The 72,089-nt window shown below is 43.1% G+C and overlaps 1 protein-coding gene across 4 annotated transcripts; it reads right to left on the bottom strand.

The window, feature by feature from the left end:
* Positions 1–16,995: 16,995 nt before the first annotated feature.
* On the bottom strand, positions 16,996–61,638 carry NAB1 (NGFI-A binding protein 1). 4 transcript variants are annotated; one of them, XM_044241178.1, is made up of 9 exons: positions 61,429–61,638; positions 50,330–51,167; positions 39,421–39,525; positions 38,326–38,459; positions 35,700–35,751; positions 25,398–25,487; positions 23,400–23,562; positions 21,360–21,473; positions 16,996–19,510 (listed from the first exon to the last, which is right to left on the bottom strand). In XM_044241178.1, the coding sequence occupies exons 2-9, from the start codon at positions 51,146–51,148 to the stop codon at positions 19,422–19,424; spliced, it is 1,566 nt and encodes a 521-aa protein (XP_044097113.1). In that variant the 5' UTR covers positions 51,149–51,167; positions 61,429–61,638; the 3' UTR covers positions 16,996–19,421. The 4 variants fall into 4 exon arrangements, with proteins under 4 accessions (XP_044097113.1, XP_044097112.1, XP_044097115.1 ...); XM_044241177.1 differs by lacking the exon at positions 61,429–61,638 and adding an exon at positions 58,391–59,964; XM_044241180.1 differs by lacking the exons at positions 39,421–39,525; positions 61,429–61,638 and adding an exon at positions 58,391–59,960 and having other exon boundaries at positions 23,400–23,559.
* Between the last annotated feature and the right edge of the window lie 10,451 nt (positions 61,639–72,089).

Below are 72,089 nucleotides of genomic sequence, written 5' to 3'. Positions count from 1 at the left end.
TAAATGAGCAGCCAGCCCCACAAAGCAGCAATGTATTCCTAGCCTGTGAGAGCCACAGCATTTTCATTTTTCCTATTTTGGTGCTAGTTCTTGATTATAATTGTTGGAAATGTGTGTTATGCAAAACATGTTCTTTAATTAGCCAATTGTCTTTCAAGAAGCTCTTGTTAAGAAAACTTGCTCTGATACAATAGTATCTGTACTTAATACCCAGAAATTGAAGTGTAGTCCACCAAATTCCAAACCTTTTAAAGGAACCCAGCCCACCTAAACCAACCCCTTGAGAATCCCTGATTTTTTAATCTTTGTCCTATTTTGGTCCCATGTCTTGGCCCTTGGTCTCCTCATAGACTTCCAGACTGGTGTTCTGATTCCAGATTTAGTATCTCAGAAGCCTCTGCAGGACAGAGTTCTTAACCAGCCAACCGTGGGTGAGAAGAGCTCCTCTGTCCCTGAGCACTGGCACAGCATGTGACGTCTGCTGGCCTCTGCCCAGCTCTCACCTCCTCAGGGAGGAATCCTGGGGAGGTGGGACAGTAAATAAGAACCACCTGCCAGAACTCTCAGTTCTTTCTCAGCCTCATCCGCAGATGCTCACTGACAAGATTCTTGTGCCTTTGGGAGGTTTGATCTAGTCTAGTTTGGAAGAAGAGACTAGGATTTCTTCCCATCTGGAGATCCCATAACCTATTCTTATCAGTGCTTGCAACTACAGAGCAAAGTTATTTTGAGCAGGGATTTGTAGTTTATGGCTCAATTCTTCCAGTGTGAATAAGCATAGCTATTTATAGTATCTCATTTTATTGCTTTAATTTATGTATCTGCAAGAATCTGTTCTAATTGTGGGTTATTATCAGGAGGGAAGAGTGCTCTTGTGCGCCTGAGGGGATTTGTTTGTGAGCCTCTGGTCTTAAATAGCCTGTTTATTCCCCAGTGGGTAGAAAACCAATTTTATGGATCTTCAAATATACATAATAACCATCATGAATAATAAGGTAAATATCAAAGTGATATTAGCACATTATTTGCTTTAATGATTTTTATTTTCTAACTGTAAAGTTACCTGTGTTTCTACGATGCACTTTCAAGGGTATTTCTAGTGTAATACAATGCAAAGAGGGACTTTGACCCTCTCTAGGTTTTACTAGGAGAATTCGAAATTGGTTAATAGCCCCGATGGGGAGATATAAGGCCGCAAGCAACAGAGAAGGTCCTCTAAGGCACAGAAATGACAGAACTGGATTTCTGCTAGCTACAGATGACCTTAAGGAAGCACGGTGTGTCTAAGCAGAGCTCACCAGCCCTACACGGATTTGACACGTGTCCTTCCAACCCAACCTTCTCATCAACAGAGAGTTCTATTTCTCAACCAAAAATTAGATGAGGATATTCTTTTTTTTCAAAACTGGAAACGCATTTTTGTTGCCTTACCCATCCTGTTCCCCCAACAGTATGATATTCCCCAGTACTCTAGGCCTTTGTATGTTATTTCATCTGACCTTCATGCCATTGTTCACCTACCAAAACCCTACTCAGACTGAAGGATAGTAAATGACACCACTTCCAAGAAATCTTTTCTGATCAAAATCAGCCCCCTCCAGTTAAATCAACACCCCTCCATCCTCATTGGCCACTTCTTAGTTATTTCATTTTTTTATGTCATGACTCGTTGCTCTATCACTAGTGAATTTCTACACTCCTCGAATTCAGACTGTCTCATTTATCCACGCATATCCCACAAAGTCCCTATGTAACCTATGAAGTTACATAATTGCTATCTGAGCACCGCAGAGAGAGATGGATGAACTAGAACACCCTGCTCATGGTCACGGTCCTATCAGGGGAAACTTGGGATCCGAAGAATCTGATCGGAGCCTGAGCCACCTTCTTGGACAGCTGCTGTAGTGACTCAAATCTTCAAGCTGGGCCCAGTGAAGAAACAAGTGTTTCCTGCCCTCAAAAACAGTGGGTTCCATTTTTCTGAAAAGAGTAAGAAAAAACCATGCTAATAGGAGAAATAGACTTTCTTCAATGTGAGTTTAGACTGTGTTGTCTTAAACAAAAAGTAATGCATGCATTGATAAGGTGTGATTACTTCTAGTTTACCAGCAGGGGAAACCGACTGCAATTCTCATGGTGGGGAGGAAAACTGGGATTATAATATCCAATTTCACCCTCATTCAGCAGCCTAGAGTTTGTCCCTCCCCTCCAGAGCTGACTGCACCAGCATCAGTGCCCCAAAGAACACCTTGTCAAAGCCTGAGGACCTCAAGTTTTCAAGAACCAAAATGGTTTCTCTGGACAGTGCCTCTTCTTCCTCCTAGGGAAGGGATTTCCCCAGAGAGAGGATGAGCCCCTTAATGACAAGTAGGGGAAGGTGGAGGGAGGAAAGGACAGGAGGATGGATCTCCAGACGACATCTTTCCTTTAAAGCCCAAGTTGGAAGGGTCTTTCCTAAGATGGGACGAGGGAATACCTTGGATAGAAACACAACCAGTGTTTCTCTCACACAGCCCTGCTATCCTGGGATCTGACACTCCCGTGGAGAAAAACAACAACAAAGCATTCCATGGCAAGCCAATGGACCAGGCAGAGACAGAACTGAAAGGGACTCTTCCCTGCAGTGGATAATACCTGGTCAATGGCAATGATAGGAGACCTACTGTCTCTAGAAATAAAGAACATGATGAGGCATAGAGATGGTCACACTGGATTCCCAGACTATATCCATATGTCAGTAGGAAATACCCTAATAAACAGATGGGAGGGGCCTCATCATTCCCTAGTGATGAATAATAGGGATACTGGTATGAAATTTCCCTTTGGACTTTCATAGCTGGAGTCTCAGGGTAGATGAGTAGAGATTTAGGGTACCATAGGTGAACTCTTTGCTGAAATAAATCACTTACGTTGGGAAAGAAGGAAAAAAAATCGAAGAGAGCTTTAAGGGATATGTGTGCTCCCTTCCCCAGCTGGTGAATCCTGGGATATTGATCCCCAGCGGAGTCAGAGCTATCAGAGGGTCTCAGTGGCTGCACCAGGTTTCAGAAGCCCCTTCTGGGAAGAACCTCAATCCAAAGCCACGTAGGAATCCAAACTCACCTTCATCCGAAGGGGCCAGGCAATGAGGAATCTGGGGATGAGACACCGGACAGAAGGTCTCAAGTGCCAGATGGGAAGGTCATCTAAGCCAAAGCACACTTCGCTTTTTTCAGTGAGTCGGGCGCATTGGTATTTAGATAGGGACAGAACTCTCAATGGGACTGACTCAGCCCAAAAAATGCTTGTTGAGGGAATTTGGATTTTGTTCTATTAGCATCACAAGGTCATTGAAATTGTTGGTTGTGTTGTTTTCTTTAACAAGGCAATGAATGAGAAAAGTAGTTTTGAGGGGAATTATTCTGGAAACAAGGTACAGAATGGATTGGAGGATATTAAAAATAGGTTGAAATTGCCATGAATTGGGACTGAACTAAATAAAGGGTGACAACAAGACCAGAAAGTAACGGATTTATGGACAAGAAAATACAAACGAAGATTAACAGGACTTGGTATCTGATGCATATAAAGGTTAGAATCATTCAAGAATGACTCGGGTTTCAAATTTAAGTGAAGAGAAAAACATTGGCACCAATCAGAAGTCAACCTAGTTCCCCTTTCTTTGGTCTCCCCTTCAAATTTTCCTGAGTGTATTTTAGTGAAAATGGCTCATCTTCTGGAAGTTGATAGGCTATAAATATTTGAATCGGGTAGTTTGAGCTGAAAAAGGCAAAGAATCGACTTTTCTCCTAACTGCAGAGTTCTTCTAACTATACAGGAAGATAATAAACGCAGACCCTAACAAAGACATAATAATTTCAAGACAATATTCTTTAAATGTTGTTCTACATGTGTTTAGTAGAGTGCGGGATAAACTGATATTTTATTTCAGTTTTAATTTTTAAATTTAATGACAGTTTTAATTCAGTTCTATTTCAAAAGAATTAATTTATTACATGACCTGAGTGTAGCACATTTTCACTTTTCAGTTTTTCCATTGCTCTGTCACTAATGTCAATCAAACTTTATTCTGCTGAACCCATTGGCATTTGCTTCATTTGGAAAAGAAAACTGTTCCTGTTCCAATTAGCTTTCAGTTATAGAATCTTAAAGTAATTATCTGACCCAGCAGACAACCAAAACTGTCTAATTCTTTCATATCACAGTCAGAAAATGAAATGTATTCTATGCAAGAATCTTTTACAGAAACAAGAGAAAGACACATTCATTTAGGGATTTATTCCTATAGCCAAAAGTAAAGACTAAAATAATTTAGCCAAAAGATCCAACTTATCTGTAGTTCTCTTTCTGGCCCTCTGTTTTTCTATCTCTTTTTCTGGTTTTATTTTGCATTTTTTTGAAGTAGGAATTTTCTTGGGTAACCTATTAAGTGTTCAAAATGTAAGTAATAAACAAATCACTTGTTTCCAGGAAACAGCATCATGCCTTGCCATATTTGGCGTCATAATTTTATTTTATTTTTTAAAGATTGATTTACTTATTTGAGAGAGAGAGAATGCACCCAGGCGAGGGGCAGAGGAGAGAGTCACAAGCAGACTCTGTACTGGGCTCAGAGCCTGACTCGGGGCTCGATCCCACCACCCTGAGATCACAACCTGAGCCAAAACCAAGAGTAGGATGCTGTGCCACCCAGGCGCCCTGGTGTCATAATTTTATCTAGTTGAGACTAGAGGAAACCATCAGCTGACCTCCTGTTTGGTATCGAACTTCAAATTGCAGTACGGAACAGACACGTTGCAAGACACTCACTAGAGATTGTTTGCTGTTGCTGCTCAAGAACAGCAGAGGAGTGGGGCAGCTCACACCCCCCTGCCGTAGGACGAGTCATCACCCTGTTCCCAGCTGTCCCCGTGGGTCTGTGTGAGTGCGGTAGACCAGACAGAGTCCCAGGACAGGCAGCAGCGTGGTTACCTTCTCAGCCAGCTGAGTTTAAAAGAATTCCTCTTGTGGGAAATCCTGCAGGACTCAGTGGTTAAACAGTTGGTTTCTTTCACATAATATTGCTATGAAATTGTTTGAAACTGGCCGTTTCGCTATTTGCGATGTCATTCAGTCGCTGGTTAGGCCGCAAGTACACCTTTTTTTGGATCCATAGTGACATGTTTAGTTTACACGGACAATAATGTCTTCTCCCCGTTCTTAAGAAAAAAAGTTATAATTTAACGAATCTTTTAGTCTGTTTGGTTAGGAAGTTTATAAAATTCAGAAATCAAGAAATTTCTTTTGGAAAACAATGTTAGTTTTCTAGGCCTGCCGTGACCAAGTACCACAGACCCAGTGGTTTAAACAACAGAAAGTAGTTTCCTTGCAATTCTGGGGGCCAGAAGTCCAAGTTCAAGGTGTAACAGAGCCGGTTCCTTCTGAGGGCGGTGAGGCAAGGGTCTGTTCCAGCCTCTGTCCCCACCGTCTGGGAGGTTCGTCATCTTCTCCCTGTGTCCCCTGCCCTCGGCACGTGTCTGTGCCTAGATTTCCTCTTTCTAGAGCGGCCCCCACGGATTAGGTTAGGGCCGGCTCCAAGGCCTCGTTTTAGTTTCCTTAGCTCTTTGAGCGCCCTGTGTCCAAACCCGCTTACTCTCCGAAGTTCTGGGGACTTCGAACTTACAACGTGAACCTTTAGGGGGAAACGATTCGGCCCGGAACATCCGGAAGCGCAGCGTCGGGTCAGAGCGGCCCATCGGCCCTCGGGCCACCTGCGTCCCCAAGCACGTGGTTTTCCCAACCGACCCGGCCCCGCTGACCCGCCCGGGGCTCGCGGCTTCCTCTCCTCGTCCCTCAGCTCAGCGTCCAGCGTCCAGCCGTCCGCCCCCGAAGGCCGAAGGGGCGAAGGCCGCCCGTGGCACCGGCCGTGAGACTCCCGCGTTCGTCCAGGGCGAACGGTCCGGGCCAGGAGCGCCCCTTCTGCTGGCGGGGCCGAGGGGACGTGACGCGCTCGCCGCCGTCCCTGGAAGGGCCTCGGAAGGCGGCAAAGCCACTAGGCCCGGCCGGTCCTGCCTCCTGGGCACGAAGGCCTTGGGAGCGCGGCTCGCCCAGTGCGGACGCACCACCCGCGCGCTCCAGCCCCCCGAGTCTCTCGGGACCAGCCCTGCCTCCATCCCACGGCCCGAGCTCCTGCCCCCTTAGCCCGGGCTCGGCGGACCTCACCGCCCTTCTCCCTGGGGAGGGGGTAATCACAGTCCTGGCTTTCTTCCAGCTCTTTCCAGCCTATTATGACTAGAACCCTAATTCTGCGCCCTAGCTCCTTACGCCTTGCCTTCCAATTCTCACAGTCCTTTTCTTCCCTCGACAGAAACCAACCTCATTCAGATCAAAAGCTTTGGCTTCGGTGCATGTGTGGGGGCAGCGAATATATGGGAAATCTCTGTAAATTCCCTTTAATTTGGCTGTGAACCTTAAACTGCTCTTTTTTTAAAAAGGGGGGAAAAGCTTGGTTCCCAGAACTATTGTTTCTGACAGGCTCTTACAAAAGAACCTTTTTTTTTAAATAAGAAAAAAAAGCAAGTGTTGACCATTGCTTTATCTTTGCATACTGCCTGGGACCTTCCTAATTCTCCTTTAGTCAGTGTGGATGGCCCAGGGGGAGCAGAAGGAAATACAAAACAGAAACACACTCACCGATTTGCATTTCGAGAAATCAGCTCACGAAGCAGGTGAGCTCCGTGTTGTAGGCCGTGCTGCCCCACCGAGTTAATGAGACACAGCCGGTGGTCAGGGACAGCACCCAGCGGCCTAGTAGGGGCAGGCAGAGAAGACAGTGGGGAGAGGATGACGGTCCCCGTCCCTTTCTGACTTCCCGGTTTCTGCCCAACTAGAACTCTTTTATCCTCATACCCTGACACATCACTGTATTTCTAAAATAAATTTCTAATTTTTCTTCAGCTAGCTCAAGTGAGCTTATATATTTAGCGACCAAAAGGGTGCTAATGAATACAGTTTTAGAGTTTCAAAGCTAATCTACATTTTCCTGTCTTGAAAAAAATATAGATTAGGCCAAAACTTTTATTATGAACATCTGTATCATTTATTGGAACTCTGCAGCCACCATTTTCTTGCCAAGGATATCAGAATGTGGTGGCAACACACAATCTTATGCGTCGGTCTCCATCTGGAAGGAGATCTGGACAACATAATGCACTGCTTCCGCAGGCTAACTGGCAGCTGCTGGCCTCAGAGGTCTTCTCTAGATAAAGGCTTCCTCTGAGCACTGGGGAGCAGAAGGAAAAGGCTGGACCTTGGGAGCCAGCTGCAGCGCTCCTTCCTCCGTCACTACGGGATTCTCCTGATGTTGTTGACTACCTTGCCTTGCTCTGAGGTCTGCCATGCCCTAGGGATGTAGTTGTTTCCTTTCCCTATTGTTTTCCTGCTGGCTTTTTCGGGAATCTGTGCAAGCCCTCTTCTGGGGAACTTTGGTCCCAAGGCTCCTTCTAAGCAATGTGATGACGCAACTTCTCACCGCTCACTGCAAGGTGTTTCTGCCTTAAGTTGGAGCAATCACCTTCTCCCGTAGGGGATTTGGAATTAGGCTTTTGAGACTCTCATCCATCCTGGTTGAAGTCTGGACAGAAAGCCTTTGTCAGGCTGAGCCAGACAGCTATGTGCAGCCTGAAGCAGACGCTGCTGGTCCGACAGACATGCTCTGCATGGAAGGGCCGAGTGGGAAGCTTTCAGCTTCTGTGATGCAGCAAGAGATAGCAACTTTTTCTTCTAACTCCCCCAACTTCTTGGGCTGTAGTTCTTCCTGAAGCTGCACTGACCTGCCTGGGTTCCTTGAGATAACCTTGCATCCTTCCCAAAAAACCTCCCTGTGTGCTTAAACTGATATGAACAAGCTCAGTAAAGAGCTCACAGTAGGGGCCAATCATCGTACAAAATAAGAGTAGATAGCCTGCCACCCGTTCACCTGGTTCTCAAGACACATAATAGCAAATAAAAAGAACATAATCTAAGTTTATTTTTCCCCTTCCTGTGTCTTTTTTCAAGCAAAGAGAGGTATTTCAACTTCTTGAATTTGCTTTTCAGTATGAACAGAGATTTAAGACCTTGTTTTACAAAGTGCCATTTTACTTTCATTGTAGGTGTAGATGTGAGAACCACAAGATACCTAGACCTAAGATTTGAGATTTTAAATAATATTGAGGCCATCAGATCCTTTTCCTCACAAATTTCAACTATTCGTGGGGTGACCTAGTGCCAGAACTCTCCTACCATCTGTAGGATTCAGATTGAACTGTAATGAATAAAAAAGCTATCTGGAAATGAAATGCCATCTTTGTGCAAAATAGATACAGACAGCTTGGATGGACCCTTCCAGAAGATTAAAGCTAGAAGAGATCAAGGAGTTTAGAGCTTATTACCTAGAGTCTGTTATACATACTAGGTGAGGTTGAGTCCACTGAAATGTACGCAAAAAGGTCTGTCTGTATCAGGAGGGGATTGGGGCACTTCATCAGCTATCAAAGGGCACAAGCTACTAGAAACCTGTGAGAGCCCAGCCTCTTTATACAGATGAGGAATGACAGCATCGCAAAGATGTGACCCAGTAAGCCACACAGAAGACAATGGCAGAGCCCAGGACTGGAGTCCTGATGTCCTGAACCTTAGTCAATGCTCTTTCTCCGCATGACAGCACTTCCTAAATGCACAAATAAAAAAGCCCCTTTATTGATTTCTTAAAGCCCCTTATTTTTTTAAGCAGGATTGTAACAAACAAGTAAAGCATGTTCTGTACTGGAAAGAAAAGTTGCAGAGTCCAGTAATTTTTTTCCTCAGTAACTATTAGCAACAACTTAAACGTTATAAGATAGCCTCGGATGTGCATGGAATCAGGTAAGGCAGTGCACCTTGTAACTAAGACTGACAAACTTAGAGCACCTTTAAGTTTTTTATATGCCATATTCCCACCACAATCCTGGAATTTGGAGAGCATCTCTTATGATTTACATTTTACAAATGAGAAAACCGAAGGCCAAAAAGCTTTCATGACTCCCTTAAACGTCTCATCACCTGAAGATAAAACCAGTTATAAAATGGAGGCTTTTTGACGCCCAGTGCTTTGATCCGTAGCACTTGGCTTTGAACTGCCCAAGTGTACTTCTCGGCATAAGGGAAACGTAGCTTTAGATCTGAGATACAAAGTAACGTGTCAGTGGTGGTCAGACAAGCAGCAGGTGCACCAGGACTCAAGCTCACATTTCCTGAATTGTCTCTAACCACTAACAGTAAGACGTTTTTTGTTCGGGGAAGCAACACCAGTCTTCCTCAGTGGAGAGAAAAGTGGTGCAGGTCCTGGCTCCGTCCCCACTTGGGAGCTGTGAGACCGCTAACCGGTCCCTTCACAGGGCGGCCTAGGCTCAGTCTGAGAGCAGGGCATGTGCTCTCAACATCTGAACTTTTTCAGCAGGAAACGTTCCGCTGACTCCTCACCTGTGTGGATCACCAGCCATAACGTACCATTTACCTTACAGAATTCCGGTCCCCCACCTGCAGTCGAACAAACATAAAATGGACATCTTGTGAGAGGTTTTGAGAGAATCAAGCGACTTTTATTTTATTTTTATTTTTTTTTAAGATTTATTTATTAACAGAGAGAGAGAGATCACAAGCAGGCAGAGAGGTAAGCAGAGAGAGGAGGAAGCAGGATCCCTGCTGAGCAGAGAGCCCAATGCGGGGCTCGATCCCAGGACCCTGAGATTATGACCTGAGCCAAAGGCAGAGGCTTAACCCACTGAGCCACCCAGGCGCCCTCAAACGACTTTTAAAAGCTACTTTTCTTGAGTTAAAAACAGGAGATTTCGAAGAATGAGGCTAATTTCCTAAACTCCAAGGTTTTTTATAAAAGTTAATGACACGTAGACTACTAAAATTTGCATTTTTATAGCTCTTTACTCCTGCTTCCCATGTTTGATTCGTGGCAGGCCTATCTTCCCAAACTGCCAGGACGGGGCTGGGCACACAGTCCCTTGTGGCTCTGCTATGTGCGCGCACTCTATGGGGCGGCAGAAGCAGGAACAGGGGAGTCAAGTTCCCAGTCATGGAGTTAATGTCGGCAGAGTTCATCATCTCTGTGAGATCGGGGAGAGTCAGCACCGCGGCTACCGCAGTGTTCTAATCCTACCTCAGAGCTGCCTTTAGCAGGAGGAAAACAAGCACATTTTAGATGTTGAAACATATTACAAATTTTTAAAGATATATTCATTGGTGAATTGTTACTATTTTTTTTAAAACATTCTCTTCATTCCTGACTTTTGATACCTGTTTCTGAAGCCTTAAAAACTATCCATAAGCAGTGATAAAATAAAAGTAGTGTTTTAACACAAACACAAGATTCCTACAAATGCCAGATGATTGTGATGGTGGCCTGGTGCCATAGGCTGAGAACCATCAGTAGTTCACTGTTAAAAGGTCATTTTACTGAAACACATAGAAAAACAAAGGAAACAAAACATATGTTTTCTTTTAAGCAAATCTGTTCGGCTGTCTGGCATTCCCAATGAGATGCTACAGGACCCTACTTCGGTCTTGAGAGGCGGACTCTGGACAGGACCTGGGATGAGGAGTTGAAGGGTTCTAGGAGCACTGAGTTCTGGACCCGAGCTCCCGATTTTTCGATGTCTAGACTTTTGTTGCCAGGTAAATCCTAAATAGCTTTGCTAAGACCAGCTGAGGCCTTCAAACTCAGTACATCAGAGATCCCTGCAGAAGGTGGTCTCACAATGGCCCGCGGTGATGGCTGCTTTTTGGTTTTCGTGACCTGGAGTGCAGGCAGAGAACAGAGCTGGGCGGTGGGCACGGCTTGTAGGTTTTGCTCTTTGCATCTGTTCAGAATAATACTGTTTATGCCGGAATGTTGGGAGTTCAGGAATTAACTTGTTCTTATGTGTTAGGTCCATAGATGTGCCTAAAACATGTCCGTGATGATCATTTGTGTATTTAGAAAACCCTTGAGTTTTAAAAAAACATTTAAAAAATGTTTTATTAAAACATGATTTCTCTAAAAGAAGACCTTCAATTTAAGAAATAAAGTACAGTACTTTTACATTTGATTTGGAATTTATCTTAAGCCGTTAGTGCCTATGCTGCTGCTTCTTCAGCCCTTCCGGAAGTCTCATTAGAAGCCCGCACATAAGGAGGCGGAGGCAAACTGTGTTTTTTAAATCTACAGTCTAACTTCTCTTCCTCGTTAAGGACAGAAACCAAAGCAAAAACAATTATCACCTGTAAACTGACTCCTTCTCTAGGTATCAGTGAGAGCCTAAATCTCTTGGAGCAGTTTTTCTTTCATAGAACAAGGAAAATAATGCTAAATTTGCAGGGTGTGAAAGGATTACTTAGATCACAACTGTAATGATAAAAAAAAAGGATTAATTAATCACAGCGGCACGCTTTAAGTGAAAGCTCTATTTCTAGAATTTTTGCACTCCGTTCAGGAGAGGACAATGGACTAGATGTCGCAATTGTAGAATTAGCTTTCTCTCTTTGTAATGAATAATTTGTGGGTGAAATTTGGAGATGCAAATGGAGTTAAGTGACCCCTGGTTCCAAATCTAGCACGTTTGTTTCTTTCTCCGAATCCCCCCGTCCCTCCGCCCTCCAAACCACACACTGACAACACAGCTGCACCTGAAGGTTCATTTGCAGACGGGCAGTGTGGCCGTATAACAGACTTTGATCTTGGTGCAGTCTCTCTAGGAAAAGGACTTCAGATTCTCCAAAGAGAAGGAGCTCCAACCTGGCCTGCCTACCTCAGCTTCGTTTTGCTATCCTCGCTGCCCACGTGGCAGCCCGACTCACACGTGCAGCTCCCAAATGCGGTGTGTGTGAAACAAAGTACCATCAAACACCAAATTCTTCTCTTTCCTCATTTCTTTTTTGGAGAGTGATGCTACTATTCCCTCCTTTTCCCAGGGTCAGAGGCGCAGATAATCTCCACCCAGTTGGTCAATACGGTCCTTTCTGAGGAGCCAGACCGTTGTTTCAGTCTGTTACTGATCGTCAACCGTCTCGATCGCTGTCTTCCTCTATAAGGGACTGAGTCCCTCTCGGGAAGGGACAATGCCTTAAGATCTTTGTGTTCCCAGTTCCCAGCTGGCTATTTTTAAGCAGATGGCATAACAAGAGTTTGCCGAGCGAGTGCATTGTTGCGCTGGGGTAGCCCGTTATTCCCCTGGTCCGTATTCTCACGCTCCCTTTGGTGCTGCAGCCACATCCCTGCCGTGACTTCCCTGCACCCGCGCCAGATGCCAGCTCTCCGGGGGCTCCCTCACAGCCCTTAAAGATCCAATTTGTGTCACTCTGCTCTAGTGTTCCAAACATTTTTGGACTGTTTCACTACTCTCCGGAAAAGCTTCTCATTACTTCCCAAATTGAAGGAGAACGTCATGGGAGTTTCAAAAGATTTCATTTAATGGACATTCTCTTTTCCAGTTGTTTCACCTCTAATGGGATTTTTGCTTCTATTGTTTGCTCTAGTCCATTACATGTCCCAGTGCAACTTGAGTGTGACGTTCCTGCTCCCCTACCTGGGCCTGTCCTTCTACTTCTCCACTTAAATACCTGCCTTTGGAATGGCTTGATACTTCCTTCCTTCAGGAAGCTTCTGCTGGAAACTCACCACCACCACCTACCAAGCAGCTGACCAGTACTCATAGCCTAGTTTTTCTATGTGTTTTGCTAAGCTTCATGTGCATTGTGAAGCGTTTACTGCGCTAGAATGCAAAACACAACAGTGCAGGCCAGACGCCTGGCTCAAGGGACCTGTGGCAGGACAAGGCGCGTGTGGACTCGGCATCTAACAGATGGGCCCAAGTTACCGTTCCTAGCCGTGAGCTGCAAAAAATGGGTTAATAATTACCTCCTGGAGTTGCAGAGGATTAAGTGTGTACCAGTCAGCCTAGAGCTGGGAAACGGTTAACTTGACATACGGCAATAACACAGTCACCACTAGACTTGCGGTATAAAACTCAGTTTGAGATCTTTTGCTTTTCAAAGCAGAACTAGTTCTCTTTTTCATAAGAGAACACGGGAGAAACTGTGTTTGCTTTATGATTTATTTTTAAGGGAAATAAATTATATTTTGTGTATGATTTATTTCTCCTGTTTAAAATCTTCGAAATGAGATCTTTCTTCTCACCTTTAAATATTATGGCATTTAAAATTTTTGACTCTCTGAATTAGGTAACCTCAAATTTATCTCATCCTGAAATGCTAATTTTTAAGATACATGCAAATGGATTTCTTAATACCCCAAGAGTTGGAGTGAAGAACCTGACTCTCTCTGTGGTTATCCTTCTCATTCTGTAAGCAGTCTTGTCTTCTCATCACAAACAAAACAAAACAAAAAACAAAGATGTGGTCCGATCGGAGAGTGAAGCCAGTGCACGCAAGAAGATCCAGTTACTACGTGGACACGCTGTGATGACAGAGGAACTGGCTGAATTCGGAAAGGAAAAGGACGACCTCGTCCACTTGACTGTTGATGGGAAACGCCCTCACATTACGTTGCTGGGGACCCGAAGGTGGAAAGAGGGCTTCCAAACCAGAACCTGAATGATGAGCCTCTGAAGGGCCCTACAGTGTCAGATATGCTACCAAAGACATCCCTGTCTTCTGGGAAGGACGACAAATGGCAGGGGACGGGGCTAGATCATGTGTATCTGGTTTGACGGTTCACAGGGAGGGTGGTCGGGAGGCTCCGAAAATCGTAAAATGCTTCTGCCGAGCCAGTTCCCGGCAAGACGCCACCTCCGTGCGCGCCACTGAAATATCTGCCCACAGACTTGAGCCCAAGTGACCTGGCAGCAGAGGGTGTCTGTGACAGTTACAAGACAATGGCCTTGCTTGCTTAGGATCGTGAGTGGGTGTCAGACATGGCACTTTAAACATGAATTTGTGAGGTGCGAACTTTTAATGCAGAGATGACTCATAAAGTTTCGGAATGTGTAAACACAGAGCACAGGCGAGCCGCACCGTCACGGCGCTCACCCACGGCACAACCAGGCTCGGACCCACCTGCCTGGTTCACCAGGACGGTCACAGCATTTGCTCTTCGGAAGCAGAGGAAAAATCTCGGGCTGGTGTCAACGTTTGTGCTGCGCTACCACCTTACCTGGAACAAGTGTTTTATTTATTTCATCTGCATTTTGCAACATGTTTGATGGCAGCATTCAATTCACTCTTTCTTTGAGTTTGTGAAGCAACGTTTTGGAGAACTTACACTGGAAAACTAAATAGACAGCAGTTGTATCGTAAAGTAAAAACAAATAAATAGAGGCAATTTCTCACTGAAGTGTCTGAAATCAGGCAAGAAGAGTAAAATGGGAAAAAAAAAAGAATAAAATGGAAGAAGGATCATAACTAAACATTTCAGGTATATGTTGAAAAAACCCTAAGATTAGTATTTTATATGATTCATTTCTGATGTTCCTTGTTCGAGGGTTTTATCCAATTGCTATAAACATTTCTTTTAACTGAAGATGAACTTCTAAAGACCAAAGCTTTAACATTATTGGAGTAGTATGTTGGAAGTAGATAATTTAGTTGTCAGAACAACAACCTTAGAAACTGTGACCAGATACCCAAATTTTGGAGACCCCAAATTCAACAGGATGCTGTTTTAATACTTAAAAATTTTGTGGCCTTTAAAAGACAAGGAGAATATGAAAGAAACAACAGAGCTTAGTTAACCAATTCTGTAAATAGAACTAATCATTATTCATAGTTCCCTTAAAAGTGATTAAAATTTTCTAAACTGATAAAGATTTGCAAGTTAAACCTAAAAAATACATTTCTGATTAGATTTTTTCTGCATACAAAAAAAAATAAAGAACTTCACGGTATTTTTTTTTTAAATATTCATAGGTCAGTAGAAACGAAATTAGAGGTTTTAAAGCTTTAACCACTACGTACTCAAAAAGTTAAAAAAAAAATCCTACCCCTAGCGTTTAGTTTTTTTATCACTTCTATGTAAAATAAAAATGATTTTACAGAGTCAGTAAGGAAATAGTTAACAGTAAGGTTTTTTTTTTTTTTTTTTTTTAAAGATTTTATTTATTTATTTGAGAGAGAGAGACAGTGAGAGAGAGCATGAGCGAGGAGAAGGTCAGAGAGCGAAGCAGACTCCCCATGGAGCTGGGAGCCTGATGCGGGACTCGATCCCGGGACTCCAGGATCACGCCCTGAGCCGGAGGCAGTCGTCCAACCAACTGAGCCACCCAGGCGTCCCAACAGTAAGGTTTTTAAGATTAGATATATTTACAGTAAAAATACATTTTTGGACATTGCATCATTCTTTTATTAATTTTGGAGGTCCACTTGAGAATCTCATTTATGAGGACACCCACAGATAAGGAATAAATAAGCCTGGATTCCCTGAAACAACACGCGCACAGCTGGACCATACGGTGGTGTTTAGTTAAAGAGCAGCTACCATATTTGGTTATATGCTTTAAGCTGTTACAAACACAAAACATTTACTCAATTCTAACTTAGCTGTTTGCTAACCAAATTCATTTCCTATAAGAGAAAGACCTCCTAGTTTCATTAGGTTAATACCTTGGTTGATTTTCTGTTGAGGACTCAGTGCAGTCACAGCACAGAAGCAAAAGAGGTTTGTATCAATAATTCTTCACATCTGAGTAACCACGTGAGCAGACTACAGGTGAGAAAATTCCCTGCGTGCTTATTTAGGTTTTAAGTCGTAAATACCATCAACTATAACTGTAAATGTACATTTGGTGATAGTAGCCCCATAATCACCAAATCCTAAAGCTTTTACCCAAGTGGTCTTACTAACCGGGGATAAGAAAACCCCCCAGCCTTCTGACAGTTCAGTGGGACTACCAAAAAGAATTCTTATCCTGGCAAGCAGATCCAACGGGCTGAAACTAAGAATTTTTTTTCCGCTAAGTGGCCTCAGAGCGAAGGAAATGCACTGCCTCTATGTCCTTCCAGCACACCTCGCCTCCTGTTAACTTCTCTAGCTCTGGCTGGTCTCTTCTGCATCTGTCAGGCCAGTGTTTGCTTTCACCATCCGAGTGCCCACCAGCACGGTGCCTGCAGAGGACGCAACACACTTCAATGTCCGCTCCTTGTTCACCCAAGTCTGTGACGCACTGAAATGTGTATTTTCTCTGAGCGGTACTCGTTCCCGTTCAATGAAGTGCTGGATTCACAAAGGGCGAGCACACCTCGTGTTTCCTCTGTAGCCTCTACCCTCGCCCCGCCGGCCGGCACAGTGCCGGACCCCAGGAAGCTCTTCATTAATCTACTGGATGCAGCAATTACAACTTCATGGCAGGGGTGCCTGGGTGCAGGTAAGCACCCGACTTTTGATTTGGGCTCAGGTCGTGATCTCAGGGTCAGGAGATCAAGCCCCGAATAGGGTTCTGCCCTGGCAGAACCTGCTTTGAGGCCTGCTTCAAATTCTCTCTCCCTCTCTCTGCCCCTCCCTCCCCGCCACTCACCCTGCTCTCTCTCAATCTCACTCTCCAGAAAACAAAGCCAAAAAACCTTCCTCGCAAAGCTGCTGCTCATTCTCTACCATAGGTTAGCTCGGTATCATAATTAGCTGTAATACCGAGGCCACATCACATTAGCACTTTACAAATACTACTATATTAAATATGTTAAATGCTAATGTTCCTTTTGTTAATTTAGTTGGATGGATAGCTTTTACGATGTCTCTGTAAACCTCTCCTAAGTGAGAACAACATAAACCAAACCCGTTCCTCGACAAACCAGTCAACTGAGCACCTGTATGCCAAAGAACTTTCTAGAAACGAAGGTCACTGGTCATAATACTTTGTCTTGACGTAAGACGTAAGTCCTGGCCCCGGCCCCTCACACCTGAGCCCAGACCAAATACTCAGAGAGGGGAGGCAGGCGAGGCTCACATCACCTACTGTGAAAAGTGCTTTGCAGGAAGTTATATACACATGCGTGTGTGAGGCACAGAAATCTTTATTGCCACAGGAAGCAAGTGCACTCGTCCCACCTCACCAACAGATGTAAGAGTCACAGGAACGCAGACGTCACGTGATCAAGTACAACGTAGACTTGGGGAGAAATGGTCCCTTGGACTATATCGGCTATAATACTGAGGTAACCAATTGACCTTGTTCAGTGAAAATACCTCGAACACAATGAAAAAATCAACTAGTTATAACATCCAATTCATATATACAATTCAAATAAAAATATATATTATTTGCTTCAATGTATAGCAAATTTAATACATTAGTGTTTACAAAATAAAAACTGTATTCTACTGGAATTTTTCTTGTGCTTCCCCCTTATCATTAAGCTTGAAAGACCAGGAAAGTGTGATACTTAAGGAAACTTACTTATGGATTTAAAGATGCAGTTTGTGGGGCCATGAAAGACAGGTAAGTATTAACTGGAAGGTTACTGCATCTTTAAAAATTGTTGCTTATTAAAATCTACAAACTTGAACTGTAAGACACAATTAAAAAAAAACCCACAAAATTTCTCAAAATAGATTAGAATACAGGAAACGTTTCATGAAACTACTGAGATACTAACCAGTTCTATGGCTAATATTAAAAACTGAACAATCTATTTAAATCGTACTCAAACTATTTCTACACACAGTGAACAATACAACCACAATAATCAATCTCAAGCTAGCAACAAAGTTGCAAGGTCCATAAAAAGCTTCTTCAGTGGGCAAAACACTATGGTACAATTAAAACACTTAGGGGAAAAGAGCCTTTCAATAGTATAAAAGTTGTTTACTGGTGTTTCTACTATAAAGCTATTCTACAAATCAGAATGAAAAAGCAATTATACATGTGACAGTGATCAGAGACTACAGTCCAGACATTTCATCTAATGTGTGGCCGATGGGCTCCAGTATAATGGATTATGACTTAGTATTTTGTACACAGTTAGGACTTAGAGCAGAACTAAAAACAAACAAAAAAACACTACATATCCCAACTCAGGATGCTGTTCTCATCAAAATCTGGGTCTAGATGAATCTGAAGGAAGTAGGTAAAGCTGTCAAATGTCTTCTCTTAAACCAACAGAAAAAATGTAAATTGGTAGAAATGGTATTTTTTTTTAAACTATGGGTTCCAATGTGAACTTCTCGTAAGTATGCAAGGACATTATCAACATTTAAGCACACCCCCATAAATATGCACACAGCCCATTTATTAAATAGGGGGAATTGAAAGAGACTTTCAAGCTAAAATGAATTTAAAGAAAAACTGCATATGCAAATATGAAAGGTACACAAAACTGTAAAATAAATAATCCAGGTGTCAACTAAACCTCCACAGAATTATGCCTGCAAATGTGGATATAACAATTGTCCACACTTGGGACCGTCTGAGTGGGAAGACACTCCCCAAGGGCAAGACGCCTACTTTCTCTGACTCCATCCAGGACACCAAGAAGGGCCAGACATACAGTGGTGCTGACTCGATTTTGTATGACAGCCTTTCTGACAGTGACCAGCCTTATCACATTTGGGGTTAACTTACTGAGACTTAATCTATTCAACACATTCTTCAACAACAATGTTTAAGTCACGGCTTTTACACATCAGTTCACCTGTTTCAAGTTCTCTGTCCAAGGACCAGCTTCCTATTTTTATGATGAGAGAATGATATACTAAAATCTGAATCAACCACATAAGAGAGATTTTCTACTCTCTTGCTCATCTTTTAAACTTTACTTTAGAATTTATTAATTGCGTAAGTGTGCCTGAGCCAGCAAAAGTGACATTTTACTTCCAAAAATGACACATTTCCTGTTAAACAAAGTCGGTTTTATCAAATATTAAATCCACAATATTTTCCTTGGTTTGAATTGAGCATTTGCTTTCCATTTGTCCAAAACCACTGCAACCTTGCCAATAACTACATTGCTTAAACTTTCTTTATGACTGCAAAGATTCTAAACTCTAACATATAAGAATATTTATGCTAAACACACTTAAAACAGACAGTGAAATTTCAAGTAAAATAAACTGTATCCACATTTACTGGACCAAACATGTCTCCACATCTAGATTTTACTTCTATAAATTACACAAATACATTGTACATTCTTAAATAATGAATGCTTACAATATTAATTTGTAAGCTTTTCCACATAAAACAACTTACACAGGAATGTGAATGGATCAGTATTTCTGTTACAGACTGCAACATTCTCTCAATTTTCTCCTTTGTGGCTGCTGTGTTATCTTCCTGGTTTCCGCAGACTATGTATCAGTCCTTATGCTTTGGCTATGAAATCTGTTTGAGCTGAATGAGGCAACGTTGGTTATTAAGGCTTATTTCTATGATGGAGCATTATCCTTAAATTGCCATTTCCAGAGAACAGCGGGAGAATCACAGCTATCTTGAATCTTCAGGCTCTGTTTTGATGACTTTCTTTTCTAACGTAAAAGCTGAGTGAGGGTAGTCTTTTAAAATCCCAAGACTCTCTGCATAAAAATGGAAACACAAAGTGTGTTGATACTTTAAATCAATGGATCACAAAAAACAAATTCCAACTTATAAAAACCATCCCCCAATCTCCATAGCAAACAGTTTCAACTATTCATAATTCTGCAATTCCATATAGAAATTTCATGTTTATAGAGTTGCAATTAAAAGCTTGGATTCTGGGGGCACCTGGGTGACTCAGTTGTTAAGCTGGTGCCTTTGGCTCAGGTCACGATCCCAGGGTCTTGGGGTCGAGCCCCACATTGGGCTCGAGAAGCCTGCTTCTCCCTCTCCCTTTCCCAGTGCCCCTGCTTGTGTTCCCTCTCTCGTTTTGTCTCTCTCTGTCAAATAAATAAATAAAATCCACCCCCCACCCCACGACAAAAAAAAGAGCTTGGATTCTGGATTTAAATTCCATCTCTGCCAGTTACTAGCTGTGTACATCTCCAGGCAACTCACATACCTCTCTACACCTTAGTATCTTTCTTCTTCTATAAAATGGGGATAGTTACCTATATAGGATGGCATGAGAGTTAAATCATAAAAGGCACAAAAATGCATATAGATCATATTTTTCTTTGATGGTTAGTTCAACATTAAAAAAATATATAAAAAAAACTGGTCATGCATCTACAAAAAAAGTTAATTACTATCAGTGAAAAAGAGACAGAAAACATCTTCCATATTTAAACATGGAACCTTATGAAAAGTTCTAGCCACAAACAGGAGGGTGGGAGAAACAAGATCAAAGAATGAAGGCCACTCCCATAAGGACCCGTTCCTTGGAGTTACGCGTGTGTAGTTACTTCAACCTCGTGAGGACACTACAAATGACAAGAAAATGTAGTATCTATGCGAAGGACTAATGCTGGAAGATACATATCCACACGCACGTGTACACACACATGCACCCTTTGAAAAGGATTCTAGATGTGTAACCAAAACTAACAGCTAATCTGAAATTAGGCAGCTCAATTTATGAATCTGCTCTCTCTATGCAAAAGTAGATATTAAAATTAGCAAGAGTCTAGAAATAGTAGCTACCATTTACAGGATCCCTATCAGTGAGGCAATTCGTCCGTGCTACCTTGTTTAATACTCTCACGTGCTACCTTGTTTAATACTCCCACGTGCTACCTTGTTTAATACTCTCACCTACTCTATGCAGCAGAAATGATGTCTGTTTCACAGATGAAGTAACAGCGTTCAAGTGACTCCTGATGCTACTGTAACTCCAAGATGATCTGATACCAGATCATACGGGAAGGAGGGAGAAGCAGCCTTCCCGCCACGATCCCGATACTTTCAAACGGTGCTGCTCTCTAATACTTTGTCTAACTCACTTCTTCATGGGGAAAAATAGTCAAGCATCTAATACGGAACAGCTTATCCTTTTATGGAGTTCAGTTTAATTCTAAAATATAAATACCATCCCCAAAATGCACCTGCAAGAAGTTTAGATTTTGGTATACAAGGTTTCCTTAGTTTGCAAGTAAACACGTAATCCACTGCTTTCATAGTATGAAAGGCTGGAAAAAGGCAATTACATAACTCTAATCAGCCACGTATTATCTGGTTTAAAATTCTGTATACCAGTTAATCAAAACAGTATCATCCTTCATGAGTTTTTCCCTGTCAATTCTTTGGAATACCAAGTTCTAAAAATAAGTGGCCATTATTATGGCAATCTATTATTTCCAAAGGGAGAAATACTGGTAACAGTAATGACCCTATATTTTGGCTGGGAATGGGGGAGAGCAGGAGTGGAGATAGTGGAAGGTAGGAAAACAGAATTTAACGATGTCTTATTCAAGTATCCCTCTCTCTAATCACATCCCATATTCTTACCTGATTGGGACTTCGCCTCACTGGAGTAAAGTCTACTCAGCTCTCCATCCACCACAAAATGATGGGGTTGTCTGTTCTGTAAATTAGGCATTCGAAGATTCAAAGGTCTTTCTCCTAAAGGAAAAGGGGGAAAAAAGTATGAATAATATTAAAAACATGCTATGTTTTTTCTTAAAAATGTATTTTTTTGGAAGATTTTATTTATTTGACAGAAAGAGACACAGCAAGAGAGAAAACACAAGCAGGGGGAGTGGGAGAGGGAGAAGCAGCCTTCCCGCCAAGCAGGGAGCCTGATGCGGGGCTCGATCCCAGGACCCTGGGATCATGACCTGGGCCAAGGACAGATGCTTAACGACTGAGCCACCCAGGTGCCCCAAAAATACATTTTCATGAATTCCCTGAACACTCCTTAGGAAAGGAATAAGGAAAGCCAACAGGCACTGAAGAATTTAAATAATAGCTGAGAAGTATTTTAAAAAATAGTTTAGGAAGGAAATGGCAACTCACGCTAGTTCCAAGGTTTACAATTCTGCCAGGACATTTTTCAGAGTGAAACATGAACCAAACAAAAGACTGAGATTTCCAGTAAGCACTCCAGCTCTGGCACAGAGTACGTTCCCTCTGTAAGGCATTTTCTTACCAGCGCACAGTTTACCAAGACGTGTCATTAACACATAATATAACGAGTGCCAGAGAAACAGAGAGGGCTCCAACAACTGCCCGTTACTGAACAGCAGAACCCGCGGCAGACCCAAGAAGACAGAAGTAGCACAGACAAGGTAAAAATGCTTAAAAGCCACATCACCTTCTGTCATACACCTAGACCCACACGCCTAGCATACTGCCACCCCACGTGTCATTATCCTGACTCCACCAATTACGGTCATTCAGTCACTCATTAATTTTGCTTTTGCTTCTTAAACTCTTAAGTCTTAACTGTCAAGGATGATTGGAGAGGTTAAACAAGACCTCAACTCAGCAGTTTCTGTAACATCTTTTAAAAGGAAGAATACTCTTCTCCTCCAGCACTCTGGTCTGCTGACATATTTTACTCTCCAGGTGGAGAATGCTTGTTAAGACAGTATTATCACTTAGGAATCTTTTTTTTTTTGGACAATGGTAGCCACTCACTAGAAAAGTATAGCAATATGTAAAACAAGAAGGTCCTACAACATTACTGTTTTCTTCAAACACACATCACTATCTGAAACTCTGTGTCGTGTGCTATACATCTGCCTCCACTGGAGAGTGAGCTGCGAGCCAGCAGGGACTTAACGCCACCGATGTGCCCGTGGTGCCCAGAAGTGCACCCGGCACGCCGGAAGAGCCTATGAGCGCATGACAACGACGTGAGATTTCCTTCGTGTGTCCATGCAACAAAAATTTCAAATTGATAAAAATATTCATAAATCACAGCTCTCTAAACTTAAGAGTTTAAGAGAACCATTTCTAATGCCACACCCACACCCAACAGTTTCACAGAGGCCATGGTCAATCTACAGCTTGAAGAACAAAAACTTCAAGTCTCTCCGTTCTTATACTATCTCTACACATCTCCGTACTCCTGTCCCAGTGCTTGAGAAGCAGTTACCATATCGTCTTAGAAACCAGATGTTATAAATTTCATAGACAAATTTGTTTTTGAAGTCCAAGAAAATATGAAGCTGTGAGCTTCTAAAAACTGGTAATGTCTCCCATGGCATCAGGGACTTTGGGGAAAAGGATCTTTACTGTTTACATGTCCCATTCCCACTCACCCTGTACAAAATACGGGTCAACTGCACGGGTCAGCTAGTTTAGGGATAATAAGGTAAAAAAACAAACGTACAAACAAAGTAAGCCCAAAACTTTTGCTAGTTAAATCTGCAGACTGAATCCTTTCCTTTTGTGAAAAAGAGACAATTTGAAGATGAAGTTTTATGGGGAACTTAATAACAAAATCGCTCTAAAATACCAGAATTTAAAAACAAGCCGACTTCTGCTGCTCTCTACCGTGCACACAGCCCCCGGCTTGCCGAGCGCAGGTCATCCAAGACCCACCTTGCCCATCCGAGGTGTCAGAAGCCGCGCCGTTCGGGCTGTGCTCCTCGGAGGCCTGCCTGTAGAGCCCCGCCGAAAGCCTCCGCTCGGCGTGCTGCAGTCTCTCATAGCCAGCTGGGGTGCAAAGGAACTCCATCTGCTTTGCCATCACCTTTTCAGGCTGCTAGTAAGTAAAGCAAAAATAAAATCAGGAACTAAAACAGTCTACATTTTTTTTTAATGGTTTAAAGATGCCAATTTCAGACTCCAGCAAATATATTTAGTATTCATTAAATTAGTTCACACTTCATGTGGTATACACGTTCCATAAATATGCTTAGATGTCTATATCATCATGTTAAAACATAAAATGTTGGATTCTGTGCAAGAGGGGGAAAAAGAAAAACCTTCCTGCTCGTCCTTTAAAGAGAATTCCATATTTCAGCTCAAAGGCAAAATAACCTTAGCTTTGTTTCCTGAAGTACTGAGTCCTTTAAAATATTTTTTAAAAAAGGAACCTCAGAGCAACAGCAACATCTGCTAGAAACACACAGGGTGAGATCTTGGCATTCTTATTTTAGGATCTGGCACTACGCATACTCTGATATGATGACAGCATGTTGGGGGAGAAAAGGTGTAAAATGGCTGTCTAGAAGGACAAGACAAACACCCCTCCCACCGAAATTAAACAATGCAAATTATGCAGGAAAAACATCAGTGCCAACGAGACTCTCCCCTTCACCATGGAATGAAACTGCAGTATTTCCCAACCGATCATAAAAAGACAACTTTAAAATACACAAGTAAAGGGCGCCTGGTGGCTCAGTGGGTTAAGTCTCTGCCTTCGGCTCAGGTCATGATCTCAGGTTTCTGGGATCGAGTCCCACATTGGGCTCTCTGCTCGGCAGGGAGCCTGCTTCCTCCTCTCTCTCTCTCTCTCTGCCTGCCTCTCTGCCTACGTGTGATCTCTCTCTCTGTCAAATAAATCAATAAAATCTTTAAAAAAATACACAAGTAAATAGAAATTCATCTCTGCCATGTGTTTTTTAAGTTCCTTCTTTACATATTACTGCTTTAAATTACTTATATGTGATATTCAAAGTAGTGCATTTGTGATATTCTGCCAAGGAAGTTAATAGTCAAAATGCAAATAGGAGTCACTGCTGTGCCATACAGAAGGGTAGTACAAGGAAGCTGCTGTATGAAATTAGTTCCAAAAAATCCTGATTCACAATAGTAAAAATCAATAAATGAAAAAATATTAACTCACAGAATAGGATAAAAGCTTATACTATTTTTCTGAATGCACATAAACCAGATCAAAAGGAGCTTTAATTCATTTGAACTTATTACTAATTAATTGGGAAAATTTCAGTAAGATTTCTAAAGAAGAAGTGTCATTTTTCATTCTCTTAATAAAAAAAACAAAACTTGGCACTACTGAATTTGACCAAGAGCAGCTGCCAGGCAGAAGATCAACAGGAATAAAACTTACTGTCCTTTCTAAAAGGTGGTATTTGCAGAGATGACTTTTTAAAACGCTAATTTAAGGATACAATGATGAAACAATAGCAAAAGCACCCAAAGATACATATTAAGGTAAGAATTTTTTCTCATCCATGAATCAAAATGACTTAAAAATAGCTACAATGCTGATGATTAAGGTTTTCTTGAGAACTAGTCCTGTTTTATCTCAAAGTTCTGTAACACACAGCCCTAATCAACATGGCTTTCTTCCTGGTATCAAATTCCTCTACCTCTAGGTAGAGACTCTGTGTTTCTTCCTACAAAACTACAAAGAGTAGATATCACTGTATCAGATTCTGCTCATAACCCAATCAAATTATGTTGTCGCTGCTCTCTTGTTGACACAGCTGTGCATGAGCGGACTTTTCAGAAACAACCAGAAATAAATCCAGTCCTCAGAAGCTTAAAACTGAAGCTGGCTGAAGCACCCATTTGTTTCTCAATCTACAGGTATTATTATGAAGCGTTTATTGGCGGTTTGCGTTACGTTACCTGCGAACCAAGGCCAGCAAGCTCTTCGCTCTTCGCTTTGGCCTGCTGGAAGAGCGTTTGCACAGAGTCCTGGAAATCTGGAAATCCATCCTACGGGTCAACAGTTAAGTCCTTTTTAGAATTTGTAATTAAAATACCAACAACTCAGAAAACAGAACAACAACGACAACCAAACACTTTAATCCTACTACCCAAGTAACCATGATTAAGATTTTAATGTACAATACTTCCTTTCAGTCTTTTATGGTACAATTACCTTATTTCTACACTTGTTACTTTACTAAAAATACAAACAAAAAAGATGGTAAGAATTACACATCTTTTGCACATGCAGACTTCATGTAAGAATTACACATCTTTTGCACATGCAGACTTCATGAGCATTAATAGAAATTGCTGTATAACATTTCATATAGCATTTCATCTAGTGGCTCAAGTAGTAATAATCACTATTTTTATATTGGACATTTAGATTCTTATTTTTAGGTTGAAAAACACTGCAAAAATATTTTCACAGGAACAACTCTTTCCATAGCTTAGGTTACCCAGTACAGTAGATTCCTAGTACAATTACTGCAAAGGGATGAACATTTTTATGAACATTTTTCATTCACTTCCCCCAAAGGCCTTTACTGGCTAATTAGACTGTAAGTTTTCCTTGCCAGCACTGGGTGTTGTTGTTTTCTTAATTTTTGCCGATTCTTATTTTTGTATCGATATTCAAAATTTTTTAAATGTTATATACACTATAGCTATATAACACTTTTATTTTGTAAATTCTTCTATCACTGTAAGCTTCAGAAAGGCATTCTGCTTTAGAGATTTGACAAATACTCAAATATACCCTCTAGCTTTTCTAAAGCTTTACTTGTTTGCTTTGTTTCTAAAATCTCTCTAACCCATCAAGAATTTATTCTGTTCTATGTACAACGTGAATAGTCTTCAAAGTGCTCCCCAATAACCCCAATCCGAATTTCTGAAGAATTCTGCCATGCCGAGTGGTCATTTCTCCTTCAGAATCTCACATGACAGGCAACAGGGATTTGAATTGGAATGACCCGCTCTGGAGGTTCCTGGGGGGCACAGTTCGGTAAGCAGCCGACTCTGATTTCAGCTCAGGTTGTGTTCTCGGGGTCCTGGGATCGAGCCCCAAGTCAGGCTCCCTGCTCAGTAGGGAATGTGCTTCAGGTCCCTCTCTCTCTCTCTCTCCCTGTCGCCCCACTGCTTGCTCTCACACTCTCTCTAAAATAAATCAATCCTCAAAGAAGGAAGAGGAGAAGAAATAAAAAAGGCCTGCACTCATGTTCCAATTCTACCACTTACCAGCTACGTAACACCAGAGAAATAACTCAACCTTTCTGAACGTTAGTTTCCTAACTGTTCATAATATTTTTATGAAAAATACAGGTAAGAGCACCTCTCTGTGAGGGTTGTTGTGAGTTGTGAGGATGTAGTCACTTAGCGCGTAATCACTGCCACGTAAGTACGTCAACACACACTAAACTCCATGAAACCGCTGACTCGAGGCACCCTCCTCCTGCACAGCACATCAACTTAAAGGACTTTCACTGAACTTTTTATTATGAAAGCCCAATCCATCTACTACTTTTTTCAGTTGTTTAGTGGTTTTTGCTCATTTAGTGCTTTACATGAAATTTATATCCACAAACATGACAACAACGTGATTTAAGTAAATTTACTATAAACTGAAGCATTCCTCACAGAAATGGTCACAACCTCCAAAATATTTCTCCCCTAGTTTCATGAACTATGTATTTGTAACAAAGGATAAATCATTAAAAACCAAAGTTCTTATTATAACCTACAAGAGATGTAATAATAACACAGTATTGTGTCTGAAGTAAGGCATACTGATTCAGCAGTTTTTCCCCATCAGGGTCTTCTTTCTCCACAGGGACTCTCAGGTTTTCAAAGATTTCATCTACCAAAATCCATTTCTTAAGTAATTTGCCATTTTTAAATTCAAAGACATGAAATAGAGTCAAGGGCAAATAAATTTGACATCTCTGGATAGTCTCAAGTAGCTTTATGATGGGTCAACATAAAATTGGCATTTATTTGAGAAAGAGAGAGAGAAAGAAAAAGAACTCGAGCAAGCAGGGGAGGCGCAGAGGGAGGAGATCCCCCGCTGAGCAAAGAGCCCAGCTCGGGGATCCCAGGACCCTGGAATCACAACCCCAACCAAAGGCAGACACCCAACCAACTGATCCTCCCAAGTGCCCCCAATCAGCATTTTTTAAAAAAAGATTTTATTTATTTATTTGACACAGAGAGAGAGAGAGAGAGAGAGATCACAAGTAGGCAGAGAAGCAGGCAAAGAGGAGGAAGCAAGCTCCCTGCTGAGCAGAGAGCCTGACACGAGGCTCGATCCCAGGACCCTGAGATCATGACCTGAGCTGAAGGCAGATCTTAACCCACTGAGCCACCCAGGTGCCCCCCAATCAGCATTTTTAAAGCATTGAAAATAGCTACCTTTCTAGACACCCCCAGACCGAGGACTCAGAGGAACGTATGGCATATAATTGTTAACTGAGCTAGAATGAACGTTATACAAATGGATGCAATTTAAATCTAAGCGAAAGTACACTTGCTTCGTCATTCGATTTTTCTCTCAGAACTTATTCAGACCTAAATCTAGCTTCCTCTTAGCAGTCTCCCCTTTGAGTGAAGAGCACTCATCTGTCAGGGTTGGTCAGTGAGTTCAACAGGGGAGGCTGGGAGAAGACCTGGGAAACGAGAAGCTATCATTTTCCAGGTGACGACCACGTGCCCTGGTTCCGCACCGCGTTGTGCATTTCACGTGCGTCCCCCTAATTTAACCCCAGCACAGACGCCCGCAGGCTCCTCTGCTGTCACGGCTCGGACAGCGGCTCGAAGCCTCTGCTCCTGTTCGGCATTTCTAAGGCGCACGGCAGTCAACGCAGCCACAGCTCTCCCAGCGCGCATTCCCCAGCTGAACCGGCCTACCTCCGCGATCTACACGGAGTTCAAAACCCCATCCTACTACCGACTGACTGCGATACTGGACAGACTGTTTCTTCTCTGTGTGTCTACTCAGCTAACTGCAGAACTGTTTTAAGGAACAAAAACTCATCAAGAACACTTAGCACAGTGTTTGGCACATAGACATTACCCAATTAAAGGTCTGCTACTGATATTTATTAAGTTCCCTTTTCAAGCTCCCAGAGTAATCACAGTAAAACAGACAGCAGGCTACAAGTGACTTACTGCATGTCTATGGTACATGGGGAATTAAGATAAATTTGGGGGAAATTTACACAGTATAAACATCTTAGAGATTACTTACATAGTATAAGATATCTTGGGTATTTAACAGTAAAACCAGCAAGAAAATATTGAACATATTGGTAGGGAATGGTTTTAGTGGAAAGAACAACAGAAATCTGGAAATACTTGTTTATTCATTCATCAAAAATTTCTCGTTTGACCAACAGGTTCTAGATTCTGTACTCAATGCTGGGGATTCGATGACTCTTGCCTCCTGACAAGTCGTCTAGAGGAAGAAAAGGACAAAAAGATCCAGAGCAGAGAGGAGAACAGCGTCAGGGAAGCCTTCTGAGAGGGCGTGATACTAGGCCTCGACTTGAAAGAAGAGAATTCTCCAGGGAAAGAGAGCAGCTTGTATAGAAGCCTAGAGGTGGAAAGAAAGGGACGGCATCCCTCAGAAGCTGGAGAACTACGGCTACCAGGGGAAATACACTAAGAGGCAACGGCGAGAGAAACTGGACACGCAGGCCCAAATTCTGTGAGACCTTGTAAGCCATGTTAAGAATTGTCGATTTTATCTTAAATTCAAAGAGAAGCCACTGAAGGTCTTGGGGAAGAAACAAACCAATCTGTGCTCCTGAAAGCTCCGTCTGAACGTGTGGGAGACCCAGGAAGCCCTGGGTGGGGTGTGCCCAGGCCAGAACCTCCAGAACTCCCGTGCTGTTTCTAAAGGACCTTACAGAAGAGCGAGCGATCTAGTCTCCTCGTGCTGAGAATTCGATGTGTGACCCCAGGCAGGGCAGTTAACCTCACGATTTCCAGTGTTCCCAATTTTTAAGTGGAAATTATACCACCTGCTATATCCACCCAATGGAGAGTCGTGGGGGTTAAATGCAGTAACGCAAACGGCAACTCTCGGAAAAGCGCCCGTTGCTACACAAACACGTGGTGGCGCGTGTTCTGGTGTCAGAATGCTTAACCAGGAGAACGCGACAAAGCTGGAAGGTACTGCAAACTCTGCATGTGGCAGTTTCTGGGAATCGGACACTGCTCCTCCGCTGACGGAGAGAGGCAAAGACATGGATTTAGTAACGCACACCTCGCCAAGCAGGCAGCGATCTCGAGAGACTGGGGCGAGTCACTCTGACTCCCTCGCACAGTCTCTGATGGTTCCCTATGGGCCAACTACAAGGCTCAGCAGCCGTCACTCCACGACCTGCATCTGCAGGGACCCAAAATACGTGGCTTAGATAGAAAAGAGAGAACATTCCCCAGAAACTGGTCTCTTTCACGAGACGTTTGGTGCAGGACTTCTGCTGCACGTCTCTCCAGCTTTTTTCCCCAAGCAGCAGCAGGACCACACTATGAGCCATTCATCTGCAAGGTCGTCTTCATGTCACTTCATGTCACGGCCACCGCCACTAATCACAGGCTCCCTCGCTGCTGAGCGTGGAGAAAACAAGACCCGGGGTGGGATGCTGCTCGTGGCCTCGGACTCTCCTCCCGCTGGGTCCACCCCCACCCCTCCCTAACCTCGCCCCCAAATACCACAAGCTGCTTTATAGCCGCTGCTTAGCTTCAAAACCGCTTGTTGCCACAGATGTTCTCCGCCTCACACACGCATTTTCCTTTTTTTTTTTTCTTTTTTTACTCACACTTTCTATATGAATAGCAGATTGTAATGCTTCTTGTTTTCTGATCCAAAGGGGGGAAGAGTGTACATCAAATTAGACCAGCTTGCCTTCAACAACCTCAGTAAATGCGTAGGTGGATGTTCTGACCCTCTTCCCTCCCCCTGCCTCCCTCTCCCACCCTACCCCGCTGGAACTGCTCGCAGATGTTTCCTCCAAGTCTTTCAAGATCCAATTCTCTGACTTTCTGGTCTCTATTAACGAACTGCATTTCTTTCATCCAGCTTTCTCTGATTGCTTTGCACTCCCAGCCCACACAGGACCAAGAATGCTGTCCCCTCCCACCCCTCTGCCTGGTCGCCAGCAGTTCGGTGAGCGAAGAGAAGCCACAGAGGAGATCTGAACAGCACCAGCCCCTGCACTCAGCTCCCGTGGCCGGTTCTCTTACATGTTCTGTCTTCCAAGATCTCACTCACTACAAACACGGGAGGGGAGGACGGGGTTTGTTCATGTAACGTTATGTTCTTCATGAAAAAGAAAGGCTGTCCACTGAATCCGTTTTTAGTTATTATTTTTAAAAGACACGAGCGCCAGGACTGTGGGTGGTCGTGTCTCATCGTTAACTCACTGTCAGTCGTTCTGAAATATACGGTCACAGTTAAGACAGAACAAAATCAAACTAATTTTTCTTGATTTACTATTTATCTTCCCAACGCCATGCTTCTCCTCATTCCAAATAATCAGTTTATCAAATGGCAATGCCTTACATTTAAATATATTTTGTAACTTATATTGTTAAATTTCCCACTCAAAACTTAACCATTGCTTGGACATGCCTCCTTGAAACAGAAATGGTAACTAACTGCCCCCTTTCCCTCTTCGTTTAAAGGCTGCATTTCTGCAAACACTCGGCCTTCGTACCCTCCTAGCAGGAGCAAAGGTGTAAGGCCAACAGCGCTTCTCACACCGAATGTGCAGTGTGACTGCTCGTCAGCACGCGGGAAGGTACCTGCAGGCCTGGCTCTGCCACTAGAGAGAAATGTGGCAGCTGGAGCAAGTCACAGAGACTCTCTGGGTGTCTCTTTGGCTATAAACGGAAATCCTAAAGCGTCCACATCAAGATAAACAAGAAGGTTTGTGATAACGAATTTCAAATGCCTCGCAGGGACAGGCATCGATAGAGTCAATAAAAAAGTTACTTTTTTGCACGTGTCCCAGAGCTAGATCTGAGGTCTCCGATGGGAAAAAAAAAAAAAAAAAAAACCAAAAACATAATTCGTCTCCATTCACCTGAAAGTGGATCCACACAAAGGACTGTATTCCAGGTGGACAAGCCACTCATCGGGTCCAGACCGGAGATCCACTCCCAAACCTCGCCTGCCAACACACAGGGCTGAAGGGGCACCTTCTAGAGGTGTCGTTCCAGGCGGTGGGCTCCCCTCCAGCCTTCCTAAGCCAGCAGGCTTCTTCCTCGGTGTCTGCTTCATTACTCTCAAATTATAGAGTACAAAAGCTCTCTGTTACTTGATGTCCGACATGCCCTACAGGAAGGGGTTATGCTGAGCACCCACTGCGATGCTGTGCGGTAGGACACAGCCGCCACAGAACCAAGAGCGATCAAAGAATAGCTAGCTGCCCTTAAAGGGGGACAGCCCACTACACAGTAAGAGGAAAAAGTCAGACAAGGATTTTAAAACCTATACCCAACACTTCATGAACAGACCAGGAAATCACAGCATTTGGCAAAAAGAAAGCACCTTCCCAAGTCTGAACAAAGTGTTGGCCTTGTGAGTGTGTCCTAGCGCACAGCCGTCCAAGAAAATGTTTCCTTCCCTTCCATGTCTATTTTTTTAATCTCATTTCTATTTTATCTACTGGACATTACATTTCTTTTTGTACACTATAAAAATTATCTTTTTGAGATAAAAAAAGAGTCAGCAATTTGGCATGTATGCTAATTGGTTACTGTCAAGGGTTTTAGAAAAATGAAAATGAAAGAAAAAATTCTCATTAGCTTGGGTCTAGTAATCTGCTATAATTTATAACGTGCTAAGCTTATCTTTATAGTATTTTCTTTTAATAGAAAATGAGTAATTCAAATGAAATAAGAAAGAGTATGTTCAAAGAATTCTAAAATCTTTCCAGTTTTACCGTTGAAGTCCTTGGTGTCAGTCATAAATTCTACAAATTGGTCTCACTGTTCTTCTAACCGTGCCCGGTATTCTCTTACCCCACTCTTTGCCCACACTAGTCTACCTCTGTAATGCCCCTCCACCCGACACTGACCTTCGAAAACCCTTTCAACCTAAAACCCAGCCCACACCATGTCTCCCGTCACTGGTGGCTGCGTACAAAACAGGTCTAACGGCGCACGGATACTCGATGAAATGCCATAAGGGAGTGCAGCCCACAGAACACTAACTCCCTCCGTGTCGGCTTCTGGAATCGCGTGAGCAGCACTGGAATCTCAAATCTGAGTTAGAGGACGTAAGAGAACGGAGACGAGGCCTGGTGCCGATGCTGTGTGTTTTGCGAAGGATTACCCTGACCCATGTGTCGGTACGCCCAGGCAGAAAACACACGCTCTCGGGAGAGAGACTGTTGCCCTGCGGTCCGGAAGTGCTTTTAAAAAACAAAGCAATAACGAAATTTAAACAGGCCAGCAGAATAGGCAAACTATCGTCCCAGCTAAAAAGCTCAGGTCCCTCTTTATTTCTGGGAAACAAAATCAAGAGTTTAGTGCCTATAACAGCATTTAAAGTGGCCTGGGCTGATGAGTCACTTGTCTTATTTAGGAAGGGTTAGAACTGTTATTCCCAGAAGAAGGAAACACCGATTATCTTAATTCTAAGTCCAGAACTGTTCAAGCGGCTCTGGGAATGTTAGTAAAACAGTTACCATCGTTCAGTAGCTCTAGTGGGACGTATTTGAAGGAACAGAAGGTCACGTCTAATGCAATGACCCAACACTCTGAGCTACTAAAAAGAAACTCAAAACCCTGTGCTGGATACAAAAAACACTGCTTAAATTTCAAATAAGGGCCACCAAGGAGGTCAGAAGACTCATTAATACAGCTGAACGAGAAACAGTGACAGCTCCAACAGCCGGTGAGATTCATGATCGCAGATGTGCAACAGTGATCTCTGAACACAGACAAAAAAGGAAAGCAGGGCTTCGATGGGAGAAGAGCCCCAGTGAGGATTACATGGAGGGCCAACAGTGAGAAAGAGGCAGACAGGATTTCTAGCCCAGCGGCTGACTACTCTTCCTGGCCCTGGGCAGGTTTTGAACCTTCTTTCCTCTAACTCCTCTGACAGCACATGCTTCTTCGCAGTCTCTGGAGTCACCTGATTTCCCATTCAGTGGCAGAGTCACTGTATCTACAGGGATCCTCTCTTGTCCGTTACCTTGGGATACAACAGGATAAAACCATGTCATCACAAGTTAGATTATCTTCTAATGGCCTTTTTGGTAATTCCAGCCATTTTTTTAGCATTGTATCTGAGACTAACTGGTCTTAAGCATTACTCAAGAGCTAACAGTGATGCTGATTACAAATACAAGCACAACTTTTAAAAGTGTGGCCTTTTTTGGACAAAATTCTTCTCTTCTTTGAGAACCACTGCTTTAGGATAAAGTTCGTAAGAAGTCAAAGATGCTTAGCCATTCTCTCACCTCACTGATTTTACTAAGTGCTTATTAAGTGCGAGGCACTATCATCAAATCCGAGTACAGAGCAGCGGACAGGCAGGTGAGAGCTGTATGCTCATCCAACGGGCCAGACTGATAACAGAAACAAATACATCATAGTTTCAGATGCCGGCGAGGGCTGTGAAAACCAACAAAACAAAGCAGGAGAAAGAGACTAAATGCGACTGAGGCAAAGGTGCCCTTTCAGAAAGGGAGGCAAGAAGTCAGAGGCAGCTCGGCTGTGAGCTGAGGCCCCATGAAGAGCTGCAGAACGGTCTGCGCTGGGGAACAAGCAGCGAGTGCTGAGGCAGGATGAGCTCGACCTGTTCTAGCACCGGAGAGTGGGTCAGTTTAGTGGGGACACGGGAAGAATGGGGAAGTGTGGCAGCAGATGAGGTCAGACACGCAGATAGAGTCAGATCACGTAGGGTCTTACATGTCTCCACGAGTGTAGATTTTATTCTAGGCACAGGAGAAAGCCACCGGAAAGATTTAAGTGAGAAAGTGAGAAAGGGATACATGTTTAAAAGGTAACTGTGGGGACGCCTGGGTGGCTCAGTTGGTTAAGTGACTACCTTTGGCTCAAGTCATGAACCCAGGGTCCTGGGATCGAGTCCCTCGTGGGAGTCTGCTTCGCCCTCTGCCCACCCAAGCCCACCCATGTGCATGTGCACACCTACTCTCTCTCAAAAATAAAATCTTTAAGAGAAAAAAAGGTAACTGTAGCTTTGGTGTAACTGAAAGACTATAGACAAACAGACACTTAGTTAAAATAATGAGAAGAATTTAGGGTAATCTAACACAGCTTATTTGCTTTAACTTGAAATGAACAGATGTTGAAGAAAGTACAGGCCCTCATCCCCTGCCCAAGAAAAAAAAAAGGAAGGATCTCTTAGACTTCAAATTTCTATTCTGCTGAAGACCGGCCTTTAAAAAAACATTCAATCCAAATTAATTAACAGTAGTTTTGAAACTGTTCTGTAGTTGTGACAGCCCTGAGAAAAGGATATATTTTTTCTTGCTCAACTCCCACCTTACCTCTCGCAGACCTAAAATCAGAAGGACAACCTCGGGGCTCCTGGGTGGCTTGGTCAGTTAAAGCATCAGACTCTTGATTCTGGGGCCGGTCATGATCTCAGGGTCCTGGGACTGAGCCCTTCGTCAGGCTCCTAGCTCAGTGGGGAGTCTACTTCCTCCCTCTCCATCTGCCTCCCTCTCCCTGCTCATTCTCTCTTGCTCTCAAATAAATAAATCTTAAAAAAAAAAAAGAAATAAGAAAAAAAAGGACAGCCTCAACCATGATCCTCTAAAAGAGGCTTGATTATAGGAAAGTCTCCATTACTTGGAAATACTAAATTGTCATTTATTTCTCTCAGATCATTAATATAAACAACATTTAGCTCCTCTAAATGTGTACTTGGTAAGATGACTAATGATATAAATAAGATTATAAAAAAATCATTTAATGAGTAGAGTTTTTAAATCTCTAAGAAACACCTATTGACAAATCAACCTATGATAAATTGACTGGAAATCAATCTCATTATTGTTGCTTCCTTCTAAGAATCTCTTCAGTATTCTAGTTTGAATCAGATACTTCAAAGCAACAAAATTCTATATTGTCTTAAAGATTCTACAATTCAGTAACATTTTTTATTTGTTTATGGAACGCCCTTTTCAGTTTGAACTAGTAAACATTATTAGCATAAGAAAATTTAATGCATAATCTTACCTCCACTTTAATTCTCTTCGGGGATAATTCATCTCTTTCTCCACATTTTGACCTGAATAAAATGGGAGGGAAAAAAACTTGAGAAGGTAACAAATTTTATTCTAAAGACATCTCAATCTATAAACGTCCACCAAAACATACACCCCTGAAATCCTTACACCAGAAATAAGACATTCATATTACAGACATAACAAAAAAGACTTTTCATCACTTCTAAATTAACATCAGGGAAGTATGCAGACACAATTTTATTATACATTTTAAAAGGCCACTACCTAAAAACTTCCCCACAAAGAAAGTACTCAATAAATATGTAATGATTATCAAATAATGCAAAAGGCAAAAAAAATCAAGCAGGATTATACCACATGATATCTTCCTATGGACCAGCAGGAACACCAGTATAAGAGGCCCAAAGTGGCCATTTAAGATGAATGCTTAAGGCTACGTAAGATTAAAATGCATCTATTGTCTATCTATTGAAACTACCGATGCATTTTCCCTCAACCTAGAGATCCCTCTGCTGGCACTCTATCCCAAGGGTACCTACAGATACAAGAAACTGCCAATTAAACTGTAATAAGCCATCAATTACAAGTTATCCTTCAAAGTAAAAGATGTTAAAATGTGAAAAGTACATTTCAGAATCAACAAAATATATATGTCATTATTTATTATGATGATATTTATAATGATAACAGGCTAGAAACAACTCAAGTATCCATCAGTAGGGGCTGGGTAAATAAATCATAGTGGGGCACTGGGGTGGCTCGGTCGGTTAAGTGTCTGCCTTTAGCACAGGTCATGGTCCTGGGATCATGCAACTGAGCCCAGCATCAGGCTCCCTGCACAACAGGGAGTCTGCTTCTCCTGCCCATCCCCTGCTCATGCACATGTGCGCTCGCTCTCTCTTTTGCAAATAAATAATCTTTAAAAAATAAATAATCTTTAAAAAAAATCATAGTACATACACACAATGCAATACCATGGTGCTGTAAAAAATAATGAAGAAGATGTGTACATACTACCATAATGAGGTTGCCGAGACATGTTATAAACAAAATACAGAATAATACAGATACATACTACCTACTGTTTTTTGGTAAAAGAGAAAATATATATCGTTTCAAGTACATTAACACAGACTGGAAAGATGAAAGATGAAAAAGAAACTAATAAAACGACTTCTTTGAGAAGAGGAAGAAGTTAAAGGAGACCAGAATGGGAATGTAACTTTTTATATTACATATTCACATGGTTTTGGCTTCTAAATTATGCAAGCGTGTTATATATTTAACTTAAAAAGTACATAAATGGAAATACGACAAGAAACAGCTAAAAATTGTGGAAAGCAATTGCCTCTGGGGTGTGGTATCCCGAAGGGGGCAGGGAAACTGGTGAGTTTCAGTACAAGCCCCATGTACCGTAAATCTTAAAGCATATACATGTATCACCTTGATTAAATTATGTAAATAAAGAAGTCAGAAAATTTTCTGTAATACAATGAAAAAAATTTAAAAATCACTAAATCAGCTCTTAATTATCCAAATTAAAAACATCTTATAATTCTACAATATTGCTGCTATATATTCTTAGCCTGTTCATTTAGTCTAATAACTTCACTTTGTGTCTATGTGGGCTCGTAAGGCACAGCAAAGGAAACTGCTAGGGGTTTGGGGCCATAATGACAGTAAATGCCTCAACAGTGGCTTTTCAAATGTGAACAGGTATGAGGGTAATCTGGGACCCTTGTGAAAATTTGGATTCCAAGACTCCATCCCCCAAAACTGTGATTAATTAGGGCCCGGGAGGGTGCTCAGGATGTGGTTTTTAACACACGTTGAATTACGCTAACGCCAGGAGGTCATCTGCATCTCCTCAGAGAAGCAGCGGCAGACACAACGCATGGTGAACTAGAAATCCACGTGCGACAAGAGAACAAAAAAGATGGAAAGATGAAAAAGAAACTAATAAAATGACTTCAACTGAGGAAGTCAATAGATTTAGGATTCAGATGAAGACGAGATGAACAATAAGACGTGTTTATATTACATTTTAAAACCACCACTGCTTTCAACATGTAAGTTTTTTACTTCAAATATTCCATATTCCACTTCTTATTTGCAACACACGTCCATATTCCATGTAATCTGGCATCTTCCAATGTTCCTTTAAGTACTGGCCAATGGAGTCTCTTCATCCATTCAACTAATCTCATTGGATTGCAAACACCTTGCCAAAGGAACCACTTGGCTTCTACCAAGAGTTCAACAAGTTCACACGGTTAGTGAGTATACAAGTAAGTCTACACATACTAACTACATCTCATCATCACACTCAAAACCAAAGCATCTGTGTGAGAAGAATGTTAAAACCACTACCAGAACAATGCTATAGTGCTACGGAACGGTCTTTCAAAAGAAAGACAAAAGGAGAATTAAACAAAACAACAAAACCACCTTAGCAGTGTTTTGAATAGTCACTTCACTCTTTAATTTTATAGAACCACAGTACATTACACTTCTACTTTAAAAAAAAAAATGCTTATAGTCTATCAATGGGTAATGCTGTACGTTCTACCTCTACCAAGCAACGCAAAAATATTGCCTGCCAATTAGACACTTACTTAGTGGTTCTGTAGGTATATTTGTAGGTGACTTCTCGAGAAATCTGCCTGGCCAGGGCAAACAGTTCATCTCTTCTCGTCAGCAGCGCGTTATCCTTTACACAGAGCTGAGCAGCCGCTTCGTTAACAGTGAGCTGTGTATCCAAACAAAGTTTAAAAATTATAAACATCTGTATTTAATCAATTAAGAAAACGTTTCACTTAAGAATAAAAAAATGTCACATTGTATAATGAGATCATAGTTTATAAAAATCAGGATGGGTCTTTATTAGTCCTAAGGCCTAATTTCAGAAGAAAATCACATCACCTACCATCTCTCAGAACTCAAATTAATCAAAATAGTCACCCTGGTTTTATATATTTATATACTTAATTTTTGTTTAGGCATGGATTTATAGAAAATAAGCAAAATAAAACAAAAAATTCTGTATCTCCTTTTTATGAAAAGCCAAGGATTTGATATGACTTGTTGATACTATTTCCCTAACTAAAAGTGAGTATATGCAGTCTGACAGGTATTTTTTTTTTCAGTGTGAACTGATATGAAACTTCTTAGGAAGGAATAAGAGTTAGATCATTTGAGTTAAATATTTATCAAATTACTTAGTCAAAAAACAGAGTTATCACAGATTAGGGCCATACAGGAAAATCAAGGTCTTGGAGTCACGAAATCTCTAAAATTCATCTAATTTCACTCTTTTATCTATGTGTTAAATAATGTCAATACAGAAATGCTACTTGACAAAAGAACTGTATTGAAACTTAAAATAGCAATGTTATCCAAACTGAAAATCTGTTGTTTAATTAGAAAAAGTTTTTTCACATAATTTTGCCAATTTAAATAGATGTAGGGAATTGCCATGCAGTATATCAAACTCTTTCAAAAAGCAAGAAACACACTCGTTGCAGGCATGACTGACAGCAAACAGAGTGATGACAGCCAGACCTGAGGGGAGTCCTGCGGCATCACTTACCGTCTGTGTGACTCTGGGCGTCTAAAGACTTCTCAGAGCCTCAGCGTTCTCAGAGGCAAAAATAGGATAATCAAAACGGGAACTACCCCAAGTGACTAACAAGAAAGAAAATGAGACACACCTGGCACAAGGTTGTTCTTAGTATTAGTTCTTGTTTTCCTTTCATAAAAAAACAGGCATTTACTTCCTTCCTACCCGGGCATCCCATTCTGTTCACAAAAATGTTCTGTAAAATTTTCAAAAATACAGAGAAGCAACAGAAGAAATTCAGCCTTCATTCTACTAAGGATATGCAGAATGGTGGCAATGCAGAGTGCAAACCTTCCATCTATTAATATTTTATTTTTTATTTGTTTTAAGATTTTATTTATTTATTCATGAGACACACAGAGAATCAGAGGCAGAGGGAGAAGCAAGCTTCCTGCAGAGTCTGGAGCCCAATGTGGGACTTGATCCCAAGACCCTAGGACCTAAAGCTGAACTGAAGGCACATGACTGACCAACTGAGTCAGCCGGCACCCACATCTATTAATATTTTAATGTGTATTATTCTAATATCTGTGAACATACAAACATGTATGTGAATATAGATTTGTAATTGCCTTTTTTCACTTATGTATGCTGTATTTTTTACTTCTATCATGTTGTTAGGCAGAAACTTCGTTTATTTATGTCAGCATCTGGCATGGGCTGGCTACTCAACAAGTACCTGTTGGCTGATAAATGAGTAAATACTCTTTACGATGTCATTTTTACTACACCGACATACAATATTGCATTGTAGAGAAGAGCAATATATTATTTAAACCAGCCTCACTCTGAACATGAAACTTTTCATGTATTTTTTCATGTATTACAAGGTAAGCTGCAAAGAATGTTCTTAACTATGTATCTTGGCACACATATTCAATTATTTTCTTGGAATAAACTCCTAAGAATAAATTTGTCAGGTCATAGACTATACTAAATTTTACAAGATTTATAGATTTCCCCAAATTACTCTCCAGGAAAACTGCTCCAAATCATAATACTACCAATAATTACATGGTGAAGATCCATTATCCAGAATCAACCAATACTGGTTATTTTATTTTAAAAGCTTTACCAATTTGATGTATTTTCTGTATCATTTGGTTGTAATTAACATTCCTTTGACTATAAAACTGAACCTTTTTTCTTATGAAGTATTTTAAAATTTGCTTACTCATGGCAGTTGCCTGTTTCTTCTACTGCACTATTTGGTTTCTTACGGACTTTAGGAATTCTTTATGCATTAAGAGCATTAATTCTTCATATGCAGTTGCTTTTCTTTTTCATACCTTATCATTAGCCTTATGGTTTTTGTCTTGGGTGCCATGCATAGAAACTCCCTTCTCACCCTAAAACATGAATGGTTTCCTGTAATTTGGCATAACAGTTTTATTTTTTCCACTTAACTACTAAACCATTTAGAATGTGTTATGGTGTATGATATAAATCACATATTTAACATTCCCCTCCCCAGATTTCTACCTATAATTTACATTGTCTAATTCTCAAATAATTTTGCTATGGACAGGCTTATACACCCAGGCCTCCTATTTTAAACCCACAACTGAAAATGAGAGCATAATAGGAACAATGTGTTTTCAAACTTCTCCCCTTTTCCTAAAGAATCAACAGATCAATTTCTTCGCTAAGTGCCTCTTTAAAAAATTTACCTACTTATTTTTATTTATTTATTTTTATTAACATATAATGTATTATTTGCCCCAGGGGTACAGGTCTGTGAATCCTCAAGCTTACACACTTCACAGCACATACCCTCCCCAGTGTCCATAACCCAACCACCCCTCCCTCCCCCACCCCAACCCTCAGTTTGTTTTGTGAGATTAAGAGTCTCTTATGGTTTGTCTCCCTCCCAATCCCATCTTGTTTCCTTTATTCCTTTCCTACCCCTCAACCCCCCACGTTGCCTCTCAACTTCCTCATATCAGGAAGATCATATGGTAATTGTCTTTCTCTGACTGACTTATCTTGCTAGCGCTTAAGTGCTTCTGAAAGGCACAATATAACTGGAGCTAAAAGTGAAATATAAAGAATGATTTCCTAAATAAATTAACTTCAATTTTGGAAAAGCAGTAGCTACAATGACCTTGAAGACCTTCTTAAACCCCCTTTTAGGTAGCCCTTTCTTTCTTGCACTCGTACCCTAAATTAGTAGGGAGAGCTTTGGATTGTTAGTGAGGTGTTTCAACTGACATTTCAGAGGTACCACCTTATGCACAACCACAGAAAATAACCTTTCAACATCAACTGAAAATAGCATTCTAGTATTCCATCATCCTACCAGAAACCAAAAACACAAATGTAGTATATTCTCTGTTACTGAATTCAGGCTTCAGATCAAAAAAGTTGACTGAGCTCTCCAAGACCTTAGGGAAACTAACTGAAACTGTAGAAATAACTATCGCTCACCCCAAGTTGTAGTAAGAAGCTGATTCATCAGGGATCCCCTCAAAAATTGCATTTTCTCTTGGTGTTTTCTGTATTTCATGCTTCTAATTGTTAATAATTAAATCAGTAAATATTATGATGTATTTTTAAAAATTATATAAATACTCTGTTAGTCACTGTAGTACCATACTAGCTTTTTTAAAAAATTCCAAGTTTCCAGGGGCACATGGCTGGCTCAGTTGGTGGAGCGTGTGACTCTTGATCCCAGGGTCCTGAGTTTGAGCCCCACACAGGATGTGGGAGCCCACTTAAAATTATTAAAGAAAAAAAAAGAAGAAGAAGTAGTAAAAATTCTAAGTCTCTAGTTTTTTTAAATAGGCATCACACCCAGTGTAGAGCTCAAGGTGGGGCTTAAACTCAGGACCCTGAGATCAAGATCTGAGCTGAGATCAAGAGACAGATATTTAACCAACTGAGACACCCAGGCGACCCTATGTTTCTAGTTTCATTAAAAATATAAAATAGATATTCGCTCTGATTGGTTTACTTCCTCCAATTCCTCTTTTTTGTGGCTAAAAATGTCAAAAGTCCATTCATATTTTTATGTTAACTATTGCTTAAAGTTAGCTTCCCATCATTTGTAACTAGACCTAAAGTTTTCTTTTCTGGTAGTTAAAATTATAATCTTTAACAATCAAATGACTGTGACTTTCCCTTTTGTATTGTTAGCATAAAAATACCATGAGAATGCTCTGTGACAGGGTGGCTCAAAAGGCAATCAAGGCTTTCATTTCCAGCACAGGGAGGGAAGGACTGGCCTCCTCAGAGAAAACAACTAAGAATACTGGATAAAAATAGGAGGAAAAATGTCTTAAATGCCATCACTAAGCCAGCAAGACAACAGTAAGGACTAGTAAGGATAAAATGAATGAAGACAAAGTAAGCTGAGGACAGCTGCTAGACCAGATGACCCTGAGCTTCAGCTCCCAACCTCACAGGTCTGGTCAGTGTGGGAAGAGAACAGGTGGAAAAACCCGGGATCTACCAAAGGTGAGGGAGTCTGAGACCCCTCCCTCCACAAACTGAAATCCCAAACCACCACACCCCCACTGTAAGCCTGAAAAAGAAATACACCTGTACTCCCAGGAGAACACAAGGGAAATTACCTGTCTTGAACCCTACTACTGAGTAGGGGAAAACAGAAGATACTCCCTCGAGATTTCATAAACCACCCCCTGCAAATTAGCCCACACATGACTTTCAGCCCTAATTTACACTATATGGGCTGAGAATTTTTTTCACAGGTTTCCAGAGTGGTACTGTGCAGAAAACAGGTGACTGGTAGAAGAAAAAGCAAAAAACCTCTAGAAGAATCCATTTTCTTCTTAGGCCTCAAAACATTCCCACAGTTCTAAGAAATATGAGTTATAGACAGAAATCACAAAATATCCAAAGAAATAGGCATCAAAAGTAAAAACCAGCAGAAATGACCAAATAAGACCCTCAAAAACTTCAGAAAAGTAAGAGATGAAAATGTGACTAAAGAATAATACAGTAAAAAAGATCAAGAAAAACTGAGAAAACAGAAGGAGAGAAAAAATTGGGGTAGGGGCAAACAGAAGACTTCAAAAGCAAACAACAGATAACACCGATTATAAACACAACAATGAAAACCAAAACCCAAGGAAGTATCTTCAATTAGTAAGGGAAGATAACGGACAATACAGGATTTGATACCCAGAATAAACAACGAGGGCAAAACAAAGATATTTTAGAGTGGGTTGTGATAGGACAAAATTTGCCATCCTTAGGCCTCTGTTAAGAAACTTCCACATGATAGATAAACTTCAGACTAAAGGAAACTAATTCCAGACAGTAAATCAGATCTAAAGAAAGGGAGGGACAGAAATACAAAATAAAATAAGGGAAATAAATTCAGAACAGTAGTCATTATAAAAAGTGTAAATAAGTCAATTGTTCCAGATAAAAGAAAAATGTGCCTATTAATTTTTTAATTCCAATACAAGAGCTGGATGTAAAACATGGATTCAGAAAAACTGAAAGTAAAAGTATGGTAAAAAGATAACAAAGAGAAAACACATGTACTTGTATTAAAATCATACAAAATAGGCTTTTAAAGCAAAATGGGCTATGAAAGAGTAGAAGAGTTGGTGCAGAACACAGAAAGCAGCAGAGAACTCCACAACCACAGTAGCCGGTTTTCACACAACTGTTCCTGACAGAGCATGCAGACAAGGCAGACTACCTTAGAGTAAGCTTGCTGAACAGACACACACAGAACACTCCACCTGCAGAAACACACACGAAACACGGGCCACACTGAGCCACACTAAAATCTCAGTGGATTTTAATATATGTAAGCCATGTGCTCTGACCACAATGTAATTTAGTTAAAAATGATTAGAAAAATAATTAAGGAAAAGCCCTCATATTAGGAAATGAAAACACACTTCAAATAATTCATGAGTAAGAAATCATAAATAAAAAGAGAAGTAATCAGAATGGGGGGGGGGCTTGATACCAAAACTTTGGGAATTACACCAAATCAGTATACTGTGAGAATTTATAGCCTTAATTGCTTACATTAGAAAAGAAGAACAGCTAAGCGTCAATGAACTAGGAAGCATCTGAGTTAAGTTAGAAAAGAACAATAAAATGAACTGTAAGAGAGCACACGTGTGCACACACTACACACACACACACACACACACACACACACAGGGCACAACTAAGAATATCAACTAAGCCAAAAGTTGCTCCTTTAGAGATCAGGGGTTGGAAAGCTTTTGCTGTAAAAGTATTTTAGGCTTAACAGGCCAAAGAGTCTTTGTTACAACTACTGAACTCTGTCTGAAGTTGTAGCTCAAAAGCAGTCACACAGAGTACATAAACGAACTGGCCTGGCTGTGTTCTAACAAAAACTTACTGGAAAATTAGGAGATGGGCCACATTTGGCCCACAGGCTGTAGTTCACACACCCCTGAAAAGATGAATAAAACAGACAAATCTCAGGCAAAACTGATCTGGGGAAAAAAGGAACAAACGGGGGTGGCTGGGTGGCTCAGTTGGTTAAGCACTGGACTCGGTTTCGACTCTGATCGGGATCTCGCAGGTTGCGGGACGGAACCCCACATCATGCTCTGTGCTCAGTGAGAATGTGCTTGAAGATCCTCTCCCTCCGCCCCTCCCCCCCACTCATGCGGATACACTCTCTCAAATAAACAAACTGTAAAAAAAAGGTGAGAGAAATGTACAAACAACAGTAGGTCTTAAAAACGATAAACAACTTTACAATAATGAGTTTGAAAACTTAGATGAAATGGACATACTTAGAAAAATGTGACTTACCAAGATGACTCAAAAGCAGACTACTCTGATAGTCCTACAGCCCATTTTTTAAAATTATTAAAAAAAATTCTTTTCAAGTATATGATGCTGAAATCAATGCTTTCTAAGAGTTTAGAATAAAGCATCATAACTTACCAATAATGTATTCAGGTCTATCTATGGGGGTCCCAGGTTCAAAAGTCCTCCCCTCTCAAAACTAAGACTGCTGGGTTCCTCTGAAAGCTTCAGCCTTGACTTCTCAGCACTACAAGGGAAACTGACCTAAATGTGGCATATTCTATGGGCCCAAGTCCTTATCTTAGTAACACGTACACTTCAGCTCCTATAGAATTTCCAGTAGGTCTACAACTTACCCACTTACCCATCCACTTCCTCCCATCTTTAAGTGCCAGAAGTCTCCATGGAAGATGCTATCTGACAAATATTCTAGAATGCCAAGCTGACTACTTGCTCGCGTTTCTGATACCGCAAGCTCCTGCCTCCTCCACTGGCCTTGCTGCTTTCAACTTTCAGTTTCTTTCTCCTCATCCATTCACTGACTTAAGATCTGACACATACACTGCTTGTCTGCTTACCATGTAACACACCTCGGGAAAGACGAAACATCCTGTCTGCCTGGACTTCTAACACTTTGGGGTTTGTCCCTTAGAACCTGCCTCACCCCAACAACAAGTGCGGTTCAAGGCCCAGCCATTCACACGATCTTCATGGTCTGACTCCTATACACCAGGCCATATCCAGCCGGGTACCAAGACCATCGCTGATTTTTTAGCTTTAAGAAAACAAAAAAGTATTTATTCTAACAATGATTAATTTCATAATTCTTTCTGCCTGATATATAGTACATTTGGAAACAAGTATAAAAATGCATTAAGAAAGAAAATTTTATGTAGTTTACAGCTGAGAAAATGTTTTCAGGTGCAGATAACTTTTTGGTTTTCATTCACTAGTGACCTACATATTACAGCTGTAGGTCTTGAAAGATTGAAAGAACAGTGTCCACATGGGATTCATGAAGAAAACTCTCAAATACTGACAGTGACTTAACAATGAGTCATATATTTCCTTATTTGGAAATTGAGGACAAACCAGTACTGTTCTTTAATCTTAGGAATTTAGAAAAACTCTCGTATCTTTCACTCATTTTAAATAGTTACGGGAGAAAATGTGAAATTACCATACCTAGGAAGTACACTTAATGTAGTACCTTTCTTTTAATTCTCTCAGGATTTCATAATATCCACCAAGTGCTGAATGGCTACTGGTTTGAAGGAAGCATCCTGATTCATAAACATCTATCCTAAACTGTATTTTTGGACCAGATTCACATAATTGAGTTTACAAATAACAAGTGGTCTAAGTTTCAAAGATACAAGCCACATATTCTAAAGCCCCCGCCCCCACATCTCAGCCTTCTAGCACTCATTCTGAGTGTTCTCTTATTTTGGGAAACTCATGATAATCTCATTACCTAAATACCATCTGTACCTATTTATCCAAAGAAGCAAAGAAACCTTAAGCAAAAGCCAAGTGTGAAATAATTTTTCTATTTTTTAAAAGTAGGTTAGGACTTTAAAAAGAAAAAAAGTGAGGTTGATTTGGTTTATCAAAGTCATCTCTTGGGCGCCTAGGTGGCTCAGTGGGTTAAGCCGCTGCCTTCGGCTCAGGTCATGATCTCAGAGTCCTGGGATCGAGTCCCGCATCGGGCTCTCTGCTCAGCAGGGAGCCTGCTTCCCCCCTCTCTCTCTGCCTGCCTCTCTGCCTACTTGTGATTTCTCTCTGTCAAATAAATAAATAAAATCTTTAAAAAAAAAAAATAAATAAAAAAAAAAGTCATCTCTTAACATACTTTCACTTTGAAAAAATACTGACTCAACTTTGGGTTTCATCTGCTATATTTTAAAATTACATTAGAACTAGATTAAAGCATGAAACTAAAATTATCAACATGTATTGCCCCTTGTTTTCTATTAATGACAACCATAATAGCCTTTTGGTAGATTCCTCCATTAATTCATGGGTAATGAAAGCATCAAAGTGTGTCTGAATTATAATGCTAAGTGTATTTTCTAGATGGATTCCTAAGTTCTTCTGAGTCAGTTACTGTATGGCAACTATACATACAATTACAAAGGGATATGCCCAAAATAGATCAAATCAGATGCACTGTTACTTAAAACATTTTGCTAACCAATTTCCTTATTTTAAGCTCTAGTATGCATTCACATCTAAAAGCGTTTATTTAAAAAGATGTCTGTGAAATTGCTGAAAACAAGATTAATATACAAAAATCAGCCAGTGACAGTAATCTTTTTTAAAAAGCGGGAAAAAATTTCACTTACAATTATATCCTTTTAAAATCTTATATATTTGCATATCCTCTATTAAATAAAAACTTGAATATATAGAAGACATTTAATATGTATATATATACTTCACAGTATTTGACCTAACAAGAAATATGCGAAACCTTTGTGACACAAGAATAAAAACCTGTAGAATTACGAAGGAATATAAAAGAGCTAAATATGTGAATATACACACTACATTACTATATGGAGTTTTCATTATTTTAAGTATGTCAGTTTTTCCCAAATTAATCCATACCTTTAAGGAATTTAATAAAAATACCATAGAAATTTTGGGGCAATTTAATAAATGCATTAAACATTTCATTTGGGAGGCCTCTGGGTGGCTCAGTAGGTTGGGTGCCTGACTTCAGCTCAGGTCATAACCTTAGGGTCCTGTGATTAAGCCCCATATCGGCACCCTACTCGGTGGAGAGTCTCCTCGTCCCTCTCTTTCTGCCCCTCTTCTTGCTCATTATGCACACTCTTACTCTCTCTAATAATTAAAATCTTTTAATAAATAAATAAATATAAAAATTACATTTGGAAGAAGAAATGCATGACCACCCAGAAAGATAGAAGCTACAAGACAAGACTACTGAAGGAACACTTGCCTGTCCAGATATTAAAATACATTATTTAGCTACAGTAATTAAAGTAATTCTATACTGGTAAAGGAATAGAGAACTAGACTAATGAAATCATATAGGATAGATCAATAAATATTACTATATAAAATTAAACTTCCACATGGCAAATGAGTCTGAAAGGTCAAAGGACAAATGATAATCTGGGAAAATGTTTACAACATAAGACCAAAGGTTAATATCCTTAAAATATAAAAAGTTCTAACCAATCAAATTTCTTAGGGGTAAGAAAAATAAATTAAAACATCGAACAATTAAATGTTAAACAAAACATTAAACAATTAAAACAAAACAAATTATAAAACCTAAAATTTTATGTCTGTTATACATATGAAAAGATAGTCATCCTCACTAAGTAAACTTGAGCAATGAAAATTTTTCATTTGTTCGACTGTCGAAGATTAAAAAGAATGATAAATGCAGTATTAGCAAGAGTGTGGAGAAATGGACAGTTGCATGTAATAATGAAATTATAAAGCTGCAGTTTTATAATGCAATTCAGCAGCATCTACTAAAATATTAAATCTATATATTCTTTGATTCCATTATACTACATGTTGGAATCTATTCTACAGGAAAACACACCCAGTCTGTCTGTAAAAGAGTATGTATATAATGTTCATGTCTACCATATGTAGTATCAAAAAAATAGAAACATCCTAAATGACAAAATGAATGGTTCAAATAAATAAATAACGGCACATTCACATTCTGGAATACAATATGACCCCAAAATAAAAAAGGTAACTCTAGGTGTATTCACTTGGAAAGATACCTAATATATATACCGTTCTGTGAGTATAGTGTTACAAGTTTTTTTTTAAAAAAAGGAATTAGAGGATAGTGTACCAAATATGATCCCTTATTTGTACACGTAAAGAAAACTATCTGAAAGTTTACAGATTCGACATCTTTACATCCTTTTGTAATAATTGAATATTTTTGCAGTAAACATTTTTATTTATTTATTTATTTATTATTTTTTAAATATAAATTTGCAGTAAATATTCTTTGCTCTGCTAAAGTACAAATCAGGGGGAAAACCTAATGTTTCTTACATGGAATACTACATTCAAATGAACATTTTATTTCTTCTACAGGATTTATTTCTTCTATCGGATAAATGCTATAAAAATTTAGCAATAAAATGTCTTTTTAACTCTGAAAATGCATTTATTTGCCAAACATGTATAGGGTGTTTTAGACTCTGAGGATATAAAAATGAACGAGACATTATCTCTGCCCTGAAGAAAACCAAAGTACACTGTGAGGGACAGATCAGCATACAAGTAAGTACAGTGAAGTGCTTAAGTTACTGGGACAGTGGTGTCTGCAGGGATAAAAATGGAAAGGAAAGGGAAGGTCATTCTACTTGTGGGAAAACTTATCAGAACAGACTTATGCTTATCCCTGAGCTGCATCTTAGAAATGACGCACTGACCGGACGGACAAGAGGAAGGCGATGCACGCGGGAGAGGGGGGATGCGTTCTTCTGCTCGAGAAGGGTTTTCTGGACAGAGCGCTACAAACAGATGAGAATTTTAATGCCGAACGCCAAACCGAAACAATTTTCAAATCCATCATAATACCTGTAACATTCATCTACTAAAATGTTCTTGTCTATGCTGGTTCAAAATTACTTTTAAGTTCTGGTCTATTTTTTTAGAACTTTTTTTTCCTAAAGTCTACGCAAGCGCCGCCTGGCTACCACCTGTCTAAGAGGGAGAGCGGGGCAGAGACAGACCCTCAGGCAGGCTCCGGGCCCAGCGCAGAGCCCCCCACGGGACTCGATCTCACGACCCTGAGATGGTGACCTGAGCCGAAATCAAGAGTCAGACGCTTCCCTGACTGAGCCCCCCAGGCACCCCACATGCCTTTTCCGTGAACCACTGTATTGAAAATCCTATTTTCTGTCTTAATTAAAAAACAGGCCGCCTTTAAGCGCACCGGCTGGCTCCAAGCTCTCCGGCTTCGGCCGGGCTTTCCCGGAAGTCGCCCGTCACGGCGGCCGCGCGCGCGCCCGAGCCCCACACAGACGCGCCCGACACGCCAGACACGCCGCGTCTTCCTTGCGGAGGGCCCGGCCAACACCGACGGTCTCGGGCGCCGCTCCCCGGGCCGGACGTCCCTCGCGGCCGAGCGCCAGCGCACTCCCCGGTGAGGAACGACGGCGGCGGGGAAGGACGAGCACAGACGCGGGAGGCACGACGGGCCCCACGCGGCGTCTTACCTCGTGCAGCGTGAGGTGCTTCCCGTCCTTCCTCTTGGAGTCGAAGCGGCCGTAGATGGCGCTGTACTTGCGGATCTCCTCCTCCTTGCGCGGGTCGTCGTCGCTCATGTCGAAGATGTGGCCGACCATCTTGGCCAGCTTCTTGTTGCTCCTCAGCAGCTCCCGCACGTCGGCCGCGTCGCTCCTGGGCAGCGACGGCGCCAGCCGCTCCACGCACTCGGCCACGGAGAGCGCGGCGGCCGCGTCCAGCGCCTCGCTGCTCTCTCTGGGGGACGCGGGCGAGCCCAGGTCGGCGGGCGAGAGGCTGTGCTCGCTCTCGGGGGCGTGGTGGCCCTGCCAGAGTCTGGCCTCCCCGAGGCCCGGCAGCACCACGCTCCCCGCCGCGTCGGCCTTGCCCTGCGCCAAGCTCTGCACGCAGGTGGCGGCGGCGCACTTGGGGATCTTCAGGTGCGGCTCGCGGGCGCTGCTGCCCCTGTCGTAGCTGCTGCAGGACACGCCCAGCCAGGCGGGCGAGCCCTCGGGCAGCTTGTAGATGGGGATGCTGCTGACGGGCAGCGACGTCAGCGGCTGGTTGAACAGGCCGGGGTTCGTCACCCAGTCTCTCAGCGCCTTCTGGAGCCTTCGGACGTGAAGGGGCTTGCTGGCCATGCCCACGAGGGCCATGATTTCCAAGAACTCCTCCTCCCCCGCTTCACAGAGCTGCTGGACATCGTCACCACCTTGTTGGATAAAGGCATCAAAATAAGAGAGCAGATTGGCTTTTTGTAATATTCTGTACAGCTGCAACTCCCCCAGCGTCCTGGGTAAGGCCGCGGCCATTACTGTGGATGGACTCAACCTGCAAGGAGAAGAAGAGAGAACACACTCGTGACACCGGCTCCAAAATTCCTACACGTCCTCATCGGACACTGCGGAACAGACAGAAGCGCTTCGGGAAGGGCAAAGACGAGGAGCATTTGCACAGCAACTGCCTTTAGTTAAGGAAGCATTCCCCCTTGACCAAAGTCACCTCATGTTATTCTTCTACCAATCCTAGTGGTCGGTATAACTGTTTCCATTTTTAAGTGAAAAATATAAAGAATATAAGTAATCGGGGGCGCTTGGGTGGCTCAGTGGGTTAAGCCTCTGCCTTCGGCTCAGGTCATGATCTCAGGGTCCTGGGATCGAGTCCCACATCGGGCTCTCTGCTCAGCAGGGAGCTGGCTTCCCTTACTCTCTCTCTGACTGCCTCTGCCTACTTGTGACCACTCTCTCTGTCAAATAAATAAAATTTAAAAAAATAAAGAATATAAGTAATTTGCCTAAAGTCTTACAGGCAGTCAAGCAGAAGTTAAGGACACAAATCAAGGCTCACGGGGGCTCTATATCCCATACTTCTGTCAATGCGTTTTGCTGCTTGCTTCCGTGGTGTGAAAGGTGAGGTGAAGAACAATCAGATTCAGGGAGGAGAGAAGTCTGTTACGCTGCCATTTGCTGAATACTGACTTTGCGTCAGACAATATGATTAACACTTTACATGACATCTACAAACGGTACCCAACTCACAGGTTCGACTTACGATTTTTCAGCTTTATGATGGTGGGAAAGCCATATACACTGAGTAGAAACCACGCCACTTTAAGTTCTGATCTTTTCCTGGGCTAGTGACACTACTGATGCTGGTCAACAACAGCGAGCCAAAGCTCCCAGTCAGCCACACAAAGATGAGGTCAACAGCTGATATGCTTACAATTATTCTGTACCCACACCAACCATTATTTTTCCACTTTCAGAACAGTATTCAATAAATTACATGGGCTATTCAACACTTTATTATAAAATGGGCCTTGTGTTAGGTGATTTTTGCCCAACTGTAAGCTGGAGTGTTCTGAGCACAATGAAGGTGGCTAAGCTAAGCTCTGATATTCAGTAAGTTAGCTGCATTAAATGCAACTCATGGCAATTTTCAACTTTCGACAGGTTTACTGGCATGTAACCCCAATGGTAAGTCAAGGAAGATCTGTAATCCTTGTAGCAGCCCTGCCAGACTGGTACAGTAATTCCCACTTTATAAAGGAAAATGAGTAAGATTGGCCTGGTAGGCTGAGCACAATGGATTGGATTTCAGTATGAACTGGAGATCAGAAGATAGGTGGTGTATTTAAGAACCCAGGAAAAAGCAGGAAAATTTCAAAATAAATGACAAGATTTGGTGAGCACTTAGGTACTAGTGATAAAGTAGAGGAAATGGCTACCATTCTTTGACACTTTTTTGCTGAGTCCATGAAGAAAAGAGTAACAGATTGACCGCGGGATTACATCTGTGAGAGTCTAAGAACTGCGAAGGCACTGGGGTACAGAAAAATCAGGATGATGGGATTCTCTTGTAAACATCTAGCACTTGAAGATGGCGTAAGGTAGGATGTTTCAAAACTCTGCCCTGCGTGCAAAGTAGCAGCCTGGATCTCGGTGTGTGTAAGGTTCAGACACACAGGCTGGAAAAGGCTGGAACAGCCTCTAATGCAGCTGCAGACAGCCCAAGACAGTCCAGGAAGAAACAGAATTTGGGGGCCCAATCAAGACCAAGAAGCCTGCTTTTAAAGAGACAGAACAAGACCCAGCAAAGCACTTCTTGACCTCTTAGCAGCCTTTAAAAGTTATTCACAGTTGCCTGGAGACCTACCACATACAAAGAGGAGTTGGCCAAGTACTTCCATTTAAGAGAAACAAATAAGCATGTTATAATCAACTTGCACCTTTAGCATTATAAAGGACCTTGTGGCCCTCTACAAAGAACATTACAGAAGAGCATAAGAATATGTAAGAATATGTATGTGCATCAGAGGGAAATGGAAGGTCCAGCCTCAATTCAAAATAGTACAGAGCAACAGTGAACTAGGAGATAAGGCAAGCAGAAGAGTATTAGGACATCTCTGAAGGCCAGGAGGCCACCACATCTGGGACTTGTTCTTTATAACATGATCAGAATACTATCAAAATTCTAGACTCAGTCATCCCACTCAGGGATACTATATCTCCCTGACACCCTAAGGACTGACTTCTGGGAAGCCCCATCTTCAGGAATGTCTGTGTCACCCACAATCTGCTTTGATCAGCCAGTGACCGCCTCAAATTTTATGGTTCTTTATTTTATAAGGGTATTTCCAGGTGACTTGATAACTTCCCAAGGCATACAAAAAAAAAAAGATTCAATTGGGGAGCAGCAGCTTTCTAATAGCACCCAGGACTGTCACTTGGAGCGCTGATACTTTCCCGGATGCCTGGGTGGCTCAGTGGGTTAAGAATCTGCCTTCCACTCAGACATGATCCCAGGGTCCTGGGAAAGTCCCTTATCACGCTCCTTGCTCAAAAGGGAGTCTCCTTCTCTCTCTGACTGTGGCTCCCTTGCTTGTGCTCATGCGCAAACAAATAAATTTAAAAAAAAATCTTAAAAAAAAAATACAATTTCCCAGGTCATTGTGTTGTGAGACTCCCATGGTTTGGCAAACTTGGCGAACCACAATAGGGAAGTTCCCTATTTAGTGTAGCTTCTAGGCACCAGGAACTCCTACTTGTTCTGTGATCATCCAGATTCTTTAAATCTACCTTCAGGTTCAGGCCACTTGACCCCTCTGGATAAAAACATTCTTGCATCTTCTACATCGCACAGAGGAGTATCTACTTGTCCTCCCACTCCAGGGAGACTCTCCAGGGAGAGAGTATATCATCCAGCTGGACACTAACCCACAGAAACACAACTCTTGGGAACTATGGACACAAGTTTAAATCTGTATTGGACTGCATTACACCAAACAGAAGGACTCGTAGAAAGCGTCTAAGGGAGAAAAGAAACTTCCTTTCCCATCATACACCGAATGCAAGAGCTTCAAAGACTTTCACCTCCAGTACACAAAAAAATACATATACAGGTATAACCACACATATGCGCATGCGCACACACACAAGCAATCTTTTTTCATTTAAATTCAATTAATTAACATATAATGTATTACTGGTTTCAGAGGCAGAAGTCATCCATCTCATATATACCATGTGCCCACACAATCTTCACTTCTGAAGAGAGCTATGCAACTGCAAGGTTTATGGTGTCATCAATTATCTCATCATATGTGCTCCCCAAAATTATGGAACTATTTTTAGATTTTCTCACATCTCTTTCGTCTAAAGAGTATGTGAGAAAATCAGTTAAGAATAGTTTTTGAATCTTTTTATTAGCAACAAGACAAAAGATATGTCAAACTTAAGGAGAAACTTAAGGAAAACTAAAGACCCAAACTTAAGTTTTATTCTTCTAAAATGTCTATAATTTTGGAAAAAATTAATTTCAAATCTTGATCCATTCTCATCTTTACCGAGGAAGAAAAGAAACCCCTAGTTCCTAAGGGGATAAAAAAGCAGAAGCAAGAAGAAAGTACTAGTTATTACACTATCTCCGTAATGACTGATAGCACCACGTGTGCATTCCCAAAGTCAAGATACCAGATGAAAGATAACTCCGTGAGCTCTTCAGGGTCCCAGAAGGCTTCTGAAGGCCCACACCTACTGCTGGGAGGGGAGTTTCCTCCTTAAGCTTTTGCCTTGGGAGAATGTTTCAGTTCCCTACAAATGCCTGTTGTGATATGATCATTCAAACACCCACCACCTCATACATGAACTTGATTTGATTTAAAAGAAAATTCTTATGAGATTTTCTGTTTTTACAAATGCTGTATCTATTCATGCTTTAACATGAAGGTCAAATAAATCAGGAGCGAGCTTCTAACTGCAGCTCTTGAAGCTGAAGCAAACAGGAAAAGATCCTGCCAACAACACTATACACAGGTAGCTAACAGCACAGTGAATTTACTCAGCTGAAGACCGTTACCTGGTCTTTTCAGGATGCTGGAACAACCATGCTGAGTCTGACCTTTTCATGAATTCCACAGTGAAGAGAAACCAGTTACTAATTTTTACTGCATTCAAAATCCACACCAAAGGCCTGCTACCTACACACAGCGAGCGCCACTGGCACCAGCCTGAACGCTGTTCAGCCTGGTCCATTCCAGAGGAAGAGGAATTAAACAACAATGGATTCGTTTAAGGCCATTTGTTGTCATGTTATTCATTAATCTATTTTAAATGGTAACAGTTGTTCCAGAACCTTAAAAATAAAACAAAACAGAACGCTGCCTCCTCCTTACAGGTAGGATCAGTCATCTGTCAGATTCAAACCTGCTCAAGGAGAAAAAGGGGGGAGTTTGGCCCAGAAAACTCGACTGGTCAACTCCTATGTTGTCACTGAACCACAAGGAAGCACTCGACATGCCTGAGGGAAGCAAGACATCTCCGACATTCTCAGAGCGGGGATGTGGGGACGTGGGGGCGTGGGGGCATGGGGGCATGGGGGCGTGGTGTGGGACGGAGGGTCTTCACGGCCTCCCTCCCTTCCAAGGAGCTTCAGTCCGCCTTCCTGGGCTCCGACTCGGTCGGAGCTCAGAGAAACCACCGTGTTATCACCCGCCCGTCCCTTGAACCTTTCTGCAGCCCCACCACAGCTCCTTGAAACGCTCGCTACCTGACTTGGTTAGGGGCATATTATGCTCTCTTCCCTGCCTCTTAACTCATTTAAGTGCGTAACCAAATTCATGGCAGCCGTTCTTACAGTGTATGAATTCTCAACAAATACTGAAAGTAAAATTATCAGTGAACATCTATAATGTTTTTAATTTACAAAAATGATCCTCATAATGGACAAGTTTGAGAACATCAGCACAAATCATTTGTGATAATTCTGCATTTGAACTACTACCTGGAAACTGTCAAAATCTCAAATTTTATAAGTCCAAAAGCAAGTGTCCATGTTTCTCTCTTTCCAGAATCCCAACTCTACCCTTCCCGTTTCTTTTTCAGTTGCATCACTATGCTTTCACCTTTGTGCTTTCTTCTTCCTTCCTCAAGTCTTCATCTCCTTAAGCCACATATCCATCCTTTTCTTTCTCTGCCTCAAGAGCACCAATTCTAGTTTCACCGCTTCTTGCTTCCACTCTGAAAACAGCTTCCTTACCTTCAAGACATCCCACCCTGCAATACCACCTTTATCTTCCTACAGTACAGGTGTGACCCTGTACCCACCTGTGCAAATTTCCCCACTGCAACGAGAAAGAAGTCCAGACTTCTCAGAGAGGCATCCCAGACCCAAACCTGTACCTTTCCAGCCTTCTCTCTGGTCCCAAACACAGCCCTGTGCTTACGCCAAAGAGATACACCGGGCACTCCTTGAATGTGCCTCCCACTTCCCTGCCCCTGTGCCCGGCATACTCTCTCCTGCCCACCTCCACTGGCCTTTTCCACACCCCCCTGGTGTCCTGTCCCTTCTCTGAACCCTACACTACTTTCTCATTTTTTTCCCCACTTCTTCAAACGACCCTTGGTAGAGAACGAGTTACGAGGGTGAAGAAGACAGTTGGTTGGACGACTGCCTTCGGCTCAGGGCGTGATCCTGGAGTCCCGGGATCGAGTCCCACATCAGGCTCCCAGCTCCACGGGGAGTCTGCTTCGCTCTCTGACCTTCTCCTCGCTCGTGCTCTCTCTCACTGTCTCTCTCAACTAAATAAAAAAAAAAAATCTTAAACACGGTGATAAGTGCTAAGTGTTATACAGAAGGAGCTATGGGATGAAGAAGAAACATTGCCAGGCTCTGCAGAACAGAGGTTTTAAGCTGCCTGAAGGCAGAAACTCAATCTCATTCATCTTCTATCCCCCACTTCTAGCCAAGTGTTCAATGCAGAATAACAATTCTATAAAGGCTGCTCCTGAATGAAATCTGACATCTGAGACAGATTATGACGAGCAGCCTCCCAAAGGGATGCTGTCTTTGTGAGCTGGTATCCCATGAGCAATCTATCACTTTAGCTACTACTTTCCCTAAAAGCTTTTACATTCTCTCTTCCTCAATACTTCCTTCTTACAAGGCTATTTGGATTTCTGTAACATGGCTACTTTCCCTAGAGATCTAAGGATTATTTCCAGATACAGGAACTACATGTGGTTAGGACTGTAATATACTTCATGGGTTAGTCCAGTCCCAACACCAGCATTTTAAAAGGTCATCAAAGATTCTAGGTCTCTGGGCGCCTGGGTGGCTCAGTGGGTTAAGCCGCTGCCTTCGGCTCAGGTCATGATCTCAGGGTCCTGGGATTGAGTCCCGCATCAGGCTCTCTGCTCGGCAGGGAGCCTGCTTCCTCCTCTCTCTCTCTCTCTCTGCCTGCCTCTCTGCCTACTTGTGATCTGTCTCTGTCAAATAAATAAATAAAATCTTTAAAAAAAAAAAAAGATTCTAGGTCTTTTCCTTCTTTGTTCCTATAAATTAAAATACAATATAAGTTATCCACAAATATCAAATGGATTGATAATCACTACTCCTGAATCCTCCTCTTCATCAGGCAGGAAATATACACACACACACACAGCATATACACACTTCCATGAAGTCTGTGGCATTTGAAAGAACAGAGACCCTCCAGGAATGAGGAGATAACAAGGGCAGAATCCCAGTAAAATCTGACTTAGTTTTCATGCAAAGGACTATAAATTCCTTCCTCCCAATACAGCCTGAAATTTTTACTTTAAAACTGTCTAAGTTAACAGCAGCTTCTTACAGATTTATAAAAAATGTGAAAAACCTTGGGAAGAGTTAGCTCATGAGTCATTTACAGATTAAGGTGAATTAGTTCCACCAGATTGTTTTCCTCTTAACATCTAGATGGAAATCCAGTGCATGCTAAAGTAAATGAAAAGATGGACTGGAAATGTTAAGGAAAGAATGAGGAAACCTAAGGGCAGAGACTGTATTTAAAGCCTCAGAAGTGCACCACTGAGTTTGGAAGAATGGAGTCTGAATGTATAGGGGCCTGGTGAGAAAGGTGCAGTGGGTATACTGCAGGTTGAAACGGAAAAGGTTTAGGACAAGTCAGAGGTTGGCTTAGGCAAGGATAAGAATTAAGCCTGGGAAATGAATTCTTTTAAACTTTTGTCTTAGTGCTAGAACTCAAGCTGAAATAATTACATATAAAGTTTACTTACATCATGGGTTACTTCGGATTGCAGAGCTGGTATTTCTGTGTTCCAAGTATCAAATAATTTAACCTCGGCAAATCAGTCAGCATTCAGTGATCTTAAAATACTCAGGATCTTAATACTGTCAGAGCTATGAGTTGAACACACAGCTCCTAATGAATTAGCAGTAATTTGGGAAACATAAAATGTTCCCTCCTATTGATTTTTTTCTGAATTCTGAATGAAACTGGAGGAAAAAGTGTCTTACCCCTTCATAAGATATGGCTGGAAATTCTTCAACCAACCAACAGACAAGTCATTCAACAAACATGAATGTCCTCTGAGCATGTAGAAGGCATGCTTTTTCCAGAAATTTCTCCTTAAGATTAACATACTGTGCAAATTAACTGCGCAGCCCCCTAAATCCAAGGTGTTGAGAAATGACAAAGTGTTTGAAAGCTTAATGCCAGGTTTTAGCTGTGCAAATTCTGACAAGATGAGGATTACTATTTTTTTCCAGCACAACTTCTCAGTATTCCCACTTGTTTCATTATTAAGTTTAAGAGTATACTCTACTATTGTACTAGTTTTTGAACATGTCAGATCAAAAAGAAAATTTGCATTTAATATCATAACTACTATTCTTCATTCCAGTGAAAAGAATGAAAGAAGCATATAAGATAAAACTGAGTCCAAAACAAAGGGGCTGAGAATCTTATATCATGCCTGAAAGGGTATTATTTATTCCTTAATATACTTAATAAACTCCACGATAAAATATGCATATGCAAGATAATTATACGTTAGCAGACTCTCAATACTGATCAAAACATATTATAAAATGCTCATTTCCATGAACATAACATAAAACATCATATTCATAATGCACACGAACAGCACCAACAAAGCAAACAGACCTCTAATGGAATGAGGCCCAAGTCTTAGAGTTTAGGTCAAGAGACACAAAAACCTGACATATTTCTGTTTCCATCCAACCACCTTTTACTTTAAATACTTAGAAGTTCAACCCATATCTTCTTCAAAGATCTCTCCCACTTTGTAATACACTTAATTTCTTCTTTCAAAGCAACCACAGTGCAAACCCCCCAAATCTTGAATAATAAACCATTATGTCCTTAAACTGTAATTAAAATATTAAATGCTTTAACTGATTGTCTAACAATCAGGGAGGATGAAAATAATTTAACTTCCCTATAAGACGATGGGTGTTATTTACTGGTCACAAAAAGGGAAAATGTTTAATTAATTTAGTTGAGGTTAAATTGTATTAATAATTCTGGAAAAGGACAAGACATAAATTATTAAGTATATCAATTTGTTTACCAGACATATGAACTCACTAAATTTCCTTTTATCAGCTATAGTATTGCTAAGGATTTCTGTCATTCTAATAACATCCACAATTAGCAAGCAAAATGAAATTAAAAATCTACAATGCCTCCATGTTTGTATTATTATTACTGATTCATTCACCTATAACTAGGAATCACCAGAGCCAAGAAATATAACGTGTTTCTAATACCAGGATGGCATATTAATTTTCGTACAAGATACTAATAAAATTAAAACAAGAAACTTCCCAATGGTTCCTTGAAATTATTTTCTTTCAAGACCTAATTGTCCAGCATCCAACACCCAAACAAGAATAAAGAAGGCTGACCTTGCCAGGCACCCACAGGTTCTTAAGAAAACCTTTATATGCATATTAATACCTGTAAGGATACCATAATTTGAAAATTTAATGAGACAATATTAAAATGTCTCAATACTAAAAAATGGAGGAAAGGGGATACCCTTGAATCTAAGAGCCACTTTCACTGGCACTTAGATTGAAAGCAGCTCCTTTAAGTCTTCAGGAAAATATCAGCCTCCACCCCAAAATAAAGTAAATGCTAACCATCCCTTTTCCAATATTTATTCTTGAAACCCACATACAAATTATGACGTGTCATAATCTGATATGTCTTAGAAAAGAAATCTTTCAAAAAAGTGAAAATCTAAGAAGGTAATTCACTGTGTGCACACTTTTCTAACAAAACAGCCTGGCATTTCCTCCGTGACTAATCTATTTCAAATTCCGTGCCTCTGTTCCTATGCAATCTAATATTACCTATTAAAACTGCCAAAATATTTTTAAACAAGATCCGAGCATTTCCGTCTCCGCTTCCGATCTTTGCACTCCTCCAGTCTGCAGACAAGTCAGGGACAGGCCGACCGGCCGCGAGCGGTCACTCCACGTCGACCCTTTCACCTGACAGCTGCCCCCGTCTCTGAGCCCGCCGCCCTCGGGGACTGTGGGGGCAGCTGCAGGCGGACCGGGGCGGGGGGGGCGGTCCTCGCGACCACCTGCTGCGAGGCCGGTGCGCGGAACCCACGCGCGCCCCCCAGCCCCACGGCCCTTCCCCGAGAGCGGAGAACACTTGGGCTCACGGGCCGGGGTCGCCTCCCGTCTCGGTCGCCCGAACCCGGAGGCTGGAAGCCGCACCCCGACTGCCATGCTTGTGCACGCGTGAGGTCGCAGCGCTCTGCCCCGGGCGGCCGCCCCCCGCGCCGGGAACCCCACGCTCGGCCCCGCGAGCACGCGTCTCCGCTGCTCCGCGCCCGGAGCCAAGTTTCTGGCACAGCCACTTCCAAGAAACTCCTTCCGCGGCGGAAACAGAAACCGCGCTCGGAAGCGGGGGGCACCGGCGGCCGCGATCAGGGCCGTCCGGGCCACAAATCCCGGGGACGCGCGCCCCCAGCACGGCCCACACGGCGACGACCCCGGCCGCCCTCGGGGAGCGCTCGCACCCGCCGGCTCGGGAGCAACGGCGCGCGCCCCCGGCCCGCGGCCCCGCTCGCCCCCTTCCCGCCGCCGCGGCCCCCGACTCTCTCCGGGGATCGCCCACACGACCAGAGGCCGCCCTCCGCTTCCGCCGGCGGCCGCGCGGGGCCCGCTGCCCCGGACGCCGGCCCCGGAGCCCGCGCCGCCCGCGCCTCCGCCGCCCAAGTTCGCCCGCGAGCGCCGCGCGTCCCGGCCGAGGCGGGCCGGGGCAGATACGTACTCGGCCGGCGGCTGCGGCGGGCTCGGCGCGCTCTCCCGCGAGGACGGCTCGGCCCCGACTCCGGAGACACGGCCCCCAGCGCTCCCTCCTCAGGCGGCTGCGGCGGCCGGGACGCCCCCGCGCCCATCGAGGGGGGAAGGGAAGGCGGTGGGCGCGCGCTCCGGCTCCCCACCCGGCTCGGACGCGCCGCGCCCGCCCGCCCGCCCGCCAGCCCCGACGGCGCTCGGCTCGGCCGCGGCGGCGGCGGCGGCGGCTCCTCCGGGCTGCGGCGCGCGGGTGGTGGCGGCGGCGCCTCCCCCGCCGCGCCCGCCCTCCTCCTCGCTTCCCTGCTCCTCCCGGCGCGCGGCGCCCTCCCCTCCCCCTCCCCCGCCCGCCTCCGCCGCCCCCGCCCCCCGCGCGCGGTCACATGGGGAGATTCCGCGCTTGCCACATTCGCCGCTCCGGCTCCCGCCCACGCGCGGCCGAGTGACGCAGAAGCCGGCGTGGGCCGGCGCGGGCCGGGGGCGGGGGCGGCGGCCGCCGGGGCCCGGGCTCGGCCCCTTCCCGCCGCCTCCTCCGCGGAGCCCGGGGGGGCGGCCCGTTCGCGCGGCAGCTGGGAGGAACCGAGTGGGCGCTCGCGAGGGGGCGGCGCCCGGAGGGCCGCTCCGGGCGGGGGCGGGGGCGGGGGCGGGAGGCAGGGCCGCGGGGGAGGAGGCGGGAGCGCGGAGCGGGGGGCGGGGACGCCGCCTCGGGCCTGCGCTCGCCGCCCGCGGAGCCGCGAGGATCTGCGGTTTGAGAAAAAAATCCGTCCGAACGCGGGAGGCTCCCGGTGCAGCGTTTCAAAGAGCGCGGCCCGCCGCACCGGCTGCTCGCGAGGCCGCCCTGAAGCCGAGAGCGCCCGCGGCCCTGCGCGCCCGCTCGCCCCCGCCGGAGGCCGCCGCGCCGGTGCCCCTCAGGCTGCGGTGCTGGGGCGTCCCGCGGGGGGCGGGGCGGTCAGCGCGGCCGCCCGGCCCGGGGGCGGCAGGTGCGCAGCCGGGGACCGGCCGTGGCCGTCCCGCAGGGCCCCCGCCTCGCCCCTGTCGCCCCTGCGCCCCGGCCCTGGCGGCGGGAGTGGGGGAGGGGCAGAGCGGGAGCCGACAGTCCCCGGGGCGCGGCTTCGACGACCGGGTCGCCTGCGGGTCGCCGGATTCCGCCCCTGCCACCCCCGAGAGCCGGCCTGTTACTTTGCGGGTCAGCGCGGCCGCTTCCAGGCGAGGAGGTCCGCCCGCGCCGCAGCCCCGCGGGGCCGTGAAACAGAGTCCCCGGGCGCGGGGCAGAGTCTCAGTTCGGTTTGCATAAACTTTTCTAACCAAAGTATTGAAAACCTCCATAAATGTACTTTAGCTATTGCCAAAAAAAAAAAAAAAAAAAGGGAATTTTGTTTTAGAATCTACCCTCTGTTTGCAAAGACGGGAAAATGGGAGAATTCCCCGAATTTTAGCAGCAATGTGCTCTTGCAGGGCAGAACGTACTTAGTAATTCGACAACTGCTGCCAGTACAGGTAGAGTCGCGTTTTAGCATGAAAATCCGGTTTCTGGAAGCCTTGCCCGCAGCCTGGCTGACCTCCGGGACGGGGCGCACTTGGCGGCAGGGGTGCGAGGCGCGCTCGGAGAGCGAGGAGCGCTCCTCCCGCATCAGCCGCGGACGGGGCCGGGACGCGGAAAGGAAAAGACCCTCTTAAAGGCTCCGCGCTTTGTTCCTCTTTGTCACAAACCTATTGAGAGAAGGTAACACCGCGGTGGGATGTAACATGTCCATAACGTGTACAATTAACCCCTGGCCCGTGTGAGTGAGGGGTGCTGTGCGGACTGGTCGTGGCGGTGCTTCCAGTGAACACGCAGGCTCGCTCCCTCAAGTTCTCCAATTGGAGAAAATCTGCTGGAGGTTTGTCTTAACCCAGTTGTCGTGGTTGTGCTCCTGTGGACCTTGTTCTGCTACAGAGACAGTTAACAGGTTGTTACAAAATAAAGACAATTTCTTGGAAAGATGCAGGTTAACAAAATTTCAAGCAATGAAAACGGCAAAATTCTAGTTTCTCTCTGGAATCTTGATGTTTTGCAAACATTGTTGGTTGTAAAGGGCTAGAAAAAAAATAACTTCCTTCCATAAATTTGTACAATTAGTAATTCACAAGTCATGAAATGAGCAATCTTAACCTGGATTATTGAGCCTCCTCGTAGAATTGTTTCCAGAGTGGACAGAAACATATTAAGTTCTCTTACTGAACCTGGATGTTTGGCCAGTATTGAAGAAGATGCTGAAAAGGAAACATGTTAGGGAAGATGTTTTTCTTCTGCCTTGTGACTAGTTACAATAGTTTCCCCTTATCCGTGGGGGGGGGGGTATATTTTAAGGCCCCTGGTGAATGCCTGAAGTCACAAATAGTACCAAATCCTATATATATATTGTGTTTTTTCCTGTAACTATCTATGATAAATTTATAAATTAGGCACAGGAAGAGATTAACAACAGTAAATAATAATAAGCTAGAACAATTATAACAACATACTGTAATAAAGTTAGGTAAATGTCTCTCTCAAAATATCATTGCGCTATACTAACCCTTCTTGCAGTGATGAGATGAATGACTAGGCCTGTGACATGGTTTCAGCTCATTATCGGCCTGCCGATGTTACCTCAGAAGGAGGGTCATCTACATCTAGACCATGGGTTCCTGAAAGCATGGAAAGTGAAATCTGGGGCTACTGTATTTCTACAGTTAAACACTGAAATCCCTCCTTGTTTGTTTTCTGGGCACGTTTAGATAGTATATCCTTCCCACATTAAGAATGGTATTTTTGGCCCACTTTGCATTGCCTTAAACACTCTCTGGTGCTGGGGGAAGTGGTGGGAGGAAGGAAAATGAAGAAAAGATAAATTTTTAAGCTTTTAGGCGTCCAATTCTCTGTCTACAGTGTCTATATGACAACAGTATAATCAGGATGGCTCCTCACGAGCAGAACTGAGGCGTTCATCTGTATCTGAGACAACTCAGGTAAAGGAGCAGGATTCTTACAGACCTCCTCACCGCTTTTGCCACCCAGCCACCCTCAACACCTCCTCCCATTCCAGGCCCATGCCCTGGACACACACAGTTATCTCCCATCGCCAGGCCCTGCTGCTTTGAGGGAAGGCACTCCATCCCATAAGGTAACAATTAGAGATTCCGATTGTTCCATATCCCATTCTGTCCCGTAAGTGTGTCTTCTACTTCTTTTGAATTCAGTACGTATGTGTTTAACAGGATTTTAAAAATACTATTATTGAAAGTACCTCAGCGGGGCGCCTGGGTGGCTCAGTGGGTTAAGCGTCTGCCTTTGGCCCAGATCATGATCCCAGGGTCCTGGGATTGAGCCCCACATTGGGCTCCCTGCTCTGGGAAGCCTGCTTTCCCTCTCCCATGCCCTCTTCTCCTATTCCTGTTCCTGCTCTCACTGTTTCTCTCTCGCTGTCAAATAAATATATAAAATCTGAAAATACACACAGACACACACACACACACTTCAGCGGCGCCTGAGGTGGCTCACTTGGCTGAACGTCTTCTTCGGTTCCAGTCATGGTCTCGGGGTCCTAGGACTGAGGCCTGTGTTGGGCTCCCTGCTTAGTGGGGGAGCCTCCTTCTCCCTCTCTCTCCGCCCCTCCCCACCCCCTCCTCCTCTGGTGCTCTCTCTCTCACTAATTCTCTATCTCAAATAAATAACATCTTTTTAAAAAGTACTTAAGTGATTGGTATATTTACAAGAATAAGAAGTTCTTTTCCACATTTAGAAACCAAAAAATTTTAAGTAAAAAAAAAGTACAAATTTGGTGGTGGTTCTGACATTTGAGTGAAATTTCACTGAAAGAGGATTAATTTATTACTTTCAGAAAGATTTCTTACTTTAAAATGCCTCAGTGATTCCAAACAAAAGAATTCATAATAGATTAAAAATATTCTTAGAGGAGAGAAAGAATAACATTATGGCTTATGACCTACAAGAATATAATGCTATCTTTCAGTTCTCCTGTTTTTGCCTCAGAGCAATTCTGTACTTAACGAATTTTCCACTCTGTGTGGTGGTGGCCCTACAATTAACTGAGTCATGTGTAATATTCATATTACCAGAAATATCATTAAAATTACCCTTATTTTGTAAAATGAAATTTAAAGCTTTGGATGTGTGCTGTAGATTAAGTACATGTTTAAATGTATGGAGATTTGAATATTTTAGTATATTGAAATTATAACAGATTTCTTAAAGGTAAGCTAATAAGAATATATTTAATAACTGATCATTTCAAGAGTCATGACCCTAAAAATAATTACTCTTCAAAAAAAAAAAAAAGCATATCTTCATACATTGCATTTTAAGATACTGTAGAATTTTAAGATGTAAAAGGCTTGTGACGTTCACATAATTCAACCTTTCGTGTATATTAAAAGTAGTTCAAGGGGCGCCTGGGTGGCTCAGTGGGTTAAAGCCTCTGCCTTCGGCTCAGGTCATGGTCTCAGGGTCCTGGGATCGAGCCCCGCATCAGGCTCTCTGCTCAGCCGGGATCCTGCTTCCCCCCCCTCTCTCTCTCTGCCTGCCTCTCTGCCTGTTTGTGATCTCTCTCTGTCAAATAAATAAATAAAATCTTTAAAAAAAAAAAAAAGTAGTTCAAATACTTTGGAGAAATTCAACATACAACTAGTTTAGTTCTAATAGCTTATTTATAAGTTGGCTAATTTTAACTTGTATTCCCATCCCTACTGGGGTGAAAAAAAGGATTGAGATGGATTCCCAGCACGGGCTACAAATGCTGATAAAATGCTCGTGAAAATACAGAATTACAGACTGCGGTGACGAGGTAGGATCGTGGAAGTCATGTAACACAGCTGGTTGACTTCTGCCAGTAAAGGCATTTACACTATACATTGCTAACTGAACAGCAGAAAAATGTTAATATAACATTAAACAGTAAATACAACCATTTAATTGAATGAGGAGTAATTTTGGTTTTATTTTAAAAATTTGTGTTTAAGGTAGAGGAGTATGTAAGGAAAATTTTAAAAAGACTTTCCAAAAACAATTTCTGGACACTTTTGAAAGAATAGGGCCTGGTTTTTCTTCCTCCTTTGTCCTCTCTGGCAACGGTGGTTCCAACTCACTCTTCTCTTCGCACTTTTTCTCTTCGCGGGGCCCCCCTGCGCAGGGCTTGCTGGTACAGTTAGCTGTTCTGTAACACTGGATCTCAGCAACACGCACTACTGTCCACTTATTCCTGGCTGTGAGGAGCTGAATGTCTGTGTCCCCCACCCACAGACTCATTTGTTGAAATGCTAATCCCCCTAATTAGGAAGTGGGTCAGGAGAGTAAGCCTCTAATTAATGGGAGGGTCTTTTTTTTTTTTCTTTTTTAACATTTTATTTGAGGGAGGGACTGAGAGACAGCAGGAGGGGTGAGGGGCAGAGGGACAAGCAGACTCCCTGCTGAGCAAGGAGCCTATCGCAGGGCTTGATCCTGGGACTCCCAGATCCTGACCCCAGCCAAAGTCAGATGCTTAACCCACCGACTGAGCCACCCAGGCGCCCCGGGGAGAGTCGTTGTTGAAGAGATCCGCGAATTCTCTTGTCTCTACTTACACCTGAGGACGTAGCAAGAAGATGGCATCTGTGAACCGGAAAGTGGCTCCTTACAAGACCCCAATTCATCTGCCAGTGCCAGCACCTTGATCTTGGACTTCCAGATAGTGAAGAAGTAAATGTTTGTTGTTTAAGCCACTCATCTGTGTATTTTTGTTATGGCAGCCTGAAGGACTAAGACACCGGCCGCTAATGATTCGCAGCCAACTACACAGGGCAGGGAGTGGTGAGTAGGAAAACTACTCCGCTCACAGCCTCTGGAGTTTATCCAGATCCCGTTCCCTTTCCACGCCGTATTCAGGGCTTTCTTGTTGCTCCCAGTCCCATGCTCAGCCTTTGTGTTCCATCCAGCTGGCTGAGATGACAGCAAGGCTGTGCTCACTCTCCGCCTTTCTCTAAGCTCTCTTTCTGCAGGTCTACACTCCGCAGGTCTACACTCTGCAGGCAGAGGACACACCGGTGAGAGCCTCTTTTAAGCTTTACCCTTGAGGGTGGTTGAAAGATTTGGATTTTCCTTACCCAAAGTGTGTGCCTTGGCAGCTGAGATGTGAGGCTCTCTCTAGCTCATGAAAGGAGGAAGGGAGTAAGAATAACACGTAAAGGTGGAGAGCCTTCCTCGAAGTAGATGGGCAAGAGTTGGAAGAAGATAGAGGGAGAGGAAGCGACAGGTGGCTGTGCACTTGGGAGACGCTGGCTGAAGTGTCCATAGCTATTCTGAAAGAAGTGGAAACAACCAGCAAAGGAAACTACCCAAGGACAGGACTCTCCGGAGAAGAACAAAGAAGAGACAGAAGAGGTCCCAACATGAATTCCACAAAAGTGTGCTCTTGACCTCACACGAATGACAATGATGGGGTGGAGCGTCTGGGAAGGGCTCCTCAGGAAGAAGGGACAGAGAAGCAGTGGTTACCCTGCATTCTCTTCCCCTGTGTATTATCTTCTAGTTGGTTTGGGAGAGGTAGTGTATATATCAGGTACAAGTATTTATCTGAAAAAGGAAAGAAAAGCAGAAAAGCTTCAAACAATACCCACCATGCACTACTTTAAATATAAAGAAATTAATATTAATTTCTTTATATTTAAAGTATTAATGAGTTGGGCTACTTGTCAAAAGAAATTACTCAACACTGAGTGCCTTCTAGGAGCACACACTGTGGGGAGCCATGCCCGTACTGAACAAAGTAAGTGATTCAAAACTATTGAAATAAAAGTAAATCAGACATGGTTCTGAACACGTGTAATTTCCAAATTACAGATTTATAATTTGAATTATATTTTTGTGCACACCCAGATTTATACATTGGGACCATCAGCTTGCCCGGAATTGGCAGTAATTTGTGGTAGTCAAAAAATATAAGGCCCCTGATTTCCTCATTTTTTATCTATTGCTATATTTCTTCATTTTCTACTGAAAGAACATCTATAATAGTGACAGAGAGTTGTTTCCAGCTATAAAATATATTCCTTTAAATGAAGTTTTCCAAATCGTCCTGATCTTGGTAAGGTTTAGGGCTCTTCCACACATTTCTGATAGAAAGGGAAACAACCTTTTAGAAGGAAGATTTAGCAAATTGAACCAATAGTTTCAAAGTATCCATTTCTTTTGATCCAACAGATTCACTTCTAGGGTATTATCCTATGATTATAAACACTTAAGAGGAGGATATTTATCACAACAGTATTTATAAATTTGAAAGCCAAAACCTTCAAAATAATGGATTAGTTAAGTTATATCACATCAAAATGATGGAAAATATTCAATTAATATTGAATAATATTGGGAAATGCTTATGATATAATGTTACTAGTCAAATAGAACAGAGCAGAACAATCCATAATCTCTCTACGTAAATAAATACGGGAAGAGGTTTGCCAAATGTTAGGATAGTTCTCTCTGGGTGATGGTATTATAGATAATTTTAATTTTTTATGCTTTTTTTATTCTCAAAAATTTCAGCAACAAGCATGCATTACTTTGAAAATCAGGGGAGAAATTTAAAAGTTATTTTTAACAAAGATTCTGCTTCAAAAGTAGCCTACAATGAAATAAAAATTAAAATGAAATTGAAGAGGGCGACAAAAATCAGGAACTTATTTAGCAAATAGGTATTGAGCCCATCCTGTATAATTATGTCTTGAGAGTCTTCCATGTGTCAGACAGATCTAGAGATACAGGGTTAGATTGCTTGAACTGCTTTACTCTCATATTACAAATACAGTCATATCTCTTTGTTTTTTTTTCTGATTAATCATTCGAGCATGTGTCTACTTGTGTTTGCCGCTGCTGCCAAGCCGTATGCAGTCCTGGAGCTTTTGTGCAGTAATTCAAGGAGTGGTACTCATTTCTTTCATCTGGGCTTCCACATCCAGAGATTGGCAGACTTGGTGTCTGAGCAGCCTCCGATGTCACGGCTTCTACCGCCCTGGTTTGCGGCAGACGCTGGGCCCACGGGGTGCGGTGCTGGCCCAGTGCTGCTCGAGACCCTTCTGCAGGCCACCGTGGTTCGGTAGGGCAGGACCCAGGAGCCCACTGTCTCCAAGAGTGCGGCGTGCCGGGCTCCATCCTCCCGCATTTCACAAACACAGCCCCTCTCAAGAGCCACCTCTGTGCTGGCCTCGGTCACCTGCAAACGTCAAGTCACCCCGCCCCCCATCCCGGGGTCCAGCCATGACAGTGGCTCTTTTTCCGACTACTTTTTGATAGCTTTTAATCTTATTTTACAGTATCTTTTCTGGGTCATTTTTCTGAGTCATTCTTCTCATTCCTGTTCTTCCGAGCTCTCGGGGTGCCCGGCAGCCGAGGGTCCCTTGTGTGAGGACTGTTTACGTGGTGGCGAAGGTCCCGTGGCAGGCTGCCCAGATGCTGGCGACCCAGAGCCTCTGCGCACCAGGGCCGTTACACAAGGCCCCTCTGTGTGCCTGGCTCTCGTCCCTCACTCCTACTCACGCATACTGTAGATGGGTAGGAGTTTGGAAGAACTGAATGCTCCACCTTCCTTGTAGGCCAAGGTCAAGAAGAGGCAGGTTACTCCCGAGGTGGCATTTCTCAAGCAAGAAAGGACCCTCAGACGCAGGTGCACAGTCGGGGGACAATTAAGAGGCAGGAAAAGGTGTTGTGGAGAAGTCTGGACGGTCTGGACTTCCCACACAGCACAACAGTCTAACAACCAGAAGTCCTGTCTGAGAAAAAGGTGGGAGCATCAGGCAAGGAAGGAGACCCTACCCCGCCCCGCTCCCACCCCCGCCCGGCCCCTCTCCCACTCCTGCCCTCCGGCTGCCTGCGGTGGTCTGACTGCCGCTCACTCTGAGGGCTCTGCGGGCAGCGCGGCCTCGCTCTAGCCTCCCACCTCCCCCTTTGCCTTGCATCCCACTGCTTCCACTCACTTCCCCTCCCTGCCCGGCACCCAGCCCTGTCCTGACGTCTGAGGTTATCTCCTGGAGGAAGAAGGTCATGGGCACGGGGCGCGGGGGTGTGGGCGCTGCCGCGTGCTCCTTTCCCACAGAGGTTCAGACCGGCAGATTATGCATTTGTTCAACAGTTAAGCACCCGCTGAGGCACACACACTAAGCCTACGTGCTGCAGAGGGTTTAAAAAATAATAATAAATGCTCCGCCCTAGTTCCTGCTCTAGGAAGGCGGCGAGAAGTGCAAAGGAGTCTCTGCTCCACATGGAAGCTCTCCCTGGTCACACAACGGAAAGCACCGTGGTTCTGCCTTGGATGGGGCAGAGGGACAAACATCGTGAGGCTGACAAGAAAGTGACAACTGGACAGGTCTTGCAGGACAAATTTCCTAGACAGGAAAACTCTAGGAGTACAATCTCTCCCAGCAAGTGTGGGGGGAGTGAAATAGCAGGACGGGTGAGCAGGGAATTAGGGCAACAATTTTAAGATGAAGCGTAACTGGTTCCAAATGACTTGAGGCCAACACGTAAAGAGGGCAGAGGCGGAAGGAAAGGTTGCAAGACCGAATTCTGCCCACTGGCTGGTGTGGACCGGACCCTGTCACTGTGGTTCTCGCTTCGGCGAGCTCAGGGGTCCACTGGTAGGGTTAGGCCTCAGGTTCGTAGGTACAGCTGGGAAGAGGGATGAGGGATGTGATTGAAAGGGAAGCAAGGCTTTTTGTTGTCTTTTTTTTTTTTTAAGATTTTTTCATTTGAGAGAGAAAGAGCAGGAATATGTGTGAGTGAGGGGAGGGGGAGGGGGGAGAGAATCTCCAGCAGACTCCACACTAAGCATGGAACCCACGCAGGGCTCGGTCCCACAGCCTTGAGATCGTGACCTGAGCTGAAGCCAAGAGTCAAATGCTTAACCGACTGAGCCACCCAGGTGTCCTGGGGGGTGGGGGTGGGGGGCTCTGAAGTGCTGGCAAGGCACTTATACAGATGTTCACATTGTCATAATTTATTGAACTACATATTTCTGGTTTTAGTACTTAATGTGTGTTATATTTCTCAATTGGAAAAAAAAAAAAAAAGATCAAGCTGGGTAATTTCTAGAAAATGCCATTCCAGGGCTCAGACATTCTGATTGAGCAGGCCTGGGCTGGGACTAATGAATCTGCATTTTTTATTTTTTATTTTTTTTAAAAGATTTTATTTATTTATTTGACAGACAGAAATCACAAGTAGACAGGGAAGCAGGCAGAGAGTGACGAGGAAGCAGGCTCCCTGCTGAGCAGAGTCCAAAGCGGGACTCAATCCCAGAACTCTGGGATTGTGACCTGAGCCGAAGGCACAGGCTTAACCTACTGAGCCACCCAGGCGCCCCATGAATCTGCATTTTTTAAACAATTATGTTAGAGGATCAAAGGCAAAAGGGACCCTTAGACCATGCTTGAGAATGCTAGGGCTGTCGGGGAAATGACCCAAAAGGTTTAAGCAAGATATTAAGAATGGAGACTTGCCTGTCTGCAGGTGCTAGCCGAGGGAGAGGCAGAGGTTGAGGCTGGTCTCCCTCTTACATCCCATAGGACTCACAGGTCCTGTGTCCCATCCATCTGTGTTTTGAAAGAGATGTAACAAATAAGGTGCCAGCA

The sequence above is a fragment of the Neovison vison genome, chromosome 3 (assembly GCF_020171115.1).
Source record: "Neovison vison isolate M4711 chromosome 3, ASM_NN_V1, whole genome shotgun sequence".
Lineage (NCBI taxonomy): Eukaryota > Metazoa > Chordata > Mammalia > Carnivora > Mustelidae > Neogale > Neogale vison.
The sequence above is the reverse complement of the archived record's forward strand: the minus strand, read 5'-3'. Positions and strand labels throughout refer to the sequence as shown.

What these genes read in the sequence shown, in the direction of transcription:
- NAB1 (XM_044241177.1), bottom strand. An exon ending in TAAGAACAACCTTGTGCCAG is followed by an intron (nt 38,460 to 39,420) that starts GTGTGTCTCATT and finishes TTGGATACACAG; the next exon opens with CTCACTGTTAACGAAGCGGC. An exon ending in CGAAGAGAATTAAAGTGGAG is followed by an intron (nt 25,488 to 35,699) that starts GTAAGATTATGC and finishes GTTGACCCGTAG; the next exon opens with GATGGATTTCCAGATTTCCA.